Source organism: Rousettus aegyptiacus, unplaced genomic scaffold (genome assembly GCF_014176215.1).
Source record: "Rousettus aegyptiacus isolate mRouAeg1 unplaced genomic scaffold, mRouAeg1.p scaffold_m13_p_6, whole genome shotgun sequence".
Classification (NCBI taxonomy): Eukaryota; Metazoa; Chordata; class Mammalia; order Chiroptera; family Pteropodidae; genus Rousettus; species Rousettus aegyptiacus.
The window spans coordinates 92,270,434-92,342,522 of NW_023416309.1; the positions used below are offsets into that span (position 1 = coordinate 92,270,434).

Below are 72,089 nucleotides of genomic sequence, written 5' to 3' on the forward strand. Positions count from 1 at the left end.
AAGGAGATTACATTCCAGCAAGGTTATCTTGGATTTCTTCTTTCTTCATTCCACATTTAAACTTTTATGTATACCATGTACACATTATCAAGAGGTTTAAGACAAATCGAGACTTCTTCAGCCTAGTTATGCTTGATAATCACCTCCGAGGCTTTAAGAAGTGCATATGCCAGGCCCTCTCTCCCGTGATTCTAACTAAGTAGGTGTGGCCCCCGGGTGGATTTAAACATCTTCGTGCTTTAAAAGTTCCCCCAGGAATTCTGAAGTGCAGCTAGGAATGTGATCGCTATAATAAACACTGGCTCACCAAAGAAATCAGAAAGGAAAGGACTGCTATATCCTGCTTCTCTTCCCCCCTAATATCAGGGTATGGTCTTTCAAACCCACTGGGCTGTTGTATATCAACCTATATTCAACAAACATTTATTAATTACATATAATATGTTGCTTACTCTATAGATACTTACATGCTGCTTTAAGTACTGTGTATAAACATATTTTTAAACTGACTCAGAGTTTGATTTAATGATTAGAAATTATTGAAAAATTTATATCTGCATTACCAATGTAGTACGCAATGCAGGCTTTTCTAATGAAGGATAAATATCATTTTTTTATTCTTTACCAAGGTTCCTAAATTTTTATTAAGAGTAGCATCATTATGTAAAAATAATACACTGTATGTTCCCTTCATATAGACAATTGTGCTTGATATCATCTTTTATCTCCTCCAAATCCATCATTTTCACTCTGTTCTGTGCCTTGGAGGCTGACTTCTGTGGACTACATCAATGAGCTACCTTGACCTCTGGCATTTGATTATATTTGGCCAGGTGAAAGGCAAGGAAATAAAGGAAGAGAGTATGAGATACCCCTGACTCTCTGTGGACTCATTCACATTGTCTATCCCTTAAATAAAGGGGCTTCTACTGAGCAATTCTATACACACAGCCATTTCTGATTCTGGGTTCCTATAACCACTCATTTCCTTTGCTGGTTTCGTCCTAGGGTTAATGACACTTCCTCCTGATTTTACTAACCCCTTGAACTTCATTAATCCTTTGTAAATAGTCATTCTATTAATCTTTGTTTTTTCAAATTACCCAATTTAAGTGTTTCATCTCTTTTCTGGCAGTGCTATGACTGATATGGCAATTCATGTGGCTCTAAACCACTCACTTCCATGGAGCACACAAACACAGATCAGAGAAAAGTGTCTGGAATAGACAGAACTGTCTTTGATCCCTGGGTCTGGCACTCACTAGATGTGACCTCTGCCAAATTATTTAATCTTTGGAAGCATTGATTGCTTTGTAAAAGTGAGATACTGATAGACTCTAACTCACGGGTGTGTGCTGTAGCTATTAAAAAAGATAATAGGGTGGAATTATAGATGAACAAGATCAGCTATATGTTGATAATTATTTATGCTGGGTGATAGGTACATAAGGGTTCATTATTAATATTCTCTCTACTTTGATATATTTTTGAAATTATTTATATATTAAAAAGGAGGAAATATAGTCTTTTTAACAGAGACTACTACTGGGGACCCTCTAAGAGCTAAGATTGATCAAGCATAGAAAAGTAGTCATTAAAAAGCTTTGTTCAGTCTTTGTGTAGCTAGAGATGTCTATTAAAGGAGAGATGGCTTTCCTGATAGAACATACGTATTAAAGAGCATGATATCCTAGTAGGCTTCTGGATGCTATTTGGCAGTAATAAGATGAGTAAACCCAGGGCAAGTCTTGATCGCTGTCTAATGCAACTCTTCATTTAAACAGCATGACTAGTGCTATTCACACTGCGTGCAGGCATTCTGTGAGGTTATGTTGTACTTCAGCAACTATTTCTCTTCCATAATATAAAATTGTTCCAAGTCTTTCAAGTTTAACCAGTATAAATCATACCTGATCAACTCCAGGACTTTGGAAAAAAATGAATTTAAGCCTGATCCACTGAGACCCTGACCTTGGGAAAGGTGAATTTATTTGTCCATGTCACCAGCTGATCTTCCTCAAGTAATTTCCTTAGGTCTTTCACTTTGCCATCCTTCTCTCATTCAGAACTTCCCATGTTACATACAGATGATTCAAATAGGCTTCGGGGAATTAAAGTGCCACTTCAAAAGCCCTTCATTTGCTAAATAGGGAAGCAAAAAAATGCTTCTTCTGTACTATAGATTTTAGTGGAAACTAAAATTAGTTTTAGTTTTATCCTTAGAAAGAAAACCTGTCATTTGACTTGATTGATCGAGTAGTAGTAGCAGGTCAGGTGCTTCACAGTTTAGACTCTCTTCAATTTTGGAGCCATTAAATTGGCCACCTTCGGGTGATTGACTTAATATTAATAATGATAATGATGATGATGATGATGAGATGATGATGATGATAGAATAGTTGGGGGACAATGATATCGAAAGACAGATTAATTCATTTAAAGTGGGTCCAAGTTTAGAATAATATTTTCACTGTATTATCAAAATGTTGAGATAATGGGAAATTCAGATGTCCTGGAATGGATAGTTTCAGTGACAGATAAGGAAACACAGCTTTCTTTTTGCCATGTTCAGTATGGGTCTCAATATTATAATTTTTACTGCAAATTCCAGTATGAAAAATTAAGCGGAGAATTGCTCATGAGCTGTGAATGATGACTACTTATTTACACTCAACTCGTTCGACCATAGAGTGATATTTTAGAATGAAGTCCTTTGTATTGTCATTAATGTTACTCTAATCATGTCATTATTGATAATATTACCATAACATAATTTTATCAGGAGTTTTTCCTTCAGATTCAGTGATGTTCTAGTGTAACAGAGAATAATAGCTCCATGTAATGACTTTGAAACGTAATTTTTGTTAATCTGCTTCATTAAAATGTCAATAATGTGCTGAATACAATGGCCTCATTTATTTCATGAGATTTAAATCCACACACCTGTGTGTCAGTTTAGATTTGTGGGCCTTCAGAATAAACTGATACTTTTAAAATGGAAAGTCAAAATTCTACCAAACTGAAGGATAGACAATAAAATCACTCTATTTGTCCCAATCTCCTATGACTCTCAGTTGACAACATTATACTAAGAAAGGGGAAATATGCTATGATAATTGAAAGAGTATTGAACAATAAGGATGGATGCTCGTTTGTTTGTTTGTTTGTTTTTTGTTTTTTACCTGTTTCTTGAATGTATAACTGCAGTCAGTTCCCTTTGCCTCCTTCAAGGTGACTGGCCATCAGGCATCACAGTCCGGTGGTCTGAAGTCTGGATTCAGGAGACATACTTGTATTACTCATTTTCTAATTTGATTCAGAGTACCTGTATATGACATGAGCTCTCTTCAGTAAATTCCATTTCCTACCACTGCCTTTTTTCTAACCCTTGAATGCATTTGAGATTTGTGAGCTCTGGATTGCTTCTAACCCTGAGTTTTTGCAGCATGGGAACTTAAGAATTTTGGTTCCTGCTGGAGCAACCTATATTTTCCACCATTTCTGTGTCTACACTTTAAGGGTGTGGACATTCTTTTTTTTTTTTTTTTTCTTTTATTGGCTTTATTGTGGATTTTTTTCTCAAGGAAGGCCTGCACTCTCTCTATCATAATATTTACTTTGTTCTAATATTTACTTTGTACCTCTGCTTTTATGTAATAAATATTGGCATAGCATATGCTTTTAGATCGTTAATACTCTATTGGGCTTATGATCTTCAAATAGACTCATGTCCATCACATCTTCCACTGCTGTCTTTGTTAAGTAGGCATTACTTCATCGCAGGCACATTTTTAGACCCTACTACATCAGGCAGATATTTTTACAAAAACATCTGCTTTTGTTGATTTTATCTCTTGCTTTAGCTTACCCATAATCATTTCCAGGAACTGTTGTTCACAATAGCTCATGTTCATGCATGTGCTACCTCCCCACTGAGCTCCTGAACAAACATATTATTTAGGGGTTTCATTTACACAATGATTCTGATTACTCATCCCATATTTTTTAACAACCACAACCTAAATTAGTACTAGCAGGTTGTATAGCATTTTTTCTATGATACCCTTCCTGGTTTTTTTAATAATTTCAAAGCCCTGTTTTTTGATGCTTACATAAATAACATTCTCATTGCAAAGTCTTTCTTAGTTCTCTCTTTAAAAAAAATTGCATGTGTTTAAAAAATCCCTTACATATAGAATGATATTTGTAACTTGCTGACAATTAAAAGATAATTGGAAATCATTCATATATTTGCCACCTATCTTAAGAGACAGAATAGCATTTGTTGCTTATAAACTTTCTGTGCATATCACTTACCTCAGTAATAAAGGCCATCATGGCCTAAGAATTTAGAGCATTCTCATACTTTTATTTATAGTTTTACGTTCTTTAAAAAAGTTTCATTTTGCCTCTTCTCAAATTTTGTATAACTAGAATCATTCTGTGTATATTATTTTGTGATTTACTTCTTTCTTTTATATTATGTTGTAAGATGTACCAGTGTTAAAGCAATATTTACAGTGCATTCATTTTAATTACTATATTGTATCTGATTGCACAGATACATCATGCTTTTTGTATTTATCAGGTCTATTATCAATGACCGTTGATGTTGTCTAATTATGACTTATCACAAATAACGCTTTTATGAATACACTTGTATGGTTTTACTGGTACAGTTTTGTGAGAATATCTCTCAGGGATATATTAGGAGAGGAATTGTTGTACCCTAGGGTATGTTTATCTTTAATTTTTCTAGACTGAAAAAAAAATGATTCTAAAACATTCTTCGTTCTACATCTTCTTAAACACAGTAGAAGTAAGTGGGCTTTTAAAGTTTTGCTAATCTGTTCAGAGTGTAAAGGTATTTAATTGTATTCTTAGTTTGCATTTCTCTACATATTAATGAGGCTGCCCATCTAAGAGCCCTTTCAGTCATCCAGCTGGGAAGTCTCCTCTTCCTTGGTACTTGGACAACGCGTATTTTACTTTTTGTTGTTGTTCTAGTGTTTTTCTTTTTCCTCTCTATTGCATTACATTTATTTGTATTCTAAACTATGTGATTCCTGAGAGCAGAATGAAGGTTTTACTCCTCTTTGTATCCTCTGCAGTTTCCAACACAGGGTCTCACCAATCGTAGGCTCTCTGTCATCTGATGAATGAACAAGTGAATGTCGGAAGGTATGGATTGCACAGCAGACATAGGGTAGGGCTAACAAAACTCATTCTAAAGCCAGAGAGATTGGGGGTGAATAATAGCTGTTCCACTTACTAGCTGCCTGCTCTGCAAAAATAAAATATATTCAATCTGAACACAGTTTCACCTCTGTAAATTGAAGATAACATTAATGACAGCCTTGTAAGGTTGTAAAAATTAAATGAGATAGTTTATGTAAGTCATAACATTGCCAGTTCAATCTCTGGTAGCTGTTGTTGTTATTATTATGATTAATATTATTCAGATCTTGTTCTAAAGATATAGCCTAGAAGAGTGAAATGTTTGTGTGTTGCATTCTTTAAGCATTGGTAATCAGTCAAAATGTCTTTCATCTCTGATGAGAAAGGGTGGGAACAAATAGCAGACTGTGTGTAGAAATGGAATGGCAAAACGAATTTGAACCACTCTTCTTTTTTACTATTCAAGAGTATATAGCAAAGGGGCTGGCTGAGATTTTTTAAAAAATAACAGGAAAATGGGCTAAGGAAGGAAGAACTAAGCTAGACTTTTATCATCCTCTTCTTACTGATACACTTGAGAGAATATTGAGAATGCCACTAATGCAACCTACAAATTGCATTGATCAAAAACTCCCAAACCACCTTGTGAAAGGTAGCTAACTGCCGCATTTTCTAATCCAGTGGGGGAGAAATAACACAAATGTGTGATGTGACCTTAAAACACTCTAAAGTCAGAGAACACGTGAAGAAAATGCATCAAGTCACTCAAATGAATACGTGAAAAATAATTAGGTAGGGAAACGGCAGCATCAGGAACAGATCTGCATAATTCTAACAGCATTTTAGGGAGAAATGTAAACTAAAGCCTCTAGTAGTGCCTTGTTAAGCCTGTGTCAGTAAAATGTAAGCCACAGTAAATGAGCTACGTGTTTGCCAGTGATGAAATTATTGCAAACACTCAGAAAGAGGTTAATGTTTAGGAATCTGGATTTCAATGTAAATGTATTTGCTTTAAAATATTCCACTGCAGTATTTACAAAATGTTTTCAGAGTACTCGCATTTATAGCAATGGCCTCATATAATTTATATGCACTTTTCCATAAAAAAAATCTCTTGATGTGCAAATGTAAATAGCAAATTAGAAGCAGGAGTTTACCCAAACAAACCATTTTAAGACATAAGTACGAAATAAGCAGAATATGTGGAGGTAGATCATTTCCTGGCTTACAACCCTTCAAGGGTTCTCTAGTAACTTGCAGAATAAATAAAGTCCAAATGCTTTAATGTTAGCATAAACTCCTTTCAAGACACATCCTCATTCTATAACTAACTTTCCAGTCATTCTGCATAGACTTCTCATATTATGCTTTAGTGATAACAAACTGACGGTAGTTTTGCCTGCATTATAGATGATTCTATGCCCTTATTTAGGAAAATCTGTTCCAGCTCTCTTTATTTGACTCTTACTTAGTTTTCCTGAATAAACATGTGTGTTTTCATGAAGCCTGCCTAACGCATACATATTTTACTAAGGATGCCCCACACTCCATAACATCCCACATAAATCTTTATCTTTCCACTTACAGCATTGCATTTATAGCATCTGGCTCTTCCTTGAGCTTTAATGTTCATCAAGACAAATCACTCTGTGTGTTTATTTGTGTAACTTGTGAATCTGACGCATAGTAGGCACATTATAAACTAAACACTCGTCAATGTGAGTCTACTTCACAGGTCACTCTAATTCGCATGTGAGAAATGGTTTCTTTACCTTTATCAGTACAGAATGGCTAGATTCAAAATTGAGCATTTTTATACCGAGAACCTTCAGGGGTGAGGCATTCTGGGTATGTGAATAGGCCTCGTGAGAAGGGCCAGTTGGGTAGGACCATGAAAAAAATCTCAAACTGCTCACTCAGCTGCACTGTTCAGGTTACTGCCACAGACTCAATTTTGCGCAGAGGTTAAGATGGTTAATGTGGGAATGAAGCAATCTTCCCTGAACATCCACATTCCCAGTGTAGGCATGTGGTTATTTTCTAAGCCCTGCCAGATGGAAAAGGGGAAGAAGCAGGGTTACTAGGAATATATGTTCTACCTCTGCAGAAATTGGCTGAGGCCGGCGTTTGCTAGGAAGCAAAGAGTCTGGTGAAAGAGTGTGATCAGGGCGAGTGTTTCTTTTATGAGCAGTATAAGGGTGCAAGTGCAAGAGAAATCAAGCCAAGATTGACAATAAAAAAGGATGGAGGTTAGTCCACTTTGCAAGCTGAGAAAATTTAAGCCCGTACTGTAATAGTTCCAAGGCCACTCAGTTTGATAGCTTTTCATTTTACAAAACACACTAACTACCATTATCTAATTTGAGCCCAACAATTCTGTGAATTAGATTTAAAGAATTTTGAGCTGGATGTGACCTTAGAGTTCATTGGGTTTGGTGCTTTAAACTATATTAGGCTGTAAAAAAATCTCACACAAAAATTCAATATGTAAACATAAGATGCTGTGGGTGAGCAGGGAAAGGTCCTTCTTGCATATTACTTACATTCTGCAACTCCTGCCCTCGCCACCCCACCCCACCAAACACACACGGAGCCTGGTTTGCCTCCAAAAACTCTGGTTCAGAACAGAGACTGAGAACCACTTATCTAGTGACACAAGCTCAATTTTTAAGATGAAGATATTGAGGACCTAGAGGTAAAGTGATTCATCCACAGTTTCACAGATAGTATATGGCCAAGCCAGGGATTGTTTTGAGCTGAAGTGACTATGAGAAATAGAGGCAGCATATTCCTAATCCCATTCTGTCAATGAAAAACCTAAACTTTGGGGCAACTATCTGGCTGCTCAAGGTCATGAGGCTAATAAGTTCTAGGATCTGAGCTACAATCCAAGTCTTCTGAAATTACATGTAATAGACATACACTGCCATCAATATTTATAAATGTACAATGACAATTATATTACACCACAATTTATAACCAATTCATCAGAATCAGCGGGGGGTGGGGGAGGGATTGTTTTCAACATGTGCATGTTAAAATCTGATCATATTTATAAAATCAAACTTTCCAGTGTTGAAACTTGGGTATATGTATGTTGGAAAACTTCCTGAGCAATTCAGATACACCCTTATGGTAAGAAGACCCCGCACAAAGGTTGGGTGTCTGCTTCATTAAGAAATTCTGGCTGCCAGAGAAGACTGTATAGAGCAGTCTGGGCCCACACTTATAGGTTAATAGCAGCCTTTTGGAGCAGTGTTTCAAGAAAGATTTTGAAAGCATGTGCAATCCCAGTGGTGTCTACCTTGAACAAAGAAATGGAGAGCTGAGGATCATATACCATATTTTTACCCTCTTTTCTTCCCTGCTTCCCTTGGTTGATTAACAAAATTATAAAATCTCTAATTCAATGTCTATTCATTTGGGTAAGTAGGCGACAGAATAAATATATCTCCTGCTGGAATAATAAATTTGAATATATTCCCATTTCCAAAGAGAGGACATCTCCTTTGCAATGGTAAGATCTCCAGCAGGGGAGTCTTTATTTTACAGAATATTTCATAGGAATTTTTATTCAATTAAATAAAGGTATACACAAAATTCGTATGAACCAAGTGATATAAAATTAAATTATTACACATTTAACATTATAAATTAATGATACAGAGTTAAAATATTATAGAAGGGTAAAAGTTACTTTGATCACCAACCTCAATCCTACTCTCTTTCCCAGAAATAACCCTTGATATCAATTCAGTACATTGTTCTTCCAGATTTTTCTATATATTTACACATATATGAAAATCGAATGCTGATGACAAAACTGAAACATGGAAGACTATCTGTGAGGAACTGTTGCCAGTCGAAACTCATTTTCAAGAGTTTCTCTCTCATTGATTTGTGCTAAAGCTCTATCTCAGATTTCGGGGGACACTCAAAAACATATAAGAACAATGTGGCAAGGCTGGGGCTCAGTTATAAACTTTGAAGGCTTTGCCTGAAGGCTGGAGGCTTCAGCGCCCACCCCTGAGAGGCCCCAAGCCTCTTCCACTTTCCTCCAGAGACAGACAGCGGGTCTGCCTGAGGCTAACAGTGAAGAACAAAGGCAGGGAGAGGCAGCTGGCTGGTTGTTCCCATCTAAGAATTAGAGGAAAATCTTGGTCTTTAGCTTGCTGGGTTTCAGCCTGGAGGAAAAGAATTTGAAGAATGACAAAAGTAGGAATTCAAAAGGATTTCTCTTTCAAATGTTGAGATTCCTACTATCCTCACTTTTCTGAATTTTTCTAAAATGAAGGATAACAATATTTATTACTGGTTAGTTGGGTGTCTATGATGAACAACAAGAAATAAAACCTTTTTTTTTTTTTTTCATGTGAAGTAGAGAAAAAATAAATTGAAAACATTTGTCCCTGTTCTCTGAACCATCAGCATAGGAAATGAGAATTAGAAAAAAAATCATTGCATTCTATACCCTTTTAGATTATTTTTTTGGTCATGCATAATTCACGTAGTTCAGCTCATATTTAATCCTTCTTCCTACTCAAACCTATTTTTCAGGGATTGCCTGAATGTCAATGGTGATTTTGCACATTTTACAGTCACTTTCATAAAGTGGTAAGTGGAAAAAAATATATATTTTCCATTTCCTGGCAGATTTTACTTTTTACCCTTCACTTGCAAAAATATCCAAAATCAACACACACTTTAGAGGTGCAATTTTTGGTTCTAGCTTATTTTTAAAAATTTACAGATGGAGTTAGCTGCTCATGCTATCCCTTTATTTTCCCTAAGGCAATATAATTTCTGGAGTGTGAATAAAAAAGATTGGAGAGGCCTGTGCAAGAAATAAATGCAGTTAAAATTGTTCCTCTTGAGTGTAAATTATATATTGTGATTCCGATATTCTACTAATATTAATACAATCAATGGGCAATTCTAAAGGTGTGTGCTCCTCTGCCCTTTCATTTTAAAACCTTCTGAAAGAAGAATATGCTATTTGATGGTCTACAGACCTGCCAGTCTCTACTCTGGTTGCTCATCAAATTGACCAAGGAAGCTTTTAAAACATATTTATGCCAGGTCCAATCACATGTTTCTGGTTTAGGCATCTCATCATGTTTAAAATTTTGTCCAGTGATTATAACACATAAATAATTATAGGTTTGTATAACAAGGGCAAGTAAAATATTAAGTACACTGAGCCATTTGTAGAAGCAACATTATGTGATGAAAGGGTTCAATGATGAACCACAAAATCCCTAAACCGAAATACTTGGCATTACTTTTTAATGATTGTAGGCTAGAATATATTGTATATATATAACTCAAGAACCCCTCCAAATATAACATTTGTAATTTTCTTCTGTTAAATGTCTGTTATTTGTGCCAATCAGTTTCACTATTAAGAGAAGTCCAGGAGCCTAGATTTGTGGATTAAGTATCCTCTTTAATTGAAATGCCTTCAAGGTGTTGGGATATATGCAAGACATTCAATGAATCACTAAGAATATTCAGAATGGAAAATAAATCTATCTTTCCTCTATCCCCCTAGAATAATGCCTCTGGATATATATTAATGCACCAAGTTGCACAAACATGACAAAGTTATTATAATTATTTTCTTACTTATCTCCTGACTCTTCCTTTATGAATATATTACACCAAGGTAATTCTATTTAATAGTAACCTAGCAACAACACGTCTGAAGGAGATTGTTATTTCACTGAATATGGAGAGCTTTGCAATAGATACACTGCGTAAGACACATTCTCCAAAGGCTAGGAGATCTTGTGGAAAAATCTCATAATAACCTCCACCCTAAAAAAGAACATTTAAGCAAATGACAGAAAAAGTTATCAGTTCTACTCCCTTTACTTTTTTGTTAATAATTTTGAGACATTTGTGATCAGATTTCCTATTTTAAAAAGTTAAGAAAACAATGAGCAATTGTTTTAGTTTGTATTTTTACTCATTAAAAGCCAGATGTATATTTCAAGATGCAAAAACCTAATATGTGGAATTTGATTACTTTCTTGGGTCAGTCTCCCCAGGACTGAAACTCTGATTAACATGACACCTGAAAAGTCTGTAATTCTTGAGTTTTTGACTTTCTATCCTAAATCAATCATTAAACTTTGTGATTGGGTTGGTATAAATACAGTTATTGTCTTACATTCTTGAGACAATTTAAGATAGGAGGTTGGATAATTCCTGTATTTATTATGAGTTGGAACATTTTATTGATCTTTATTATGAAATATGCAATAAGAATGTAAAGTGTTATTGAAGTAATGCATCATTTTTTGTGTGTGATTTTTCTTTATTTTTGAGCTTACATGTTATTCTTCTTGATACACCAGTGCTGCTTTGTTTTCTCACAAATAAACACAACTTGATGTCGCCTTTAAAATACAATGCCCCAGGCAGAAAATCATCTCCAGAGAAACTGTGTTATTAGCATACATATGGGGTATGCAAATATAAACAACTGTTTACAGAAAACTTTCTCTAAGGGTTTAAAGAGCCTTTATACCAATTATCTACTGAGTACTAAACAATTCTGGGATATAGGTGGAGAGGCAGTATGATTATATGATTTATTTGTTCATTGAAAAGGTCCTTGTTATTCTTGAGCTCTAATTGAGAGACCTAATGGTATTAAGCAATGTTAATTGCTTTTAGATTTTAAGAGTTTATGCAATTATGTGTGTTAATAAATTAAATATGCACATCATGCATTTAATATGAATACAAGTATATAAAATAGCACATTGTCTATAAACATACATCTCATGTATTCTATGTATGTGTGTGGACATTTGTTACAGAACTATTTTTTTGTGGCTTATTTAGACATTACATTATCATTTACATTATCTCTAGGCCATCTGAATGGTTCAAAAGAATTTAGTTATATTTAACACAGGGCATTTGAAAAGAGAAGAAACTGTTAATTTTAATTTAGTTTAGTTTAGGGGAAAGAATATGAACCCAAATTATAGGTTAAAACATATGTTGACCCCAGGGTAGAAGGCTCTTTTGAATGTGGATATACTTGCTCTCCACATAGCTGTGGTTTGTAGTAGTCAATATCCATTTTGAGGATTTTAGTCAATTGAGAGGACTCCTCTTTCCTGCCCCAGAGAGGCCTGGAGAGATGAGATCAAGTCTCAGAGTGGTGTCTGAAGGGGATGGAAATTATATCAACTACAACAGCCCTAGTTTGTAGACAGAGTTAAAGATCTCTTAACCTGAGAAAAAAGAGACAGCTTGTTACTGGTCCCTCTGATACAGCCTAGTACATCAAAAGTGGCAGACTTACCAATGTGTCTGAATGCTTTTGCTTTAAGGTTGAAAAGAAGGTGAGGGTATTTGTGTTCACCACTTCTCTTTAAGTGCAATGAGGTAAAGAAAACAAATAAAAGACATATAATTTAGAAAGGAAAAAATAAAACTATTTACATTTATAGGCAAAATGATTATGTATGTGTGAATGAAATCTTGGGAAATATACATATTAAAAAAAGGAAAACTTTCTAGAATTAGTGAATTTAGCAAGGTCACAGGATATCAAATCAACATGCAAAAAACAACTGTATTTTTATGCACTAGAATGTACAATTAAACACCAAAATAAAAAGAAAAAAATAGTTACAGTAACTCCAAAATATGAGATGTTTACATATATATCTCACAAAATGTGTGCAAAATCTGTATGCTAAAAACTATAAAATCCTGATGAAAGAAATCAGAGAAGACATATGATGTTCATGGACTTGAAAATTCAATATAATAAACGTAAATTCCTTCAAATTGACCCATAAATTTAATATACTAATCAAAATCCCAGCAGATGTTTTTGTATATTTGCCAGGTGACTGTAAAATGTACAGGAAAAGACAAAAGAACTGTAACAGCTACAATAATTTAAAGAGAAAAGAATAAAGTAGAAGGAATCATACTACTCAGTTTTAAGACTTATTGGAAAGTTCTGCAATAATCAAAACATTGTGGTCTGGCCAATGGAATGGAGACATAGATTAATGGAAGAGAATAGATAGCCCAGAACCAGACCTACACAAAAAATGGAAAACTCTTTTTGACAAAGGTACAAAAGCAAATCAATGAAAAAAGGTTAGTCTTTTAAATGAATGATTTTGGGACCACTGGTCATACTTAATGTAAAAAAAAATAATCTAAACCTCAAACCTGTATAAAAATGAACTCAAAATGAATTATAAGTATAAAGCTCCTAGATAAAAACTTAGGAGAAAATCTTTGTGACCTAAGATAAGCAAAACGTTCTTAGCTAATCAAAAGTATAATCCATAAAAATAATTGATAAATTGGATCAAAATCAATTTGTTTTACTGTGCAGAAAAAAACTTTTAAAGAATGAAAAGACAAGCTACCAAATAGAGAAAATATTTGCAAATTGCATATCCACCAGAAGACTTATATGAAAATATATAAAGAGGAAAAAGGTTAAAAATAAGAAAGCAACCAAGCAAATGGAAAAATAGGAAATGGATTTAAACCAAAACTTCATCACAGAGAATATAAAAATAAAAAATAAGCACACGAAAAGATGTTCAGCATTATTTACCTTTAGGAAAATGCAAATTAAAACCAGGATGAGAAACCATTGTACTACCTATTCTGATGGTTAAAATTTAAAAAATAATCATAATACTGACAATAAATACTAATGAGAGATAGAACAACTGGATTTCTCAGATGTTGCTCATGAGAATACAGCATTTCACAGCCACTCTGGAAAATAATGTGTTTTCTTACAAATTTAAACATATAACCCAGCAGTCCTACTTCTAGGCATTTACCTTAGAGAAATTAAAATTTACATTCACACAGAAAAACTGTATACTAATGATTGTAACAGTTCTATCTAAAACCAGAAACAACCCAATATCCTTCAATGGGAGAATGAGTAAGCATGCTGTGATAAACCCATAAAATGGAATAGTATTCAGCAATAAAAAGGAATAAACTATTGATACATCCAACAAGTTGGATGAATTTTAAAGGTGTTATGCTAAGTGAAAAAAGCCAGTCTCACAAAGCTAAAGAGAATGTGCTTCCATTAATATGACATCCCCAAATAGACAAACCTATAGTGAGGGAAATCATCATTGTGTTCTAGGGTTAGGTTTGAGAGAAGAGTGTGACAATAAAGAGATAACACAAGAGAGTTTTGGATGATAGAACTGTTGTTTGTCCTATTATGGGCAGAGTTACACATATCTATACATGAGTTAAAATTCCTAGAACTGTACATCAAAAGAAAATGTAAACTATAGTATTGACGTTTAAAAAAATAACATTATAAGCCACCAAAATTCCTGGTAGTTGTATTTCTAAAATGTCTCTTTTCTGGTGTTTCACAAATGTGTACAAACATCTTACCAGTAGAAATATCAAACAAAATCAAACAAAATAAAATAATAAAAAACAAAACAGCAACTACAAAGAATTTACAGGTAAGCTGCATTGACTCAAATAATGTATTGTTGGAATTTTTCAATTATGGCATACAATATCAATCTTGTATTAAAATATCCTTCTTTTGAGATTATTGTCAAGAAATTTGACTCTATGTAACCATTTGATTTCCTTTTCTTTTATGTTAATGTCTTGATTAATAAGTTTTCACTCGAGGATGGTATTCACTGGTTACTTTTGAAAACTTTGAGTTTTACAGACTACCCATATGCATAGTAACACTTGAATTTTAATGATTATCCAAAAGCACTTAATGAATACTCTGGTTCATGTAATAAGATATTGCTATTCGCACCTCGAGATTCCAGAGTACATACATATTGAATAGGAATTCATATTTATGGTTACTCCTATAATCAATCTAAAGCATGAAAAGTCTACAAAGGTATTATCTGATTCTAGGCCTAACATGATCCAATGCCAAGTGTATTTACTACACAGGTTTAAGAGCAATGACTTAAGTTAAAAGGAAGATTGCAATTTACAAACTCTTCTCATGTCTGATGCAAATAAGACTAAACACTAAAAACATTTGAGTTTTTGAAATCATGAATAAATATTAGCCTCAAGATTGATATCTCTTGCTCCTCTGACTGAAAAGTTTATTGGATAATCTCCTCTTGAGATATTCATGTAAAAGAAACCTACCTCAATCTTTCAGAGAAAACTTGGCTGCTTAATATTTAAAAGCTAAAATCACTATATTTTTATAGAAGAACAATTTTGAAATGCTGTTTTAGAGAATTTCATCAAAAATAATTTGTTTCTTATTTCTTTTAATTGACCAAAGAAATATTGTACTAAGTTGTTTGCTTATTTTACAAGAATCTTTTTTGTTTTTGTTTCTGTAAAAAACACCTGTTATGTACCAGATTCTGAGAAAGGCACTGAGAATATAATGGTGTTATAGGCTAAATTATACCCTTCTCCCAAGAAGTCCTAATCCTCAGTATCCCTGAATGTGATAGGGTCTTTAAAAAGATAATTAAATGAAAGTGAAATCTTTAAGGTGGTTACTAATTCAATATGATCAAAGTTCTTGTAAAAAAGAGGAAATTAGGACACAAACACATACAGAGGAAAGATCATGTGAAGAGGGAAAAGGTGGCCATCTCCAAGCCAGGCAGAGAGGCCTTAGAAGACACTTATCCTGTAAATGCCTTGACCTAGGACTTCTAGCCTCTATAATTGTGCAAAAATAAAGTTCTGTTGTTACAGCCACCCAATCTATGATACTTTGTTATGACAGCCCCAGGAAACTAACACGAATGGTGAAGAAAGTAGACGTAAGCATGGGTCATACTGTTGTCACCGCCAGCCCCCGAATGACACACGGACCACCAGAACTCAGTGAGTGAGTTATAGGAAACACTCTTTATTCAGCCAGCTGGGTCTGCCAGGGATACGCCGACCCCAAATTAAGCAGCCCTGAAATGTATGGATACAGGGTTTTTAAGCCCAAAATCCCATTCTTCATTCTGTCTAAACACAAAGGGCTTTCTTTCTTCTATTCATTACCTGTCAACTCACAGGTCAGGTGCATAAGTGGGGTTACAGAAGCAGAAAGCTTGTTTAGAATGTTATATTCCTGTGGGTAACAGCCTATGTTTCTATGGACATAGCTATGTTCTCATGGACATAGCCAAGCAGTAATTTCCCTGCAAGTAACAAATTTCTAGCAGTCATTTTTCAGCCATTACAATACAATAAATCAGATAAGGGAGAAGGAAAAAGACTTTCCATAGGCAAAAGTTATCATAGATTCTAAGAAACTTATAGGTGCTACAACAGAATAAAACAGGACACTTGATTTATTTTTCAGGAAAAAGAAGGTGATAGTTTCAGGTAAGGCTTATAGGGTAAGATAGTTGTCTGGCTAAATAAAAAGAAAATTATTTTAGGTAGCAAAAACTATATGAGCAAACTCCTTGAAGCAGAAATATTGCCACCCTGAAATGATGGAGAAAATGCTGGTAGAGATGGAACTCACCGAGTGGGAGAACAGTGATTGTGACCAGAGAGGTGGGCAAGTTCACACAGAACATTTTAAGATTCATTTTCATATTTCAATTTTTTTTTTTTTTACTTTTAACCTCACCTTTAGCCTTTGACAGCTTCTAGAAGACAACTTCTGGTCTTTCTCCTCTGAATTTGATTTTTAGAACTGTTGTTGCTTAGAGGTGCCCTGTTCTTGTGCTCTGAAGATTGTCTGGATCTACCTTCTTTTCTACTGAGCTCTAAAAAAAAAGAGTAAAATATTAAAGTGAGTTAAATTCCTTTTGACCTTAGTATTCTGTGACTCTATGAACTTTTTTGTCTCTATTAATTATCATATATTGCTTTGAACTTTGGATACACACTCAGCAGTAAGAAAGATTTTTAAAAAATATATTTGCTATAGGATTTAAGCTTTGACTCATTACAGAAGTGCCCTTGAAGTGTGTTCTCTTCAATATAGGTTGTAGTTATGGATGTATGTATTTATATTTGGTCATTCATTTACCAAATGTTATTGGGTATGAACTATATGCTAACTCTTTGCTACAAGCTTAGTGGTATTTTAACACCATCCTTCCTTTCTTGGTTCTTGGCAAGGGAGATGGGCTTTAAGAAGCCCAATAAATAAATACAGCTAACCCTTGAACATCACGGGTTTAAACCAAGTGGGTCCACTTATATGTGGTTTTTTTTTTCAATACTGTACATGTATTTTCTCTTACTTGTGATTTTCTTAATTAAGTTTTCTTTAGCTTAGTTTATTGTAAGAATACAGTACATAATACACATAACATATGAAATAGCAGTTGATCCACTGTTTATGTTATCAGAAAGGCTTCTGGTCAACAGTATACTATTAGTAGTTAAATTTTGGAAGAGTCGAAAGTTATATGTGAATTTTTGACTGTGCGGTGTGAACAAATCTGGCTTTGTTCAAGGGTCAACTTTATGTAATTACAAATTGTGATACATGCTTGGGAAGAAACAAACTGAGCACAGAGATTTAAAAGTAATGAAAGAAAAGTCTCTTAAAGCGAAACATTTTTATCTTTGAAAGATAAGAAGGAATCAGCTATACAAAGTAGAGACAAATACATTCTAGGTATAGGGAATTGAAAATTCAAAGACCTTGAAGTGGGAATGACTTGTGTATTCTAGGAACTAGCAAACATCCAGAATGGCGAGAGAGGGGGAACAGGTATAATGTGGCACGAGATAAAGTTGGAAAAGTAAGCCTGAATCAAATCATGTCTTTGCAGAGTATGACCAGGAGTTTGGATTTTATTTAAGGTGTATTGGAAAGCCAATGAAAGCTAGCAGTGAGGTTAGTGAATTAAATAAAAAGTTATAGTGGAAAAGTTATAAAACTATTCAGTAGACTAGAACTCAGCTTTTCTTGTCCTCGATAAGACCAAGTCTTTTAAAATTATATTTTCTTCTGTTTTCAAAATGTTAACTGTAGATACATGATTAATTAAATTCTCTTCTAGGCTGATTTTTATTTAAATTACTATATATTGCATGGGAAGAGGGAACATCCACTTTCATAGAAATACCTTCACTAATAAAGTAAAAGTTGGAAAATAATTGCTTGTGTGTGTTATGATCTGAAAAAAAAAAAAAAAAAAAGTAGTGACTGAGCTCCATCATACCAGATCTGATTCAAAAGGTCTGACTGTAGGACAAGGTTCAACAAAACTCAGCTCTATTCTGGTTTTTTACTTAGTAGGTAAAGGAAACTTCTTTTAACAAGTAATATTAAAGCAAAAGTGAATAAATCCATTGTGCTGAGGCTTCCTTTTGAAGTTTCAATAGTGGTATAATTAAAGTAGGATTTCTGTAGGCAGCATGCAGGAGAAAGAGGAGCAAACCAGCTGGTATGAAAGGGAGTACCTTAAAAATGCAGCAAAAAGTATTAAGATTAAAGTTATTTAAGAAGCATAAACCTTTACTTCATATAGAGAAGTTGACTTCTTTGAGCTTTTGAAATTACTTTTCATAGGTCAGAGGAAGACATTAATCAAGGAAAAATGTAGGATGAAGAATAAAAATAGTTTCTCAATACTATTGTGAAAAAAAAAACTGGAAAGTGTGGCAGATAAAACACTGAAAGTTCTGTCACTTGAGACATTGAAAACAGATTGAAGCAGAACCAGATGACATCAGATAGCCGATCTATTGAGAACAATTATTTCCCCTAAAGAAATATCCAACTGCAGTTATATAAATTCTTTCCATTATCAATGCAATACACAACCATTTTGGTATCTCGAATTTGCTAAGAGGTGGACCTCCTCTCCTTCCTAGCCTTGACTTGTTTGCTAAGGGCTGTATTCCATCCTCAGTTTGGTGTTCTGCCTTCGCCTTCAGTCCCAATAGCCTCCCCAATAACCAGAAGCTCTTGGCAAGGACGATTTCAAAGTTCCCACCAATAGCAGCTGGGATGGACTGTTTTCACTAGAATTGCATTAAGAGTATTATCTTTGTAAACACTATTCTTTCTCATTTAAAAGGTGAAAATGGCATCTTGGCAATGTTTTAATGTATAATTTATTGATTGTTATTCAAGTTGGAGTCTTTTTTTTTTCTTTTTGATGCTTGTCTGCACTTCTTTGTAGGTGATCCTATGCCCTCTGCCTTTTTTAGTACTTTTTCATCTGTTTTGTAAGATCTGTGTATATATGAAGGTTGTTAATTCTATGCCTGTGGCAATGGTTTTTAAAGTGTTTTGTTGATGAGTTTTAATTTGCTTTCAGTGATTTATTATATGAAGAAATGTTTAATTTTTACATATTCAGATTTATCAAAGTTTTTATGACATTTTCCTTTTTTCCAACTCCTTTTGGACAGCTGACCAGTCTAAAATCTACTAACTGTTCACAAATTGGTCTGCTGAAATTTGTGGTTTTAATTTTTCTTAGAGTTAATGCTTCTTTTCATGAATATATTTATCACACAATATTAAATGAATATACTCTTTAAGGTTCAAGAAATATCTAAATCTTGATAAAATATGATAGTTTTCACTTTCTTCTCCTTCTCCATTTTCCTTCCCCTCTCAGTCATAAACAAACAATAAATCTTTTTTCTAAGTTTCTGTACATACATATGTCCACACATATCTGTACTAATACACATTTACCTGATTATTATAGTAAATGCCTCGTTTCTCATCTTGTTTTTTTATTTAATAGCAGTCTTAGATATAGTTCTTTTTTTACAGAATATAAATATAATTTTAATTATTTTTAACAGCTGCATAGCATTCCATAGTCTGGATGTACTATTAATTATTTAACAATTCCTGTATTGAAGCATATTTATATTGTTGTCATTTGCTTTTTGAAGTTTTTTGTAATGAACATTGTTATATACACATCTGTGTACACGTATGTCTTTAAGTCATATTATTAGAAAATCAGGATTGCTGTGTCAGTGAAATATATGCTTTAAATTTCGATGTATACTGACTGCATACCTGCCCTCCAGGAAGGATATAACAAGCTACAGTTATACTGCTATAGTCAGTTCTTCTGACTACTTTGCATATTGTCAAACAAAATAATTCTTAGTTTAATGAGTGAGAAATGATATCTCCTTGACTGAATTTGATCTTCCTGATTGCTAATGAATTTAGATACCTTTTGCATTATTTGTGTAAATTCCTTTGATGTAATCATTTGCACACCTACATCAGTTATCTGTTGCAACAATTGTGCTACACAACAAACAACTATGAAATCCAGTGGCTTCAAAGAATAATCATTTATTTATCTCACATTTCTAGGTTGGCTGGTGATCTTTCTAGCCTAGGATTACTCTTGCAGCAGTCAGCTGCATTTGTGAGGAAGCCTTGCTAATCTTGCCTGGGCTATCTCACATGTTAGAGGATTGGTTGGTTGTTGCGTGCTCAGATATGTTATTGGCTGTGTTGACAAATTTGACTCAGCTCTGCTCGTTATGTCTCATCCTCCAGAAGGCTTTTCCAGGTATGTTTGCATGGAGAAAGCAGAAAAACAAGAGAGAGCATGGAAACTTATAAGCATTTTTTCAAGCCTTTTGTTATGTCATGTTTGCTAACATCCCATTAACCAAAGCAAATTATATGGCTGGGTCCAGAAAGAGGGATAGGGGACAGAGTGGGACAGCATTGCGAAAATTACATAACACAGGACTTGTGTATAGGGAAAAAGAGAAACTGAGGCCATTTTTTTGACCCATTTTTACAGACATACCATGTTTCTAATGGCATGTCTGATGTTTTCTTATTTGATTTAAAGGATTTCTCTCTACTTTTATATCCAGAATGAAACAATATCCGAAGTCAATAAGAAAAAGAAAAACTCCAACCCTCCACAAAAATAAAAAAGATAGTCAAAAATCTTGAACTGACACTTTTCCAAAGAAAATATCCAAATGGCAAATAAGTATATGAAAAAACAAAAAAAAACACTCAGCATCACTATTTATTTGAGATAGGCAAATTAAAGCCACAACACAATATTATGAAACCACAAGAATGTTGCCCAGAATGAGAAGCAAAAGAAAATTTCACACACTGTTGCTGTAAAATAGTAAACCACTTAGGAAAACTCTTTATTAGTTTCTTATTAAGTTAGACACCTCTCCTACAATCCAACAATTCCACCCCTAGGCATATACCCATAACACAGTAATGTACCCGTCCACAAAAGAAATTGTGCAGAATGTTCATCACAGTGCTATTCCTATTAACTAAAAAAAAAAAAAAAAAATCCAGATGTGCATTAGCAGGAGAAATGGATGAAGAAGTTATGGTATATTTGCACAATAAAATACTACCTGGCAATAAACAGAGTGCAATGCCATGGATGCACCTCCTGTTCAGGGGAAAATAAAGACACAAAAGAAATACATACTGTATGGTTCTATTTGCTCAAAGTTCAAAAAAAAAGCAAAACAATATTTTGTAGTAGAAAGAAAAATAGTGGTTACCTGGTATGGGCTAGAACATGAGAGAAACTTCTGGGGTGATGATCAAACTCAATATCATGATTTAGGAAGCGGCTACATAAGCATATATGACCACTTCTCAAACTTTTTGGTCTCAGGCCCTGTTTACACTCTTGAAATTTATTGTGGACACCAAAGATCCTTTTTGCTAGCATTAGTTACATTCATCAATATTTATGATATCAATTAAAGTACAAATTTTTTAAATATAAAAATTTTAAAATAATAATCAACTCCTTGCATGTAAATGTGTATAACACCCTTTTTAGACAAAATAATTATATCTTCTAAAAAAAAAAAAAGATTGACTTTGTTTCTCTCTTTTCACCCTTAAATTTTAGCTATTGTCTTAAGATAGATATATTTTCTTAGATATGAAAGTGTCTTTATTTTCCTCATTCTGAGAGCTAATGTCAGAAGAAGTTACATTAGTTTTACATAATACTCTTATGGCCTTTGTAAGATGATGATTTCTTACTGTCAACCTATCGACGTAATATATTAGTTTCAGATTTTAAACTATGTCTACAATCTAGGAATTAACCTTACTTAGTTATGCTGTTTTATTTTATTTCTCTGCCTATTTTTTAGGTTTTGTTTTTTTGAGATTTGGATGCAAACATTTTTTTGTATCTATATTTGTAAGATAGATGGTTTCACAATTTTCTTTATTTTGTACTTCTTTCATAATGTTCTCTTTAACATTCAGGCTATATGATCCCAGTAAAATGAATTAGAAAGATTTTCATTTTTAAATGTTCTCAAATGGTTCAGGTACCATGGGGATTTTCTGTCTCTTAAAAACGGAAGAAAATATGTATACAGTTAGCTTCTAGCTGGTGCCTTCATTAATTTTTTTTCTCTTATTTTTTTCATTTGCTTTAATGATAATTGTTATTTTTCATTTCCTAGGTTTTTAGATATTTTGCTCTTCAGAATAAATTTTTATGTGATTAAAATATCTGTCTCTTCCTGTATGCTTTGTTTATTTGCAAATGTGTTTTATATCTGTGACATACACAAATAAATTAATTTTCTTCTCTTAAATGTGTATTAAGTTTAACTTGTTGCAAGTACCACATTTCGACAGGATTAACTAATTTTTCTTATCCCGTGTTCTTAAGGTAGATCTTAAGGTAGTTCTTAATATCACAAACTCCTGATAAAAAAATTTTATTTTTCTGAAAATATTACCAGGTTTGGATTTAATAATTTTTTTTTTTACTGTATACATTTTTACTTTTCTCTCCTCTCTCTCTCTTTATATTTAAAAAGCATATATCTTTGGTTTAGTTACAAAATGGATCAAATATCAATATCACAGTATAATATTTAGACTGTTTTTCCATATTAAAAAAAAAACAGCCAATAGCTTGGAAACTTGTACTTATACAGTCTTAATATTAGGAACTTTGTTTTTTTAGTTTATTGCTGAAGTGAACATGCAACATATCAAATATCGAATTGGGCAGATTTCTAACTAAATTACCCTGTTAGAACGTGCCTAGAGACTCTGTCTTCATTGACTCAGTTCACTGCTACATAAAGTAATACAGTTATACACCAATAAAATAACAGCGTAACAGATGGAAAATCTATTAGTGAGAACATCAGAGACCAAAATACTAGTGCCAGTGGTGCGGTGGGGTGCCAATCTGCAGTCAGACCAATCCTGGGGAAAACAGAATTTCAAATTCTTATGTCAGCCCAAGTGCTGGGTTAAGACAAGCAGGATATTAATATTCAAAAGAAGGAGGAAAATCAAAGCATATTCCAGCAACTTAACAAGAGCTGCAGCTTTGCTAATGTCATTATTGAAATGAAATAAACTCTAAGTGTAGTGTGCTGCCCACCCATGAGGAAATAAGGCAGAATAGGCAGGACTGCTAGAAAAGTAGAGCAGAGATGTTTAGAGAGAGACTTTTGAGTCACACAATGCTAGAAAGCAATCCAATCCCCATCTTTTGCTAGTTGGGTAAGCTCTGGGCATTACCCAACCTATTTAAATAAGGAAGCTAAGAGGTTAGAATTTTGAGTCGCATCCCTGAATTCTCTTTAAAAGGCACCTTGTAACCCTGGTTTGATATATAGCTTTATAAAATGGTTCTTAGCATTTTTAGGAGTTGATGTATACCATTAAAACTACTCTTATAAGTAAGATTCATTGATCGTTTTCCTTAAAATTGCATTGTTTTTATTTGTTTGGTTTAATGAAATGTCAGTGACAATGTTAAAAATAATTTATAGTGATCTGATGACTCTGCTTTTCACTGCAAATGAGAAAAATTCAATCAAGATGTTTTTAAAGAATTTTACTGATGAAGCTAAAGACATTCTAAAAAGAATTTTGGATTCTTATCATGTTGATATAATGCTTAGAGAATAGACATTTTTTCCCCAGTATAAAGAACATAATTTTTACTATTATGCTATCAGAATAGGAAGAAGCACTGAATACATTTTTTGTTTGTTTGAATGAATTAAAAAATAAATGACTTGTTAAGGTGAACAGTTTGTGTGCCCCAGACAAGCTGCAAGAGCTGTACCTGGGATGGTTCTGGTTTGAATAGTGTCCATTACTTGTATTCGATGACTTGTAAAGAGAAGCTAAACCTCAGATGAGCTGATGCTACTGCATTTAGGGATTGTTCAAGACAGATGTATTGCAATTTTACCAATACACATCTTTTCTGGAGAATCTACTCTTGGTATAATGTGTGGGCATTGACGAAACTAATTTTAAATCTAGAGTTCTCATAACAATTTTAAAAACCTTGCAAATCAGGATTTGGAATTTGATAGAGGAAATGCAAAAATACCCCTCTCTGGGTCTGTGCCTTCTTTCAAACCTAACTACCATTTTATTTGGCATGTGAACATTTTTCCATAGCCCCAGAGACTTCTATAGACAAATTTATTAAACTTGTCTTATCCAGAATGTTAACGTTTCTGTAAATCTTCACCATCTGTTGTGCCATCTAATTGCAAATATGGAGCAAACATAATTCATGATTTTATCATAATAAATTTAGATAAATGATTTAAATGAACTTGAATATTCTTTCTTCAAAGCAACATGGATTTTTTCAGCCTTTCATTTCTTCCTAGGAACTGTTGTGAAGTGTTCCTTTCGTAGTACTGTGTCACAAAGGAGTTTTCTTGAAAAAGACACTCTCTTTTCTAGTCCTGCTAGACCACCTCCAGGTGTAACACAGTAAATGAGAAGCCACTAGGTTAAACCAGAGCTGCCCTCTAAGAAACATGAATAATTGAAATTCTTCACATGCATATTTATCTCTTCCTCTTTTCCTGTCAGTCACTCATCAACAGCCACCACTCCAAACATATCTGCCTAGGACGAAAATGCTTTATTTGACCTCCACCTCAGCTGCTTCATTTTAATCCGTAAGTGGATTTTGCACTGCCTATTATATACATATAGTTTCCCACTATATATAATTATACAGATATAAATTCTCATTATCCCAATAAAAAAAGTGACCTTTTAGTTGTCAAAATATTTCCATGACTCTATTATTAAATCAGTAGCTTGTATTAGGTACATTCCTGAAGTTTCTTCTGTCCTTGATTTGATAGTCATATCATTTAATGAGTAGAGCATATGTTTTTTTAAAAAAGTGCTTCCATGGAGTGAACTCTTTATTTAAAAATAAATGGACAATTGGTTTAAACCTCTAAATGAAATTCTAGCCATAGCAGTATAGAGCCACTAAGCCCTTGTGCAATTCAACACAAAATTCCTGAGCCACATTCTCTTGTTCTCCTAATCTTTAAGCTGAATTAGCTTCCATGGTCATCTAATGTCACAGCTGAATCTACATCGTGGGCCATCTTATCTGGGTGATGTTACAGTAGGCTCCTTTTATCCATGGGTTCATTTTCCGTGGTTTTTATAGTCCAAAAATACTGAATGGAAAATTCTAGAAGTAAATAACTGATAAGTTTTAAATAGTGAGCCATTCTGAGTAGCATGATAAAAGCTTGTGCTGTCCTGCTGTATCCCACCCCGGACATGACTTTTTCCTTGGTCCAGCTTATCCACACTGCCTAGGCTCCCCACCCATTAGTCACTTAGCAGCCATCTCAGTTATCAGATTGTTTGTTGCCTTATCACAGTGCTTGTACTCAGCAATCCTTATTTTACTTAATAATGGCCCCAAAGTCCATGAGTAGCAATATTGGCAATTCAGATCTGCCGAAGAGAAGCCATGAAATGCTTCTTTTAAGTAAAAGAGTGAAAGTTCTCAACTTAATAAGGAAAGAAAAAAAATTATATGCCTAAGTTGCTGAGATCTATAGTAAGGATGAGACTTCTAGTCATGAAATTATGCAAAAGGAAAAAGAAATTTGTGTTAGTTCTGCTGTTGCACCGCGAATGGCAAAAGTTATGGCCACAGTGATGACGAGTTCTTAGTTAAGATGGAAAAGGCATTAAATTTGTGGAGAGAAGGCATGAACAGAAAACATTTTCCAATTAATGGCCATTTGTTGTACCAGAAAGCCTTGAGCCCATACAAAGACTCTAGTAAGGGATTCCCCGAAACAGTGACCCCAAAGAAGAGATAGTTACACAGACTCAGGAATAGGTTTGGTATTTTATTGTTTCATATCATCACAAGAAGAAGACAGAAGGATGGGATGTGTGTGATACAATAAGATATTTTGAGTGAGAGACCACATTCACATAGTTTTTTTTTACAGTGTATTGTTATAATTGTTCTAGTTTATTATTAGTTATTGTTAATCTCTTACTATAACTAATTGATAAATTAAACTTTATTGTAGGTATGTATGTAAGGAAAAAATCTAATTTATAAATTAAACTTTATTGTAGGTATGTATGTAAGTTTGGTACTATTTGTGGTTTCAGGCATCCACTGGGAGTCTTGGGACATAATCCCTGCGGATAAGGGAGGACTGCTGTGCTGTCAGTCCTAAGGCCTCTCATTCTCTGTGTTCTCAAAACCTTTAGGCCAGCATTTCAGAAGTAATGACACCCTGCTCAGAATCCCATTCTGTTTTATTCCTTAGAATACGTACAACTAGAGGTGAGATCGTGCCTTTCTGTATTGACATACAGAAAGATGAACAACAAATGCTTGTTGACTTAGTAAATTACATTAATGAAGCAAAGTAAATGTATATTGAGTGAACAAATAAATAGAAAATGTCTCTGTTGAGAAAAGAAAGGCTAAGTTTTCTAAGTGATTTTCTTTTTCTTTTTAAACTGATAAAAGCTAAGACAATGTCAGTTCATCCCATCAGAGTATAAAAAACTTACTTGTAGAAAAAAACTGCTGAAGAAATGTTGGGAAGGGCCACTTTAAAAGCTGGTGGAATTCTTGCCAATATCTTCACCTGGGAGGACGTGCCAATGGCATCCTGTGGGTATGATGATATCATGCTTTGGAAGGCACTACGCAAAGGGCAGGTAAAGACCATTTGGAAGTGCTTGTGATTCTGCTGCACATTGTTTAGACTCAAGCAAATAAATCTACCAGATTTAAATGAATTTTCTTTCAACTTTGAAAACATTCCATTTGAAAATATTCCAAGTCAGTTGATTCATCTAGATATTTTCAGATAAATGTATGTGCAGAACCTGCAGCATCTTATAATGGATCAGATTTTTTTAAAAATCTGTAAGTGTAGTAGAGAGAGAAGGAGAGTAAACGCTTTAAACAAATAGCTCGACATTCAAAGGCATGTGTAGCTTATTGAAGTTTTGACGTATGAGTATAGAATCTATACTTCAGTAATTATTTTTCTAATTCTTCTAATGAGTTATTTTGTTTTATGTAAATAGTTACACTAATAACATTTAATATTCATATTTTTATGAAGTTCTTAGAAAAAGAAGAATAAAGTAAAAAAGCTTGCTCACTCTCCTGTCAGAGTGAGTTCCAAAAAAATCAGCATCCATATTTCCTCTAATCCTGAGCCTTTAATTTTAGCTAACCTTAATCATGCACCAAGTGGCCAGTTTTCACTAAAACTGAGTGTCTTCAACCAGCTCTGTTCAGAGATAAAAACTTGGTCCTTCTTTGTACATTCCTACATGGCTCTGCCTTGCATCCAGTTACCCTCTGCGTTAGAAGTGGAGCACGAAAGGGATGGAGGTTGTTTCTTCTCTTGTTTTTAACCTTGGATATGACAACTGCAATCAGAGTGATCTTTCTTAAACACAATTCTGCTAATGTCCTTCTAGCACTCCTCCAATGGCCCATAAAGAGCTTTATTCAAAAACCTGGGCATCCTCTCTGAACTCTCAAAAGCTGCTGGGGAATTATGTTCTGGCTTTAGCATTTGACCTATCCCCTTATCTTCAAACTATGTGAGTTTAATTTTCTTCTTTGTGGATGTATCATAAACAGAAGTAATAATTACAACACTATGTTTTAGAAAAAGACATTTTATGACATTGAAGGCAAAAGTTATTTATTGCAAGAATATGATGTGATGCATAGATTTGGTCACAGCTAGGTAGACTCCTCTTCCCAAACAGGAAGTCCTCTTTAGTTCTTGTTTCACATTGATGACCCCTGATATTTTCTGATAATAGGTGAAACCATAAGCCAAAAAATAGTACTATTCTGCTTTAGCTATAACCATGTGAGGGAAAGTTGAGTGAGGAGAGGGAATGTAAAGAAATATAAAAAAGGCAGAAGTAAAACAAGAGTTTATAGCTTTGTCTGAATTTATCACAAACACCATTAAAACCTCTACCTAAGTTAAGAATTCAGACATTTCCATTATTATTTAGGTATAAACAGAGTAAGTCCATGAAAATGAAAATCTCAGGCCTTACCTCAGCGGATGTCATCTTCTTCCGGTATCCATAAAGCTGAGTTTAAAAATAACCAATACAGAGTGCAGATTAATAGAAACTATTTATTGAGAAATTTCTATGTGAAAAGACTGTTTTTAATCACAACTGACTACGGGTTTTTACTAGTTTATCTCTAAGGAAGAAGCAAAAGAATATCTTTCAAATAGGTTGCTGTATATCTTCATATATATCAATTTTGGAGCAAACTATATTTTATTTTTATTTTAACTTTGAGCCCATCTGATTATTTCTTTTTGTATAAAATTCTGATCGAAATCAAAACAAACAAAAAATTGTTATGAATGGCTTTCTAAATTGGATATACTTTATCTCATTACTATAGCTAAAGTTTTAGAGACAAGAAGAATAAGGCAATTAGATAAATAAATACCATATATAGTATATTTACTATATAAATATATAATCTACATAAATAGAGAAATAGATAATTTGCTTTAATAAGATAAATTTATATGACTAATCAATGTTTTACTAACTACAGTCTATAATCTTATGGTAAATTATGAAATTAATGAGATAGCACCAGTACCTTTTTGACTGAAAAACTAGAGAAAAAATATGAACGCAGCACACATAGAAAGTTAAGTGTGGCTTCTTGAACCTTTTATTTCATATAGAAGCATGTTTCATATAGAAGTACAAACATATACACACATATATACATATACGTACATATATATGTAGTATATGAATATAATATAAAATGCATTTCTTACTATGAGAGGTGATTAAAGTTTTTGGAAAACTGGGCTGTATAATACAAACGTAAATAAGCTAATTGAAGATTCCAAATATCTGTTCTATTAGAGTAACAAGAAGAAAAGGAAAGAGATTATAAGTGACACTGAATCTTTTTTTACAGATTATGGTTTAACAACCTTTTAGATCTTGATTCTTTCCCTCGAATTATAGTTTTGTATAAAATATATCTAAAATCATCATGGCTATTAACTAAGAATGAAATCTAGAGTTTAATATTAAAGATTCGTTTCACTAGTGAAAATACAATGCTGATACATCAAATTTGCATCCAGACCCAACATGGACAAATTTGTTCTTTTTTACCCACAAACGAAGATTAGTTTTGGACTCAGACAATCATTTCTTAAACCGGTCCCACCAAGAAGAATAAGGTAATAATAGTCTTAAAACAATCAGAATAATTCTACCTCTAATATCAAGGAAAAGGCAGCCAATGAGAATAACAGGGGGAGGCAAGAATGGAAAGGTCATGCAAAGATAAATAAAGAGCAAGAGCAGAACCATTTTTTCAGGTGTTGAATCCATCCTTCCCCGACCTTTCCAGGTTAGAGAAGCAGCCTTAGAACCTAATTTACCTTATCAGGGAAAAGAGTAATAAGGGAGAACTTGAAGAACTAGGATTAAACATAGAACCCATTGGCACTATACACTTCCAATTGCTGAGTTGGGATTGCTAATAGGAAGGTGTGCCCTGCTCAGGTGACCTCCCAACTCCAGCCTCATTGAAGAACAAATGTCCTGAGGAACACTGATCTACTGAGGAACCCAGGCCTTTTACTCCTCTCCTCATAGAGTTAAAATTTTAACCACAATCACAATGGCTAAAAAACATCATTGTCTTATGACCCTTGTTTCAATTCACACTTTCAAAAAATTAACTAGGAGGAGAATCAACCTTCTTTCCTGTCTTCCTTCTTTGACTTTTAAATAGATTTATGCTTAAAAAGATTAATTAGTAGAAGTGCCAACTATGATCTTACCCTAATTGGAGGTGTTCCGGTGCTATAGTTTCATAGTTTGAGTTTCGTGAATTGATTTCTTCCTTGTGGTTAGTTTACTTTACCTGAGCTTTCTCTTGCCTTCTACTCTTCTCGGCTGAATAATTTCAAAGAGCAATTATCTTTCATGTGCAAAAGCTAAATACTTCTTTGATTTGGGGAACTCTAAAATATTTACTGAGCTACTCTCAAGTACTTGCAGAGCTAGAATATGTATTTTGGGGAGAAAAAAAATTTTTTTTAAGTCTTTTCTTTTGTACCTCTTATGATACTTTCCTGGTATGTTACAAACACTTTATTGGCACATAAGTGTCAGTTGTTATTATAAAAGGCTGTTCTGAAAAACTCTGAAAATCATTTAAAGACCAATATCTGTTAGAGTAAAAAGAGGATAGGAAATTATGAGGAGGTGATTCACAAAGAGTTTGAGTTGTCTTCCTTTTGAAATAAAAAAAAGAGAGAGAGAGAGATTTCAAACTTAAAAAAAATATTAAAAGTAAAATAATAGACAACTATGAGTTGCAAAGAAATAAAACAGATTTTAACACGTTAATATATTAACCTCGGATCTCCTATCCTCTTTGTCTTTATTTCTGTGTGTGTTTACCTTTAATATGCATGTCTCTTTCCCCATCCCCACCATAGTCATCCTCACGTAACTTCTTCTCAAGGAGTAACTTCTATCACAAGATTAAAGTACTTCCTTCTAGGCATGCTTTTTTTTTTTTTCTTTTCTTAAATAGTTACATAATTTTCTTGGCTTCAGTGTTCTTTCTAAAAGTGCATGTATTAAACTTACAGAGTTATCGTGAGAATTAAATAAATTAATACATATAAAATGCTTGCAACAGTGCTCGAAACATATTATATAGCCGAGAAATTTAGTTATCTAGTAAGTCGTTAGTTAGCTACCAACAACAGTGTCCACAAACAGAATATATGATTCTTTAAACATGTTTTAAATTAAATCATGTTAAGTACTATGGAACTGATGATAGTTATTTGATCCTTAAAAAAAGCAATTTCATGTAATTCAACCTACTATATAATGTTTTCATTTGTATATCTGTTGCATTGCATATAACTTTTCAAATACAGTTATTTTAAAAATTGTTAATAATTATATCTGCATGATTAATATTTACCACTTGACATAATCATATTTTGTCATCATGTAGCAATTTATTTAGACTTTTTCAACTGAGATTTGCTATATTACTTCCACATTTTTACCCTTATAAATGGTGTAGGGATACACATGGTTGTATATGCTTCCTTATCCATGAATTAGTCCATGTAAAATAAAACTTAAAAGTGGAATTTTTAGGTTGAATGGTATGCATGTCTATCACTTCCCTAGGAATGAGAAATTATTTGCCAATGTGGTTGAATCAATATACATTCTCATTAGTAATGTATTCGTAGCTTCACATCCTCAAAAGCAAAGAGGCTTATTTATTCAGCAAACTGAATAGCTCTGAATTAGATCTCACGTTTGTGTTAATTTACATTTTCATGATTACTAGCGAGGTTGAACATATTTTCATAAATTTATTTTCCATTTAGATTTTCTCCTCTGTGAATATTTTGCTGTATTACACCCACTTATTTTATGCGTTTATTTACCTTTTATTTAAAATTTGTGGGAGGATTTTTCTATTTCCTACATTACTTCTTTTCCAGTCATATGTACTGCAATTAACTTTACTAGTCTAATATTTGTCTTTACACTATGTTTATGATATCTTTTTATTCAAACAGAAATCTTTAATATAAACAGACAATGTATTGGTCATTTCCATGGTGATCTGCACTTGCTGTGTCTTATTTAAGAAACACTGCCTTACTCAATGTCATAAATATATTCTCCTGTGTTTTATGCTAAGAGTTTTAAGTGTTTGCCTATTTATTCTGACTTATAAACAAGAAGACCATCATATAACTTTTTGAACAAGCAAAGCTAACTTTACTACCCCTATTATGATAAGGGAAAAGGCCATTTTGGCAGAGTCCTAAAGGTGTCCTGGAAAAAGGTCACCAGGGAAAGCTGTTTCCAGAACAGAGCTGTAACTAGGATCAAATGAAAATGCTAGAAATGAAAAACACAGTGCAGAACACCTGAGATCTAGACCTAGGATCTGAAAAGTAGTGGATTTGTTAAGGAATAGAATTGATTTATGTTAGGCAAGTTTTGAAGTCAACGTCATAGATTATGAATGCTCTTTATTACTTATGCACTCATAGATTTCTGTCTGATATTATATTATTTCTGTCTAAAGAAATATCTTTAATATCACTTGAAGAATAGTTGAGCTGGCAATCAATCCCTCATTATTTTTCTGAGAAAGACTTTATTTCTCTTTAATTAAGAAAAAGACAGTTTTACTGGGTATAGAGTTTGGGGCTGACATATTTTTCTTTTGGCACTTTAAAGATGATATTTCTTTTTCTTTTAGCTTGCATGTTTTCTAAAGAGAAGTCTGTTTTGATTCTTATCTCTCTTCATTTGTAATTCCCTTCACTCTTGAATGCTTTGTGCTTTTTTTTTTTCTTCCTGTACTCCTTTTTTATCTTTGTTCTTAAGTTTGGATAATTTCTATTTACCTGTCTTCAAGTTCCCTAATTCTTTACTTGGCTGTTTACTGGTAAGTCTTTCAAAAGAATTCCGTATGCTGTTATTTCATTCTCGTGTTTTTATTTTTTTTTTAATAATTTCAATTTTTCTTCTAAAACTATCCATCTCACCTAGCATGTTTCACAACTTTCTTATAAGAACTTTTAACATTTTAATCATAATTTAAATTTGTAGTTTCAATATCTGTCATATGTGCGGATATGGTTTTAAAAATTTCTTTGTCTCTTAGTTGTATGTTTTTTATGGATTTTTTTTGAAAACCAGACTACTCTGAAGGACAGTAGAGACTGAGGTAAATATGATTTATATCTGGAAATAGGCTCACCTTTCTTTTCGCTAGGCCTTTAGTACGAGATTTGAGTTCAGTTAATGAGGAGGTGGGTGGGATTTGAGGTTTGTAGTTTCTATAGATACTTTCAGTTTCCTACAGCTGCAAAATTCTTTATGGATACTTTGTGTTTACAGCGGGGGCTGGTTTGCCAGAAGAATTTTTTCCAGTTGCTGTTTCACCTTTAGATTTAGGTCTCCCCTTTGATTATGCCTCAAAGAGGTTGTATCTCTTGTATTTGAATTATTGTTTGATGTTTCTTCATCTTGTGGTTGGGATTGGGAAATGTTTTTATACCTGATTATCATCACCATATCCTAAATTTCAGAGGTGTAATGTCCTGGGTACTCCTGCTCTCCTGGTATATCTCTGACACCAGTACATATTCCAGCCCCTCTGCAAGGGTAGAGGGCACTTCCCAGCCCCCAGCCCCATCACCCCTGTTCCCTTCCTTTGGCTACAACAGGCCTTTACCAGTGCCCTAGTTATGACCATGCTTCTTGCTTTTTCCTCTCCTTTTACAAATTAAGACGTTGTTTCATAGGAGATTTAGAAAAGAAGAATCCCAGTAGAAGAATTTCATGCCTTCCTATAGTAGCTATTGTTCTCCTCCTCAATGCATAACATTAAATTTTTTTTTTTTTTTTAGGCAAGGCAACCCTTGGTTGACCTCACAAACTGCAAGGACCTTGTCAGCTTACAATCCCTTATTTTTTATTTTTCTATGCCTACATCACCTGGTCTTCTTAGGTGGTCTCCCATCCAAGTACCAACCAGGCCTGACCCTGCTTAACTTCTGAGATCAGACAGGATCAGGCTTATTCAGGGTGGCATGGCTGAAAAAAATTTTTTGTCTTGGAACTTTTCTAATCGTTTTAGTGAGTTGGTTTCATGGAGAAAAGCCTGCAAGGGTGCGTGGACTCCTACTATGTTTGCCACTTCTAGAGGTGTGACCTCTCATTGCTAGTGTGCACTCAGACTCCATTGATAGACCATTCACCCTACTAAACTGTTCTCACAGTTGTTCTTCTTGCATCTTCCCAGCTAAGCCAGAACAAGTAGGTCATTTTTCCTTCTGGTACTTCTCTCTTCTTCAGTTTTAGGCCAGTTCATTCATTGTCCTACTGCCTCAGCTCTCTGATGAATTTAAGAAAAAGCATGAACTTGTTGTGTGTCCAGTTTTGTGTTGTTATTTTCATATGATTGGAGACAATGTTTTTTTAAGCTTCCTACGTACCTGATTGGGAACCGAATACAGGTAATTTAAAATCACAAACTATGTGCTCACATTTAAGTTCCCAAAGAAGTTTGGTTACTGAAGACTTCTTTGAGACATAAAGAGGTATATCAATTTCAGAAAAGTTGGGAACTCGTTGCCCACAGGAGCTAGGGAGACTCAGGTATAGGTATTGTTTTAATTTTCTTCTAGTGAGTGGCTTCTGAAAGTTCTGCATGGCTTTTAGACTGTCAAGAGTAAGTAATTTTCTTCCTACAATACATCATAGTTAAAGCACATTTATTGATTAAATTGTAATTTACTTTAGGAAATATTAATGTTCTTTTTGAGATAAAATGGTATGTAAATAGAAGGAATTGATCTCACATCCTCTCCACTATGCAGCCAAAGTCATCCAGATGTTTAATAACAATAGAATCAAAACAATATGTAGGTTTGATAAAGGCCCTGATAAAGAACTTTTGAAAAATCAAAAGGAATCTCAGTAAATCCTAAAATAGAAATGCCCAAGTATATTGTTGACCTAGCCAGAGAAGGGCAGAGATATATGGATTATCCTGATCTAAAAGAACAATAAAGAAAGCAGACTATCAATCTATGACTATAAATTTTATAGCCTCACGTGATACCAAATATAAAATAGTATTTGTTTTTGATACTACAGGAAATTTGAGATTAAGTATTTTATTTATGGCCCTATGATCCTGGAAAAAGTTTATATTTCTGCCTGTTGGGTTTCTTGACTTTAAAGATAAAAGTATTACAATAACTGGTACAGGTATAATGTGTCTGTTCTTTATTAGGTTTTTATTTACAGATTTAGTCTTTTTTTAGTTCTAGTTTTAGATAGCATTGCGAAAACTTTAATAGAAGTTTGGGTGGGTTTATCTGAACTTCATGGGTTCAGCCTCAATAATTTTTCCAATAACAGCAGATATTTTAGGACACAGAGATTCCAGATCTTTATGAAGATCTTCAATTTGGGTTGGATTTAGATTTAAAAAAAATACAGGTAATTCAATGTCCAAATGATCTATGAACTTACTAAGAGGAGAGTCCTGAAGGATTTCAAGAAAGAGACTATCAGGAGAACACTGAGTCTGGCAATTTGCACAGTATATCCCTTTCTATGAAGTTAGCAACTGTGCCGTTGTAAAGGTGAAAAGCTATTATCAGTTAAACATAGGAGACTGAGTATCTGAGTATCATTAGGGACACCTACCATCTGGGCAGTTTGTTAACTTTGAAGCAGAGGTTGGATAACAATGCAAAACTTTAGTATTGTAGTATCTACAAATCAACATTCTACAAGGTTGTCCTTTAATATTTAGATATTTCTTCTCGTAAGATTAAAAATAAAACAGAAAATGAAGCATTGGATTCTCGCTTAGGCTATCTTTATTGATTACCTACTTTATTTTTTTTTCCTTTTGCTTTTTTTGGTTAACATTGGAAAATTGTATTTTTTTCCTCAATGTCATTTTGTTTTTTATGACATATGCATTGGTGTCCTACGACATAATTTCTTCTTATGACTCTTAATGACTGCGCTGAGAACATTTAGTTGTTTTATTTGTAAGAACAACAGTTTATTCTAGGTCTTATTCTGTTTTTGTTCTAAGGCCCCACGAAAATATTCACGAAGCAGAAGATTGGACAGAGGGACTACTTTCCATCTGGGCTTTGCTTGCATATGGAACCTGCTATTTCTGGTTAAGGCTTTCACCAAAAAAAAAAAAAAAAAAAAAAAAAAAGTGATGAGAGAACTGTGTTCACATTTGCTCCTGAGTACCGAATGTCTTCAATGGACTTATCCTTTCCTTGCTTGTAGGATTTGATTAGAGTCAATTTATTTTCATCAGAAAGATTTTGGAGGTAGTCATCAAAACCCTTGTTCAACATTGAAAGCTTTTCTAAACTCCTCTGGCTTTCTACACAATTTGGAGTTTTTTCCGAGTCTGCCTTTTCCATACTAATTTATGCATTTGAGATTCTTTCTATTATAAACTAATTGATATAACTCTGGGAGCCCTGTCATAAATGAATAAGTGAAACATGTTTATCTTAATCTCTAGAGCAAAATTTAAAAAATACAGTTTACCTATTAAGGGACAAAAAAGAAGGAATAAAAGAGCCAAAAATAGATGATAAAAAACAAATTGTAAGACAGGATACTTATATACATCAATGTTTACAATAAATGTGACTGGATTATGCATCCTAATTAAAAGGAAGATACTGGCAGTCTTGATGAAAATGTAAGACCCAGTTATATGATGTTTATAAAAGATATATACTTTGACATAAAGATGCAGAAATTTGAAAGTATATGATTGGAAAAAAAACATTTCACGCAAATACTAAGCATGAGAAAGCTGGTGTACAAAGTACATTTCACTCCAAGACATATTGCTAGAGTTAAAAATAATGTTTAATGAGGGAAAAAATGGTCAATTCATAAAGAAGACATAATTTCTAGAATTTATATTTGTTTTGCCCTTCAATTCAGCTCATTTTTATTTCTATTCTCTTATTGTTTCCTTAATCTTCTAATCATAATCCTATACACTTAAGTATAGTCTCTTTCAGAGTTTTATTTTTCAATTGGGACCCTAATTCTTTGTTCTAAGTTCCCATTTTTTTTTCATTTTGGTTTTGTATACGTCATGTCTGCTGATTTCTCACTTATAATGTATATAATTTTTTATTTCTCAGAGACCTTGTTTTCATTCCATCATAGACAGATTTGTACTTGTACTGGCTCAGTTAGGATTCTAACTTCAACTTCAATGTCTTGCCTCTCAGAAATCTAAATCTTTATTTTCTTCTTTCCCTGTAGTCACTGACAGCCAGCCCTTAAATTCCCCAGTTTGATAACCAGTTTCTTCCAGTTGCCTCTCTAGTCCTCCCCGCACCAAATTAACTATGACTAAGACCAACTAAAATAAAAATAAAATAGCTAGTCCCAAGGCCTTTTTATATTGTCACTTTATATATATAGAAGGGCTTGGGACTAAAATTTGTGGCATCCAAAATTTAAAGTGGGAAAGATGAGAATGAAAAAGCCAAGGAGAGAGAGAAAAAATTGAGAAATGTCATCTTCTCCTATCTGAGACTAATTCCTCCTATTTTGGCCTTTCTCATGGCTTTCTACCTTCTCAAGAAACTCACGGTATTAACTATGCTTTCTTACGTGGGCCACCTCTTCCTCTCTACTGAGTGTTCTTTCTTAATACATGAATAAGCTTAAATTCCCCAACCCCCCCCCCCCGCAACATTGAATTATTTACCATTCACAGAACTAGGGAAGTAACAATTAAACACAGATCCGAAACATAAATTAGAGTGAATGGGAGGAAGGGCAGAGTTGCAGGACAGAACATCTCAGACCTAGACTAAAAGCTTTGTAATGGAGGGAATATCTCTCATTTCAAATAATTGAAAGCAGAGCAGCGTGGCTGAAATGGCAAGATCAAGGGGACAGCTGTATTCTACGAAATTGAGAAATATACACAAGATAGATCATCGGGACTTTGTTGTCACATTATGGATTTTGTTCTTTGTTCTAACAGAAGAAAAACGAAAAAAATGAATAAATAAAAACACGGAAGTATTTTAAGAAGATTAGCATGATCCTACTAGAATTTCAAAATCATGTTTAAAAATGAGAGACTCCAAAGCAAGACATTTATTGTATATCCTCTGCGTAGTTCCTCAAATCTTTGCATTGGTTTCCCATTACTGCTATAACAACTTACCACAAATCTTGTGGCTTAAAACAACATATATTTGTTTTCTTACAATTCTGGAGGTCAGCAGACCAAAATTGGTTTCACTGAGCTCAAAACAAAATATCAGCAGGGTCACGCTCTCTGAAAGTACTTGGGGGCTTCTGTTTCCTTGCCCTTTCCAGCTTTTGAGGTCACCTGCCTTCCTTAGCTCATGGCCCCTTCCTCTGTCTTGTAGTCGAGCAGCCCAACATCTTCAAATGTCTCCTTAAGTCTGACCTTCTGCTTTCATTACTGTATCTCCTTCTCTGAATCTGACTCTCCTGCCTCCCTCTTTCGAGGACCTCTGTGATCACATGAGGAGAATATCATCTCCAGATCCTTAATTTAATTACACTCCTTTTTCCATGTAAGGTAATATATTTCTAGGTTCTAGGAATTAGTATGTGGACGTGTGTGTGTGTGTGTGTGTGTGTGTGTGTGTGTGTGTGTAGGGGGCAGTTTTCATCCTACCGTATCTTCCTTCATAGGTTTTATTACTGTTTATAATTATAGGTTTTAGCAATTACTGAACATTTGTCTCCTCTTAATGAAAAACTACAGAAGGCACAGTTTTTACCTCTTTATCTCCAGCACTTAAGTAGCACAGTGTCTGGCTCTTAATAGGTGTTCAGTAACCACAGTTTAACTAAATAAATAAATAGTGCTTTAAAGTTAAGATTAGTTTATCCTGGAAGCAATGGATACTTTTGTTCAAATATTTTTATAAATCCCTACAGAGTATTATCAAATCACTTCAGGATATTTGTAACTGACTTTACTTATTTTAGTCCTATATTCACCTACAGTCTAAATTCAACTGATTACATATAGCGGTATTGATTATCCATTTTGAGGCTTTTTGTTTCTAACTCTATGCTATTGGGAAATAGAAATAATTGCTCAGTTATAATTATTCATGTAACATTCTGTATTATAAAGTGGCATCAACTGAAATGATTATTCTGGCTCTGCAAATGTTCTGTGGTCTGTAAATTACATAGTTCAAGTATAGGCACAGCAGAAATTGCTAGCTTGCCAGTTTCTAACACAAAATAGATTTTTCTGATGCCAAATAGCTGTTTCAGAGTCACAACATTAAATCAAATGTTTGTTGATTTGGCTTAAACATCATGCCAACTTGAACACGTGTGGAATATAACCTATCTGTCTCACCTTTGTAAATGATTCTAAGTGTACCCCATCACCCAAATAAGAAACAATAAGACTCATCACTATCTTTCCTTTTCTTTTTATGTCTATATCTAATCAATCACCCAATCCTCTTAAATATCTCTCACATCATTTCATTCTCTATAACCCTGTTTGGTTTGTATTCTGATAACATCTTGCCAGAATCTTACAATAGTCTACAGACTGACTTCCTGAAGCCTTGAGATGTCTCATTATACAACTTTTTATTACATAATGTAGGTTGATTTTTTTTCCTCTTTATGAAAATGTCACTTATTCAAGGGAAGATTTATCACTTGTAATTAAAAAGATGCTTAAAAAAAAAAAAAAAGAAAGGAAAACCTTTCAGGTCAAAGAGAAGGGTATTCCAGTTTACAGTGGCCTCAGCTGAGGCTCTTGAAGAGCACCTCCCTGATTTTTCAGTTTATAGTAGGAAACACCAAGCTTTGATGTGTATGTAAGAGAATGTGTGTGTCTATACATGTGACCTAAGTATTTGAAACAGAATCTTAAGACTATCACCTTTCCTTGACCCTATTTTTTTCCTTCTGTTTCTCTACAGCAATCCTGAGTAGTATTTATAAAGTACAAAGCTGATTTTGTACAGCCCTTTAATAAAACTTTTTAATGGAATTAATAAATAATCCCACCTTTCCTCCTCACCTCTCATTTAGGGTTTTCTATGATCAGGCTCCTGTTTAACCTTTCAAAGTCCCAAATGGCCTTTCCCATGTACACGACATTCTGAGAAAATGTAAGTATTTAAAGCTTCCAATTTCTTTTTTGTCTCCTTTTTTATGTCCCACATAAAATTTTCTCAGCCCAGAATTCAATTTCTTTTCTTGTCTCATAATGAACATGTAGTTCTCCTTGAAGTTCTAGCTCAAGTTTTTGCTCCTTCTCCAAAAGTCTTCCCAGACTAATCCTTTATCAACATGCTCAAACGATATTGATCAAGATTTGCTTTCTGCCAATACTGTATCTTATAACATGGATCACACCGTATTGTATTTCCATGTTGATTTTCCTGGTAGACTCTAAAGCACTTGGTTAGAGGGCTTCAGAAACCATGTACATACACTCTTGTGTCTCAGTATCTAGCACAGTGTTTTGCACACAGACAATGCCTAGTAAAGCTCTCTTGAACAAATAAAGTCTCCACCTTGGTCTTGACTGAGTATGTTCCCACTTTGGGGTATACCTCCAGGCAGGATATTGAGATATTACAAGTCTATAAGGGAGATGACCTTTTGAAAACCAAAATATTTCCTAACAACTTTCAAAATCAAATGTATATGGGGGTATTTAGTTCAGTCAACAGTCTGTATTAAGATAATAATCTAAGATTTTTTAAAAAGGATTTAAATTTTACAAGTTGAATAAAGTCAGCATATAGAAATGTTCCCTTGAGATGGAAACATTTTTCTTGCCAAAAATGGAAGAAAGTTCTGATAAGCGGACTACACCATGGTTGAATATGAAAAAGGCCTATTTTTCAAAAGCCAAGATATTCTAAATGCGAGCCTTTTAATTCAAGGAAGTGTGGGTCCACAGCAGCTCCACATTTGGTTGTAAAGTGAATGCTTGATGATTAGGACAGGCCCTTCTCATCAGAGTGGTGAACGTCTCTACCCTGGGCTGCTTTTTCACTGAGTCTAATAGTGCACAAAATTCTTGAAAACATGCTAGTTTTCCCATGGAGGAATCGATTTATCTCCTCATTTTGGTGTGAGTGAATTCACTAGATCTTTTCGCCTTCTGTATGGGGAGAAATGTATTTCCTTAAAATCAAAATCAGTGTTTGGACCCTCAATGGCAGAGATAACAGCATGAGTGTTTTTGTTATTGTTCACACAGATGCTCGCTTTTTATACAAAGTCTAGCTTGTTCAAAAACTAAGCTGTATAATTAATAGTCAAATTTGAAAATATTTTCACAGAAGCATTTTAAATATTGAAAAGAATTAGAGAAACTTAGCAGTTTTTCAGCTAGTGAAATTCATTTTTTCTTGGTAGTCAGTCCTCACAAGAAGAAAAATATATATTTATACATTGCCTTAATCATACATGGCAAATGTGTTACAAGAGTAATAAGCCTCAACTTAGAATCAGAAGTCTCAATTTGAATGCAGAGCCCTCTTTTGATTGGTTTGGTGAAACTAGGTATAGTTACTGTTTCTCAGTTCTGCTGTCTATAAAATGGTTGTTAATAAGGGAATATGTTCAAATTAAATGTATATGAAAACATTTTTTAAAAGTGGATGTCTTACAAAAGTGCTAGTTACTATTGTATCATTAATAGAATATTAATAAAATGTCAAAAAAAAATCCCAACTATTATAGATCAGGGCTGATGTACACCATGCATTATCATTTGCTGGAATCTATTTCAAGTATTAAGTATGCAAGCTATACAGATTATTAAATACTTTTATGAGCAACCTTTCTATAGAGCATTCTTCTTCTTGTTATACTTACAAATATTCCTTTAGAGGTAACTGAATGTTACTTCTCTTCAATATCAAGATATTGAAGTTTTTACAAGTTAATTACCATAAATTAAATGAGCTGCGTTTAGAGATTCTAAAAGACTGTATTGGTCATAGTCAGAACCCCACTAGATTTATGGTAAACTATAGGAATAAATGAGGTACATTGGATCTCTTTTAATATGCAAAGAGATCCAAATATATATAATTGTATATATTATAATTGTATATAATTGTATATATGTAGTACATAAAAAAATTGTGTGGATATATATAATTATATTATACAATTATATATATTTTGGCAAATGTGAATTTCTGTACAAAAATGTTAATATTAACATATAACATTAGTTATATTTTTATTTTATATTGATCCTCGACTAGCAGAGATTCTGTTTTCAGCCAATTATATTCAAAGAAGTATCTCTAAGTAGCTGTTCCAGTGGGTTAATTCTATCAATACAAAACCTGCCATGAGCTAAAACTTCTCCACATTGTTTGCTTATGGGACATGTGATTGAAATACAAAATGAATAGCATGTTAGAAAAGAATGACCTCCATGGCTTCAGGAAAGAAAGATTTCAAAAGCCTCTGGTTTTAAAATGCCAATACAAAGCTCGAGCATGTGGAGCATGCAAAAACTTCATTTTATAAAGCTTTGTTCATTTGCCATTGCCCAAGTAATATATTTCAATAATTTAAAATTATTTTTTAAATATTTTGAATTTCATAAGTAATTAGGCATATGCTGGAATAAAATAGACTTTTTTTTTTTTTCGGTGTAATTTGTACATTTTTCTTGGTCCTTAATAACTACTTGTATTTTTCATCATGTTATGGACTTGGCTAAAATTTTATTTTATTCTGGCATGTAAAACTTAATAAAAAATAATTTTATTTCTGGACCATAAGCCTAGAAAAGTTCGAGACACAACAAAGTAGTCATTGGGAGCAAGGACTGAAAAAAACTTCTCACTGAAATCACTTCTCAGAAAAGAAATTAGAAAAACATTATCTTAAATTCTGTTTGATGATGGAATTTAGTAACTTCTCATTTGCTGAATATGTAATACATGATCTACATATATAATTTGATCTAGTTATCATTATAGTCTTGTAAGGTAGTATAATCTACTCTTTTTTATAGATGAGAAAAAGTTGAAAATTTAAGTAAATTATCTAAAATATCAAAGCTATTAAATGGCAATATCACTTCATTACCCCTCACTTCCCTGTATTTTTATCCTTGGTTTAGATAATAAGGTCCATTATCATAACTAATATCTTATAAATACTTACACATCTTTGATTTTTTTCTCCATTCCACTCCAAATGGATGAATCCAGTACCTTAATTTATTCAATCCTGAACTCAAGAAATAAAATTTCTGAACAAAATGGGGAAGTTTAAATCACTTCAAACAATTTCTTGAATACAATAGAATACAAACATCCTATTGTTTTTTGTACTACCAAGAAAGAAAAGGAAGAAAGGAAGGAAGGAAAGAAGGAAGGAAGGGAGGAGGGAGAGGGAAGAAGGAAAGGAAGGAGGGAGAGAGAGAGAGAAGGGGTAAATTAAACACTGGCATATTGTTTTAATTTTCTATTGCTGTGTTACAAATTATTGCACGTGTAGGTACTTAAAACAGAACAAAATCATTATCTCACAGGATCCAGGAGTCTAGACACAGATTAACAATGGCATCTGCTCAGAATCTCACCAGGCTGAATTGAAGGCATCCAAGTGCTGCCTCTAGTATCTGCTACTGCTGCTTTTACAAACTGGATATTGTGTCTGCCGCCATTCTATCTAAAATGAAGATGTTCCACTTCTTTTTTATATCTTTGTGTCATTAGATCCTAATTTAATGCACAAAGCAGATGGCTCTGATGGCTCACTCTAATTCGTGTGTCTGTGCCTTTGCTGCAAGGGAGGCTGGAAAATCTAGCATGTGGATTGTGGTCTTCGTTATATACAATAGAGTCCCTTCTGCTTGTTTGAACAAAAAGGAATTTATTAAATAATACTAAGTGACTATATATACATATGTGTGTGTGTGTGTGTGTGTGTGTGTGTGTGTGTGCGCCTCTGCCACCAGGCACATGAAAATGTTTGATCATTATACACATAGCCTTTAATTCATATGCATCCAAGTCTTATAAGAGCTATAAGATTGGTAGAACCTAGGTTATATGCCTGCTCATTAGTTGCAAGAAAGTGTGGGGAATATTTCATTTTCCCAACTTCTAAAATAGAAGACAATAAACCCGTTAGAATGGATATTGAGTGAACCAATCAATATTTTATAGCCACCATAGATGTAGTTGGCAATTTTGTTTGTAATGAGAGGAATGTTCAGCTTCCCATCACGACATGTGAAGTAGTATAGTGTTTCCTGAACATAGAAATAGGTTTCGAATGCTAGACAGATCCAAAATGATCAGTATTCTCTAGGTGAGGTGACTAAGACACTCATCTCATGTATAAGATTTTAGTATCGAACAACTCAGAAATCAAGATTAATAATATTTTAGTCACATTAAAAAAGAAAAATTAATGCAAAGAAATCCATAATGCACTAAAGGTCAAAGTTTTAAATAAAGAATCTGTTTTCCTAGGATGTGAGCCCTATTGGAGGTTGAGGCAAAGGAAAAGTCAGTAATACTGACCCTGGGTAAATCTTGTGCCTTAGGCAAGTGCTTCTGTCACCTCCCTGCCTAGCCCTGAACTAAGGTAGTCCCACTCTAATTCATATATATTTTTATAAATGGGTGCCAGCTCCACTATGCTTTTGTAATCACCAGCTTAGCCACTACAGTGAAAAAAAAAAAAAATCTTTTCTGGCATATATATGTGAATCCCATAGAACATACTCATTGATTCTGCTTGAGTCATTGCCCTTTTGTGAACCACACACTTTGACTAAAAGAAAGAGGATACTCTGAATAACCACCTTTGAGCACCAAGACTAATAGTCTCATCTAGGATATTTGGAAGGGGAGGATAAATTCCCCAAAGGAACTAGAACAGAAATAAATGTAAAAGCAGAGTGGGCAGACGAAAACTGTAACATGACTGCTTAATGTGTTCAGATTACTCTGAGAACCTCTGTCCTGACCTTTAAATGTCTATTCTTGCCTTTTATTCTCTATTCTCTATGTAGTATCCAGTCAACCTTTAAAATGCAAGCCTGATCATGTATTTATGCTCACAACCCCTCAATAGCCTCTCAATGTACTTAGAGTATAATACCAAATCTTTGCGTGATCTACTAAACTCTGCATGACCTTACTTCAGCCTTACTTCTCCAGTTTTATTGTATTCCCTACTCCAACTTATTCTCTAGGCTCCAATAGTCCTTTCTTTACAATGTTGTGGTACACTGACTTCACATTTCAGGGGATTCACACGTGCTTCTCACCTGGATAACCACACATTCTTTACATCTGAGTTTAAATGTCACCTCCTCGGCTAAGTTTTTCCTGACATGCTAACTTAAATTCTGTTATTTCTCTTTCAGAGCACCCTTCATGGCACTTATATTTCAGAAGCACATAGTGTTTTGAAGATTATCTCATATATACTTTCTCCACCCTCAACCCCACTAGACTCTAAGAACAGTAAAGGCAGACACATAGGTATTTTATTCTCTTTCTCCAGTCCCCAGCCTTGTACAATGTCTGGCACAGTGATTGATTAATAATACTTTTGTTGAATTAAAATAGAACCCTGAATGAACATAGAACTGTTCTTTCCTACTTACTTCTGAGGTTAATTTCATATCCTTCCTATTTTTATTCTATAGGCCACCAACATCTTTCCAATGAATTATATTTTGTTTACATTATTCAAAGTTGGTTTCTATTGCTTGTAACCAAAGTAGTAACTTTGAGTGTTAAAATCCTTAGCAGGAAACAGAAATTTTGGGGAGCAGCTTAAAGGCAATGGGGAGTATTTCCTTTGCAGTATTCTCTTTGGTCCCTTAGTCCCTGGTCTCACTTGTTTCCCCAATCCCTTCCTAGAATATCTCCACCTGTTACCTTAGAGAAGACCCCAAACTCATCCCAATGGAGACAAGAAGAGTGTCATACCCTTAGCCCTCTGGCTCCCTGCTCACCAACCCAACTGAGCTAAATGCAACCATCAGCATGTGCAGGATGATCTCAGCCATCTAGGCACGTGCTCCCTCTCTCTTCCATTGGTTCACTTTTCACTTAACTTTTGAGTCTGAGATTAGGCATCGCCTCCTCTGGAAAGAATTAATTTTTTTCCATCAGAGATTGTACTCGGTGTCCTTTTATGTGTTCTTACAGTTCCTTGTACTTATCCCAATTATAATACTTACAAGCTGTGTAATTGCTTGTGTACTTGTCTTCACCTATTCTCTTCTGTGGACACAACACTGTTGCAGCGTACATTTCCAATGCCTCAGACCCTAATATTTAATAATTATCTAATAAATATATGCAGAATACACAAAGTAGAAAGACTTTCAAAATTCTCAGTGTTTATTTATCTATCTGAATTCTAAGTTTTTGCAACACACACACATACACACACACACACACACACTCACACTCACACTGCACAACTTGAAATTGTCAATATTGACTGGCATAGGCTTTTCTTTTCTTGCCCCCTGCTTCTCCATGGTCAGCTGCCAATATCATATACTTTCTCAACCATATAGGTTGATATTCTCAGAGATTCCAACCCTTGCCTAGGATACACACCCTGCTCACTTTAGTGATTTGGTAAAGACCTGTGTAATATGATTGGCAGTGAGGATGAGGAGGAATGAACGTTAGCAAGTTCAGGAGAGAAAATTTTGGTTACAGTTTCAGACGGATCGAAGAGGAAAACAATTAAATGTAGGAAGATCTGTGGAAGCAGGAGCCGCAGAGTACAGTGATGTTATATGTGTTCCAACCTAATAAAAAAGGTAATAAATGCACGTTTCAACCTTTTGCCCAGAACATCTTTATATTCTCGCAAAATCTTCATTAAGAGATTTCCCTGTATTGCATATTGCAGAACTGCTTCCCAGTGTGTCCATTTCAGTGTAGGTTCTCACTGAAAGTAACTGAAGATTTGTTAAGATGCTACTTCAGTAACATACCCCTTGTCCAGTATTTCTTAGTCCCGTATTTATAATAACTTACTCATAAAACGTATTTGCAAAACTTTAGTATTAATTCAGGGTTGTTCCATTTATTTTTTATTGAAATAATGTAATTAAAGGACCTATTGAACATATAATTGTAGGTATTAAATATTAACTTAATGTAAGTATTAAATATTAATTTTTAGAAAAAAGTCTTTGCTAATTTATTGATGCCAAAGTGGGCCTAGGTTTAAGTTATATGACAATTCATATTTTTTTCAAGAAATAGGAAAGAAAAATATTGAACAAAAATATTCCGATGCTTTCTAGCATCAAACTATGATAATTAGTAGTATATTTTTTATAAGTGGAATTATTTGAAATTGTTTTATTTTTCTTTTAGTCATGAAAAACATTATTATTATTTTTGAATACTTTATCCTTAATGTACTTGTGCTATATAACAGTGTGTTCTAAGTTAAACAAAATAATTAGGGTACCCATGGTCTACATATCATACAAAAAGGGGCCTTTCCATCTTCTCTCTTGATCTAAAGAGCCTGTGGTTAAGTACTTTAAATTCCCTTCCCTTCAAAACCTTTTACTGTGTATTTTATCCTTGGGACAACTCACATGTTTTGCTATATTGAAATCTTTGTAAAATAATAAAATGTGTCAGAACCATGCTAATGTTATAGAATACCTTGAAAAATATATTTTTAGTAAAATTCACAGTAAAATGTTTATATTTTCAAAACCATTTTCTATTCTATTTCATACTGGTAAATAGAGTAAGGATCTAAAATATCCTGCCTTGTACCATTAATCTTACAAATAGACTCTGAGTGAGTAGTAAGCTATTAGTGTTACTTGGTGACAGGCATCAGAGCTGGCCAGCTACTTAAATTGCTTCCGTGTCTGTGGCCTAATTCTTAGCCCAGTGTTTTTCAACTCAGTCAACCACTTTACAACAACACATCTACAACGTCCAGTGAGTTTAGGGTGGAACAGCAATGATACAGCTCTCTATGATGTTTCTTCATGGCGAGTTCTATGAGATGTAAGAAATACATTCCTGAAAAAGTGAATCTGTAATTATGACAGTAGAAACTTCTTTGAGATATTTCTTAGAAAGACTATAACTTACATTCAAATTCACCACAGCACAAATTGGGCAGAATAATATTCAATGTGCCTGTTTTGGAAACTAGTGGTGTGCTATCTTGCCTACTGAATATGGAACTTGGTAATTTTGACTGTCTTTTTTTTTTCTTAATGAGAACCGACTTAGGTATTTTATTCGTTACATGGTTTTAAGCAGAATGGTGAATGATTTTGTGAAGAGATTATTTGAGATAACTGTGTGCGTGTGCACATGCGTGTGTGTGTGTGTGTGTGTGTGTGTGTGTGTGTGTGATGACAAGAAACTAAACTAAAAATTTGGAGATAGTTTTGAGACAATAAATATTGTAATAAAATATTGAGACTATACACTATCTCAGGCTATGTTCTACGTGCTTTACATGCGTATAACTCTGTGGGGTAGATGGCATAATTATACTTATTTCATAGAGGAAGAAGTGGATGACTAAAAGGACTAAACACCATGCTCAATGTCATCTGTCAGTTGCAAAGCCGGGGCTGAACTGATGCTGTCTGCCTTTAGTGCTGATGTTCTTAAGCTCTTTGCAAATTAAGCTGTACATTGTACTCATTTCTGAGATGCTGTGTTTTACAGTGGAAAGATTGCAGATTTGAAACTTGGTTAAAAGAGCTAGAATGCAGAAACAACAAAATTTTTAAAAGAACCTTCAGATTAGGACACTACCACTCAAATGAAAGGGCGCTACCCATCTCTTCCTGTCCTACTTCATCTGCTCATGATTCAGTGCGCTAGCAGAGAGCAGCAGCCAGCCAATCTTAGATCAGATGCCTGCCCCTGGTATGTACCAGGCAGTGAGAAGAAGGATCTTCCACTGAGAGAGCTGAATGCCTTAGTTATCACCCACTAAGATCATACATAGTATTTGGTGAGATAATTTTCTAAAAGGAAGCCAGGGTATTATTTAGAAAGGGGTCATGGATGCAAAGTGGTTAAAAACCAACAAATATTTATGACACTGCTCATCTTTCTACTGCCTATAAGCTCTGGTATCAGCTGGCAAAATGTCTAAAATAAACCTTTCCTATCTATTTAGATAGGTTACTCTCTTAAATCCGAATTAAAGTTCATTACTCTTTTAAAACATTCACTGACTAAGCAAAACGTAGTTCACTGAGTAACTAACATTCTATAAGGTTAATAGACAAAGAAGAAAGGCAATCTATAAATAGTCTACATCAGTCAGTATTTGATCTCAAAGCTCCCACATTTTTCAACAGTGTTCTGCCTTTTCCTATGATCTTTTAGTTCTTCTGGCTAAAGTACAATTAGGTGCTAATATGCCATTACCACTTCGGTTTAACACTGTTTAGTGACTACTGATCTCCTAACAAGGAGTGCCAACATGCAGGGTGCTTACAGGCAGTAGCAGTAGAAACAGCTCTGAGAGATAGAAAGGAACAGGGTGAGGCAGCACTAAGGAAAAGTTCAAGTGAAACACATTCGAAATGCACAGTGTGCTACTGAAATAACAATACTAAATTGTTTAATTAATGGAATATACAGAAATACCAATTTATACACAAGACGTGTGCCACATGTATTTATTTCATGTCTAGGCATAAATAATTATTAACTAATTGATTATAAATTTACCTTCGAGCATGTCCGTCCCTTCAGATTGTAAATTGCTATGAAGCCTGTATAAATTACTATCATTAGAGAGAAATGTGCATTTATTTCAATGTAATTTGCAATGTCAAACTGGAAAGAGCCTGGGTGAGAAGAAGAAGGTGAAAATCAGGAGATACAACTGGCACTATTTCTCATAGCACTTTAAGTTGTTAAAAAGAATGTGGCAGTCCTAAATCTAGCTTCAACTAAACAATAGAAGTATAAAAAGAACAATAAAAATACGTGTCATATTGGAAAGCTAAAGTAATAGTTGAAGGGTGACTAGGTAAAAAAAAATTGATGAAGACATGGACATGTAGTTAGATATACAGAAAAGTATAGTGGAAAAGAAAATGACTGCTTGGTAGAATAAATTCAAACATGACAGCCTTATAAAATAAGCCACAAAAACATGAGAATCTGATAGAGTTGCAAGGAATAACACTGTATCTAGCAGCTCTGCTTGAATTCCCATTATATCGTTTAAACACCCTGGGTCTGAAAATTTCAGGCATCTTGCTTTTGCAATGATTCTTTTTTGAGGACTCCCTCTAAATGCATGAGAAAGAATATACTCACTTTCTAGGTAATTGTTTTGTTATAGGTTTTCTTTCGGGTGGTTTGCTTTCTATTTGGGAACTTCAATAGGAAGTAGAACACATTCATTGAATGACAGTAATGCTTTCTTCTTCATGCACTGAGACAATATATCCTCCTTTTTGTGAGTCAGTGTCTCACCGATTCAGAAGCAGATGCCAGGCAGAAAGGAGAGTTAGGGGAAACATTACTCTTGCAGAAAGTGAAGTCCAAGTTGGTCACAAGTCAAGTTTAAATTTCATAAATTTTTTTGTTTATGGATGGGAAAGAGCTATAGTTGATAGAGACCAAACCCAGAGTGTCACTGTGAATTAGGAAAAGACTACAATACAAATTCAAGAAGGCAAACAGAATTAAAAGCCAAGGGTATCCAAATAGTTAGGGACACTGAAAGTTAGTGCTTTGCATGTTAAGTTGAGTCCACACTTTGGGTTTTGTAAAATCAGCACAGCAGAGGAAGCAATAAACAGGGCTTTGTAATCTGATCTAAAGGTAGAGGTTGTTCTACTTCTTTCTCTCTACTCTTCTGTCATGCAAAGACAGGAACAGGATTGCAAATGTATATTTACAGACAAGGATGACAGAAAGACTAATTGCTACTAAGAGATTCCAATTATGCAGTAGTAGTGTCTAAACCAAATATATAAAAGAAGGTTAAAGACAAAAAATGACTACACAGGTCATGTAGGTTTTGGTGCATGAAGCCAGACTGAGAGCACAGACCCCATTTTAAAGTGGGTAGCTCTGCTTATTATGACCAAAAGGGATGGTGAGCCTAATTTATTAAGCCTTCTGAATTTTCAAGCAAAGCCAAATATGTATCCTTGTTATAAATTGTCCACATTTATGTTCAATTTATCTATCTATGAGGGTGGTTCAAATATTGGTGTGGCCAGGGTGTAAGTATTGATTAACCTAGATAATGTATAGTCCAGATGAATAATAGAAAATCAACAACACGCCCAGTGGTTAACCTGAGCAACACAGGTTAGTTTGGGCATCACATTTTTTGCCAAAGTCATCACTGAATCCCAAAAGGCTATAACCAAGGGCTAAGGGGTACTGGCATCAATAAAATACAGTCTAGAGAAACTAAAAATAAAATAATGCTTAGGATAATTAAGAGACAGATGCAAAAGGTTAGTACAATTGATAAGTTTCGGATAAAGTCAGCTGCATTTCAAATACAGTATAATTAGTTCTCTCATGCTACAGCATCAAACCTATGTATCGAGATCTTGTCAAAATTTTGACAGAAACACAATTTTTATAGGAGTGTTTAACATACCACTGTTGTTTCATGACAAGTAAAGCAAGTAAAAAATTTTAAAAGACTATACAGGATTTGAGCAATATAATTAATAAAGATGAAATAAAAGGCAGATATTAAAGATTATCTCCTACAAGTAGAAAAATATGCCTTTCTATTAACTTTTATATACAAACTATAAAATTCATTTGTACCACTCTAAAAAGAAAAAAAATAACTTAGTTTCAGAAAAGAAAAACAGTATCTAGTCTACATTTTCTGATCAAAAAATCATAAAAAAAGTAATTGAAAATATCATATCAAAAAACGGATTGAAACTGAACTAGTAGTTAAAGAAAGAAAAAATACTCTTGTAAGTAACTACTAAAGCCAAATAAAAAATATAATTTCAGCATATACAAGATATATTAAGAATAAGAGTTATGTTTAACAAACTATGAATTCTCTATTGCTCTCCTCAGACTTAATATATTCTTAATCTTTCATTATAACATAAATAAACATTCAATTCAGATCCTAAGATACAGAAGAGAAACTCCAGTAACACTAAAAGGGCAGTATTAATAAAGATATTATTCAATGAAAAAATATAAAAAATGGAATAAAAAATTAAAGTCTAATTTTTTTTAATTGAAAGAGAACATTAGTAAATCTAATTAAAAATGAGGGAAGCGAAAATGAATGAGAGATTAAGGAAACTATTTAAAAAAAGTAAAGATTCATATGCACATATATACACACAAACATCAAATATTATATAATTAGCATGTATTGTGTGATTTTATGGTCAGAAAAGTAAATAAGTATTATTTTTCAAAAGGCAAATGTATCCATTCAGTAAATATAAAATTTAAAAAGTGTCTTTGTATTTGTGTGTATGTGTATATGAACACTTAACATAAGATGCCCTCTTCACATATTTTAAAGTGCACTGTAACATATCGCTAACTACAGATACTACATTGAACAGCAGATCTCTAGAATTTTAGAATTTATTCATCTTGTGTAAATGGAACTTTATACCCATATAGCGATAATTCCCTGGATATGTTCAGTACCTTGATTGTGATGGTGATATCATAGGCACATGCATATACCCAAACTCACACAAAAAAAAATGTGTACATCAAATGTGTACAGTATTTTGTATATCACTTACAACTCAATAAACCTTTAAAATATGAAATCCTTAAGGATCCTAAGAAGAGTGGTTTCATAGGAATAGGATGGGGAGCTCAGAGGTTAGAAGACACACTTAGGTTGAAGTATGAATGTATGATAAGAAAATAAAGACTGTAGATTAAAACTTTATGCCTTGGCTGTAGATTGTGTGTGTTTGTGTGTGTGTGTGTGTTTGTGTGTGTGCGTGTGTGTGTGTGAGTGATTGAGAAGGCAATACATCGATTTAATATGGAAGAGGACTATATTTTCTTTGATTAAATATATAGAGGGAGAAAATGGTTAAAGAAAAGGGTGTAATTGATAGAACTGTTCTTAGAAAAGGCTGGGTAGGATAATATTCATAGTACAAATGAGAAATAGTTTTAACAAGATGACTACCTATTTTGTGCAGCTAGGAAGAAAGGAGAGATGGAAATACCATTGAGTTAAGGTGGGGAGGTGGTGTGGTAAAGTAAATTGAGGAAGTTTTGAATAAAAAATCTACTCTTAGTAAGACAGGCTGTGAAGAGTAAGGCATGGGCATGGTGTGATAGTAGGGACAGTGGTGATAGATGGCAAGCAAATGGAAGAAAGTTGTGATGATTTAAAACCTTGAAAGGTCATATGTCCTGTCATCTAGACTGGATAGGAAATTACCTGTGGGATTAGGAGAACGCAAATGCTGAAAGGTTTTGAATTGTCTGAAAATAACACACACACACACACACACACACACACGAAAGTAAATATTCTCCCCTATATAAAGGGTCATAGCTCTTCAAATTGACATAAACCAGCATAGACCTCAGCTTTGGCATAAATAATCACTATCTCTTTTATGACCTTGCAGCATGGCTCAAACGAACGCAGCAGGATGCCAATAAACAAAATGTAACTTTCAATTTCAGCCACTCATGTTCCAAAGTGTGTCTTCCTAGCTCCAGGAAAAGTGAGCATCCAGATTTCAAGAACCCTGGCTATAAGAACATTTAAACTTACAAAACCTATAAATTAAGAGACTATTACCCATATCCACATTACAAAAACAAAGCAAAACAACAATACAATATTTCCTTAGCAAAATCAATCTTTCTAATAGAATGACATACTATTGGATATCTTTCAGAAATTTTTTTCAGAGATACATCTGTAATAGATGAGATTTAACATATGACAAAATATACAAATGTTTGGCCTTTAAACTTCCAAACCATTTCTGGAATTATAAAATTTCTAGGTGATTTAGTATCAAATATTCACTTACTTTATTTTTCTCTATTTTCTCAGGGTCTCCATTTCCAGCTACTAGAGAATGATTTATATTGATTTTTATTAATTAGCAACTGTAAAATGATGTGAGCCACACTAAGTTACAAAGAGTAAGCTATGTAGTAACATGCAGTAATAAAAAAAAATCCATAACCTAAAAAGCTAAGAGTCCATCTCTACCAGTTATGTAGTAAACTTAGGCATTCAACTAAATTCAATCCCAGTTTCCTTATCTGTAAAATGGAAGCAATAATATTACTTACCTGAAGTTCTGTGAGTTATTATGAGAAACAAGGTACATAAAATTACTTTCGTAAATTTCAAAACCTTAGACAAATAGTGTTACTGTATTTTGTAGCTGCAACCCACAGAGACTAGAAAAATCACAAATCAACAATTCTAAAATCAGAAAGGACTTGTTGGCAGTCAAGGTTATCTAATACATTCACCTGAAAAAAGGATAATGAACTCTTTTTTTTTTTTTAATTGTTCAGCCTTGGCACCCACTAGACAGAAAGGGTCACCTTCATCCTTAGTTAATTGAATATTTTGGCACAGGCTAGCACCAGCTTTAGCTTCTTCCTATGGGGGGCTAAAATGACAAAGAATTCTATCACAGGCAGAGTTTAATAACAAAAAACTGAGTCGCTTAGATTTTTATTTACATTAAGCCTTCAGGCCAAACCAAAATTCTTACTTTCTATCAGTAGTGTCAGTTACACAGAGGAAAATAGTTGAACTGCAATTGCTATTGTTCACGCTGTTTTGTTATTTTAAAGAGTCATTCTGGCAGGGATTCAGCCGAAAGATAGGAGAAATAATGTCTAAAACAATAACCATAAATAAAACATGAAACCTACAAAATAGAGTGTTTGATGCATATCTGACCTGAATACTGCATCAACCTTGAACGGAACAACTGGATCACAAAGCAAGCAAAAGCTTCTCTGAAGGTCTACCCATCAAATGAAGTAGAGAAAGGTAAATTAAGGAAAGATTACTATTGTTCCCATTTGCAAGTTTTTCATTTATACAATTTCTACAATGCAGAATTTTTCACAATCTAATTTTGCATGGCCCAACCAAGTGAATTTTAGAACTTATCCTCAGGAGTGCTGATGGCATGTGGGCTGTTAGAGTTACACATTTAAAGGAAGAATTTCTATTTTTTATTTAGTGCATTGCACTTCAGATTTTATGTTAAAAATGTTAAATTATCAAAATGTAAAATACAAAAAAATACTGTTACATATAAAGAGAAACCACTGCCAAGAGCATGTAGATGATTATTTTTAACATTTATGTATGTGTGTGTCTATTTCTGGCTCTGTTTTTTTATTCCTCCCAATATATATGTAATTATATACATATACACATACATATACACATACACATACACATACATATATGTATAAAGTGAGAGAGAGAGAGAGATGGAGATTAACATATAGACATTCTATATTGACTTATATATGTAACTTATATTAATAATGTTTGAAAAGATGATTTTTTATGGCTGCTTACTATTTCATTGTATAGATCCACCAAGTTTCAATCAATCATTTCTTTCTTTAAGGCATTATGTTCTGTGTTAATCATTTTTAAATTATTACAGGAAACATCCTTTTCCAGGGAAACAGTTATATTTCCCTAGGATAAACTTCCTAGATATGTATATCCTGGGATGAACTCGTTCAAGGCTCTTGAATACAAGAGCCATCTGCTTTTATACAAAAGCACTATATAATATAAAGAAAGGGTATTTAGAGAAAATGAGGCCATGCCAAACAGGGTACAATTTGGTTTGGTTAAGACGAGTAAGATCAGCTAGATCAATAAGGCAGAAAGGACATTAACAGTATCGGGAACAATCTCTAAAGGAAGAAACAATATTTTTAACCACCCCCTTCTACTTGAATTTACTGGAATCCTAGACATGTTACTTACTGTCCAGAAAGTCTGCTTTCTAAAGCATTTTATGTACCTTTTTATGTTTATGTGTACAAGTTTATTTTTATGATACTTTAAGGCAGTAGAAAATTCATATTTATCATTCGCTCAACTAAATGGATAGAAAAGTTCACAAATTTTTTAGAGCAAAGTTTAAAGGCTCCAAAGTTATCAATTCTGAATGTGTAGTGTATTCATCATGATTGTGATAGAAAACGTACGACACACTCAGGAGAAAATGTCGAAAAAGATTTCAACGAAGTTAACTATTTCCAGAGGTTGGCAGAAGTAAAGGGACTAACAAGGGTTGAGAAACCCTCGGGCACTAGTAAGAATGGGACCCATTACAACTCAGGGCACAAAGGTTCTGGAGGAGGAAGCCATGCTACCTGAGCCCAATTCAGAACTGTGGCTGCTGGAGAGAGTCTCTTGTCCGAGGACACAGCTGCTGTCAATACCACAGCTCAAAGAGTAGGTTTAGGAAGAAGATACCAGTACACACCTTGATCTCTCTTTCTTGCCCGTTCATTTCTTGTTGGTGGTTTTCACTGGTGTAATCAAACCAGAAGCCAGAGTACACTTAATACTATCTGTAGAGCTGAACTGTCTTGAGCATGGATCAGGGGAGAAGCAGTGGAGTTCCTTGGAACTAGATCCATAACTCTGACAAGACCAAAGTGATAAAATAGAAAGTAGAAAATAAGGTCTATGGTCATGCCACCCTGAACAAGCCCAATCCTGTCTGATCTCAGAAGCTAAGCAGGGTTGGGCCTGGTTAGTACTTGGATGGGAGACCACCTAGGAAAACCAGGTGCTATAGGTTTAAAAAAAAAAAAAAAGTAGAAAATAAGAATGGAATTAACTTTCTAGTCAAAACAGTTTTGTTTCATCTTATGTACTTAAGACCCTACGTCTGAATGTCTTGCTCTTAATTAATGCAGTCGAGGTCCTTTAAAAACCCATAACTTCAGCCCCATGGCTAAAGCAGAACTCAAGTAGACAATTTATAAAGCCGAGTTTTGTACCAGTTTAATCAGTAGACTAATATAGTGACCTTACATGGTTTCAATAACTGGGCATTTGCTTTGTTCCCTGTAACCAAGAATTTGTCTCGTATGAAGTTCCAGTAATTGCCTCTGATTTGCAGCCCCTACTCTGTGCCTACTTTAATTTCCTACTTGGTACATTAGGTACATACCAGAAACACCAACTAACATTTAAAAAATAATGAGAAAAAATTTACTGTAGATATAAGTGTATGTGTGTGGGCGGTACATAAATATACATATCTATTCATGCAATTTTATACCTATCCATCCATTCATTAGTTTATTTGAATAAACTATTATTATTCATTAGCATATGTATTGATTAACATACAATGTATTATAATTGTAAAAATGTGAGGATTAAACGAGATAAAGACATTGCCCATACACAACAGAAACAACTAAAGAATGGCAAGAAACATAAAGAGGCAGTTATTATATACCATAATGAATATTTTGGGGAAAATAGAAACTGCTATGAAAACACATTGCTCAGATTTCAGACTTGAGTGATCAGAAAATGTTTTCCAAATGAAGGCCATTGGACTATTCAGTCACTTAACCAGAGACCTAAGATTGAAGAGGGGAGTAATTAATGGAAGCCATGGGTGAGATTTCCAAGAAGAGAAAGAGGAAAAGAGGGAGAGAAAGGGAAGGGGAGAGGAGAAGGAGAAAGGGGGAGAAAGACACCACAAATCAATTCCTAGGCAGCACTGAGAAATTTATTAAGAGCCTTAAATTTATCGTGTGATTTACTACTGAGAAATATGAAGCTTCAATATATACCTTAGGAAGAACTTCGCTCTTTTTATATGCATGATGGAGATATTTTCCTGTATTCTCTGGCTGACCTCCTTGTTATCTCCCAAGTATTTTGTCCTACAGGAAGCTCTCCCTGATGCTACATGCTGATCCTTGCCTTTCTTGCGGCTCCAGTGGAATCTGTGTTGTACTGCACTTATCAGTATATGTGTCTGTCTCCCTACGAAGCTGTGAACTTTTTGAAGGTGGGGATATACCACCTCCAGAGCACAGTTCTTAAAATGTCACCATTGATCTGAATGGCAGCTCCTTAGGCCATCAGGATACCCAAATCATGAAGATGTCTAATATCATCATCCTGGCTTTTTCCAGGTGGGTGATGGGAGCTTGAAATACGCTCCTTCCTCTCCGGAGATCTACCCAAGCCATCTGCCCAAGGAGCTCTGCATCCCAAGGCAGCATTTTCTGGGTTGAGACTAATGGTTAGTCAATCTTTCTTACCAGACTAGCTTAGACTGAGCTACTTGTTTCTTTTGGACCAGTGACTTACTTACACCACTGTGAGGAGAGAGTTCATTTCTGAACTCAGGCAACCCTTTTAACGATACCAACAGGTATGGTAAAGGAAAAATGAAAACTACTCTTGAAGAAAGAGCTACTATAAAAATATAGTTCTTATACTTTTGAGGAGTGATTTATACTCATGTCTGAAGTTGGTGGAACTGAAATTCAAAGATATCAAATAAGTTACAGCTAATTTAGTATTTGGGCTGGTAACAAATGAAGAACTGTCTGATTCCAAAGCTTGATCTTCTACTCTGACTAGACCACACTGCCTCCCAAATCAATTAGCTTAGACCACACTGCCTCCCAAATCAATTAGCTTAGCCACCTGCTAGCTGATGGACAGCTTCATCATCACAGCCTGATGAGCTGAGCTCAAATTCTTGGCAGGCAACAGTAAGGGAGTCTCTTGATTGTAGGGAATCTTCAGAAGTCCTGATCTGTGGAAACTTTATGTGTGTGCACATGTGTTTGTCTATGCACCTGTGTATGAGTTCAAGGGCTCTTGTGGGAGCACTGGGGTGCTTCATTTTTATTGTTTCTTCTGCATAGTTTATAAATAATTTTTTTATATTTTCTTCTCCTATGAAGCTCTCAAGTGTACAAGGGTCACTGCCTGCCTCAAATATTTTTAATCTATATTTGCTAAATAGTTAACTAATCTTATGCCCCTTCCTTACTAAATCTCTTTTTTTCTGATTCTCTTTAGGTAAAGGGTACAGAGACTAGGAAGAAATCTAATAAAACTATTATTTATAACGTTCTATTCAAGACAATTGGAGGAAACTCTAAGAACAAATTTCAGTAATTTGAGTAAAACTAATATTGGCATTAATGAATAGGTAAAGAAGGTTGAACTGCATTAATTGCTGCCCCCAAAAACTGATTGGCATTATGTTAACTCATATTGAGTGTTTCTCGTTTATATGTTACTTATAAGTTACCAAGGAAAAGCAAATGCCAGTATTTAAGGATTAAAGTTAGGAATTGTCATCTGTAAGGTACCAGTGCCAATCGTTGAATAATTCAACCTTGGACAATTCTTTATATATCTTTTTCATCATTATTCTAGGCTGTCAGAAGACATCATAACTCATTATTTAAATGTGAGCACATTTATGGTAAATTCATAAGTAGATCAAACTTTTAGAATAGTGAATACCTGTTTTGTAAGATTTTAACCATTAAGTGTACAAATCTATACTGACAGTTAATACAATTACTAAAGAAATAACCGTGTCATATATATATATATATATATATATATATATATATATATATATGTTTATGTGTATGTGTGAGTATGTGTATTATAATTCTTGGATATAGTGAAGGAGATTAAAGTAGGTTTTCTATCTTTCATTTAAGAAAACATAGAAGAGCTTCAAAAATATGAGAACAGTTTCAAACAAAATGATTAAATTTTAAAATGACCCTCAAAGGGAAATTAATCACTATATGAAAAACTCATGTAGTTTACCTGAGGTTACTTCCACTGTACTATGATATACACTATCTGCAGGGCCAATTGAATGATTAAGTATTATTTGTGTCCTTTGACCAAGTTATCTGAGGGTACTATGCTTTTATGGCATTTCTTCAACCATCAAATTCTTTGCAGGTGTTGGTTTATCCTACTGTATATATTCTGTTATCTAATTTTCTAATTTGCTTTAATGAAAACCTGAGTGTGTTTGCATAGGAGTTCTACATAGCAAAGTTCATGGATTTGATGACAACTTGCTTCTCTGAAATCTTTCCTGTTTACCTCCTTTTAAGTTTACAGCTATCCTATTAAATGTTTGTGTTGGTTGAGTTCAGACTAATACATAAATTATCAGTATGAATATAAATGTCTTTAATCCTTATCTTTAAATCCTTATGAAAAATTTGGATCACTCTGCACTGAAAACATTCTTCCATGGTAAGAGAATATTAATCAAGCACAAGGTTTTCCAACCTTGGTCCTATTAATATTTGGAGGCTTTTTTCTCTGTTGTAGGAGGCTGTCTTAAGCACTGAAGTATGTTTAGCAGTATCTCTAGCTCCTACTCACTAGATTCCAGCAGCAACCCTGCCCAGTTGTGGCAAACAAAAATGTCTCCATATATGGCCAAATTTGCCTTGGGAAGGTGCAGCAGAAAAACTCCCACTGAGAACCACTGAAAATCCTTGAATAAACAAATGTTTTATCATTAGTTATGTGTCTGAACCTTGTGCCTTTAAAAGCAGTTTACCTTCACCATGAACCAAACATCAGTGCATTCGAGCCATGGTTATGTACTATTCTTAATTATCCAGAATTCTTTTTATGTTTAAACCTACTATTTTTATTACATATTCTGCCCAACTCTTGATATTTGTCTGTTTCCAATTTTCAATCCTTCCAACCGAATGTTTGTCAGGCTTCTATAACAGTATAGATTTATTGCACTGAAGGAGTGAATTGATGGCCTCCTTAAATCCACACTCTTGCAATGTGACTTTATAGCTCTGTCCCCAATGAAAGTAGAGTTTAGTTTCTCTTCTTTAAAACCTGTCTTGGACTTGTGACTTGTTTGGCCTGCAGAATATGGCAGAATTGGTGGTGTGCCAACTCTGAGTCCAGGCCTCAGGATGTCTTGCATGCTTTCTCTCTTACCTGCTCTGCTGTTACCTGCTCTGCTGTTACCTGCTCTGCTGTTACCCCGGAGCCTGGCATGTGATCATATCTGGACTTATGTGCTGAAGGTACGTGAGAGACCACATGCAGGGGAGACAAGTCATCCAAGCAGAGGCCATATGAAACCATTCAGCCCTGAGCTGACCTGCCAGCTGACTACAAAATCATAGGCATATTCAGCTAAGATCATCCAAGTCCAGATCAGTGGAATCACGCAGTCAACCCACAGATGTATAAGCTCAATAAATGCTAATCATTTTAAGGCACTAAGTTTGGGGACTGATTGTTAATGCAGAATTATTGGCTCAATTGATTTATTGACTTATCTTGATTTCTCAGATCACCTGCAAAACTTCGAACCAAAATTACCCCTTTTGTTCTTTCTGCTCCAGTCACTCTAAATAGAATTAGCTACTGACTTTAATTTTGTCCCTGTGTCCCAAACTCTACCTAGCACCAGCCCCAATTGGTGAGGACCCCATAAGTCCTTTCCCAAGCCCTGAAAATAACAAGGTTGTTCAGTAATAAACTATTTTTCATATTCTTCAAAATGACCTATCTTTGTTTATAATAACCATAGTGTTGATTAATGTCACAGTCTGTAAAGATCTTTATAACATCTAGTAATAACACTTATATAGATATGTTAGACTTCAAATAAGTAGGCTCTATAGCAGTTAAATTCATAATTGAGACTTGGTCAAACTTTCCATGAGGACTTAAAAACCATCTGGTATTCATGTATTCTAACCCACTTTGGCATTGTTCTGGCCTTGTACTATAAATACGATATTTAAATATGCTGGGCTTACTGGAATTTTCAAAAATTTATTCTATCTGATTATATTTTCTGAGTACCTTGGTATTCCTTCCCTACTCTAGAATGAGTTAGTGTCATTTGGCTGATAAATAGTCCACAGGGGCACAGGATACAAGTAAGATTGTTACATGAGATTTGCATGGAGTGTCCTATGGTACAAGTTTCACAAACTAGTTGCAAATGATCTCTTTGGAGATTTATGAGTATGATAAATATCTATTTTATTCATTATTTATATCTATTTATACTATTTAAAGACTATTTAGTATCTGATTACTTATCATTGGAAAAGAAGACAGGAGATAGTTTTTCTAGTTCTGTTTCTCACATTTCCCGATTGTGTCAACTAGGGCTGTTCACTTAAGGTCTCTAGGTCCCATAAGCTCTAAAATTCTATGACCTGTGTCTTCAATAGTCTGTACTGTATAATGATAGAAGAATTAACACAGCCCTAAAATGCAACTCTAAGATTGTTCTAGGAAATAAGGATATCAGAGTATATCTGATGAGAGTAATAATCATAAACCAGAAAACTGTGGCCAACAAACTGAATATTCTGCTGTTAATAACAAACTACCAGGTGGGATGATATAATTATTCTATTTAGTGGCAATATTAAGCCAAGAAATATAAAAGTTTCAAAATAAAATCAATTTCTGGTGAATGATATGGTGCCATGATACTTTCATGTTTATTAAGAAACCATATTTATTTAATGTTCTATTAAACTATGGAAGGGAATATTGTATCATGCTTAATTCCTCATTAGAAAAATTGTGCACCAGCAATAGACTGCAGTGTCTTTGGACATAATCTCTTTTATTCGACCTCTTTGTCTACCTGTCACATCTATTTTGTAATTCTCCCTGCCCTCCATGGAACAACATCTATTCTTATGTAACATTCTCTCAACTATTTCAATTTCTCTTGGGAGGGGATAAGTACCTTTAATTGTAATATACTACAACAGAAATAAAACATTTTATTTCTAACTAATGGTTTAATCATACCACTCATAAGTTGATGACACAGAAATCCATGACTCTAGGTCAAGTTTTCTGCCAAGGTTCCAGACTTTTACGTTTGCCTTTCTATTGAACGTGTAACCTGAAATCTGATGGTCACTTCAGATTCACCACATCTACATCTGAATTTGTCGAAACCTCTCTTCTCAATTATTCTTGATATATATATATATATATATATATATATATACACACACACATACACACACATATATACATATACACATATGTGTGTATATATATACATATGTATACATATATACATATAAATACATATGTATACATATGTGTATATATATTCATATATATATGTATACATATGTATTTGTCATCTTACTACGAGATACCAAAGCCAAACCCTAGAAATAATGAATGCATTTAACTTTACTCCCCCTTATCCCTCTTATCTGTCCCTTTCCAAAATCTTGTCAATCCTATTTTTTCATTTATTTTTGAAATCTAGCCCATCCATTTCTACCTGTTACCACTGCCTCCCGAAAGGCTTTAGGTATCATTACTTTGAAAGCATCACCATCTAGCCTTCTGACTCATTCTAGACCATGTATTCTATTACTACCAGTGATTTTTATAAACCATGCATTTAACCATGAACTTCCCTTGCTTAAACATTTTTCATTTGGTAGAGCAGGTGGCAAATGCATACATAGGTCAACCAAGTATATAATTTAGTGAAAAAAGCAGCACGTTGACTTTGGCCATCTGCAAAGCATGGGTTCCACCTAAAGGAGGCAGTAATTACTTAGCTCCAGCCATTGTCACAGAAATGTGGGCCCAGTGTAGCCAGACGGTCTCATGTATCAAGAGAAGCCAGAAATTTGTGTGACGTCTCCCAATTTTTAAATTATTGCGGTGAATTAATTTTTTGATGTGTCTGGCCTAAAGGAGAAAGTTAAAACTCTCCAGCATGTTAACAAGAATCTGCATGAAATGGTATACCTCTTTGAATTTCTTTTTTCAGTGCCATTCTCATGATTTACTCTTTAGTTAATGGATATTATTCGTTGATACTGGATAATTCCAAGCCATTTTGTGTTCCCTTGAGTACCTCTACCCTTCCAGCTGTCTGTTAACCATCTATGTATTCTTCATAGTTAGATGGGACAACTTCTCCTTAGCCCCTTGAATATTACCATCCCTGATGTGTGTTATTTCTTTTTTTTTTTCATAATACTTGCAATTCTGTAATTGCAATTATACATTGGCATTTCTATCTCCCCATGACACTGTGAGCTCTTTGAAAAGAGAAAATTGGGTCTTACTCTTCTTTGTATCTCCAGCTTTAATACAGTTGCTGCCACTTTATAGGTACTCAATGGATAGTGAATAAATGAAGTGTCAAAATGAATAGCATAAATATTCTCTAGGCTCTGTTTAGAAAATAAGATTTTCAGGGACAAATCTAAAGAGAAAATTGGATATCAAATATTTTTGTGTTAATCAGAGTTCTGTTGGCAGACAGAAACCACACTGATTATTTGAGCAGGTATAAAGTTGTTAACTAGATATCAGGAAAGACAAAAATAGAACTGTAAGGTATCACAGTGGCAGCATTATCTGGATGCAGCCCCAATTCGTAAGTCTACAGAAATAAAGGGAAGAAGTTTAAAATTGCTAAAACTTAGCAGCTTAGAAGAGGAAGGGGTCCCACAGAGTAAAACTCAGATCTTTTTTTCTCTTTTTGGCCATATTTTATTTTTTTAAATTTTGTTTTATTATTAGTTTCAAGTATACAGCACGTTGGTTAGACATTTATATAGTTTATAAAATGATCTCCCTAAAGAAGTACAAATTAGAACTTGATAGATGGTCACGGGGATGGGGAGCACGGTATAGGGAATGCAGTCAGCAGGAAGGTAATGGCTAGGTGGAGAAACTCAGATTTTTGAGGAGAGGGTTTGGCAGAGCTGGCGCTGAAGCCTCTGAGCTGGAGGAGGGTTCCTTGGACCTGGGACCCTGATCTCTGAGGAGGAGGGTCCCAGTCTGGAGCTGGTGCATGTGAGAGTATCATGATGAGGTCTGATTCTGTGAGATTTCGAACAACCATAATTTAAATTCAACTGCTGCTTCTGCAAAGAACTTACTGTGGAGTGAAGAGGAGAGGATGAGGTGAAGCTGCCAGGAATGGGGAGAGGGGTGGGGATGGGGTGAAATAAAGGGAGGAGTCGTGCCTTTTGCTTCCTCTGGCTTCAGAGTCTCTCCCTCTAGTGCCTCTTTTTGGCAGAGACCAACATGGGATCAGCTGGCAAAGAAGATAAGTGGTTTGCAGAGTCCCAGCCTCAGCATCAAATTGGTGAGTACGTAGGGGTGAGTTTGAAGCTGAGGTAAGGTAAGTGGTATAAAATCTTGAATAGATAATAGAAAAGACTGAAATAAAGAAATAAGCGGTTTGCATTGAGTAGTAGCTCAGCAATGGCACAGCTAAGGTAAAGGTTGATTGGCTTTCTGCTTTACTCGTGCAGTTTTTTCCTATCTCTATATCTCCTTCTATGAGATTGAAACTCATCATTTCGAAATCTGCCTCTTCCACAAAACGTTTTTTAGAACAGCAAGAAAAAAAATAATATTACCCTGCTCCAAATTCCATCGAATTTCTCTTTTTCGTTATACTATTAAAAATTAATTACCAGAGCGTAGGAGGGAGGAAGGAGGGGGTAGGTAGAGGGAGTGAAGGGGGTCAAAGATGTGGTGACAGAGGGAAATCTGGCTATGGAAGGTAAACACACAGTGTAAATATATACTGTTATAGTGCACAGCTGAAACATTGGATTTCCTTAAGCAATGCCACCATAAAAAATAACAAACAAACAAATAAACAAATAAATGTATTTTTAAAAAAGAAAATTAATTGATACTACTACTTCTTTTTGGATCTTGGATCTCCAGAAGAAAGGATAATATGTACATTTGGATTCAATTATGTATAAGATACAGTCAGGCCGAAAATCAGTCAACATAATTCATTATAATCACAGGCAAAAGAAGAAGAAGAGAGAAAAAACACATCATGATATCTGGATAAATCTCCAGAGAATTAAGCTGAGTGAAAAAGTTAATCCCAAAAGGTTCACACTGTATGATTTAAAAGGTTCATATTGTATGATTTAATGTATATAATATTTTTGAAATGACAAAACTAGAAAAATGGAGAAGAGATGAATGATTGCTAGGAATTAAGGACTGAGTAGGGAAAAAGGAAAATGAGTGTGGCTACAAAAAGGCAGTATGAGGAATTCTTGTGGTGATGAAAATGTCCTATGTCCTAACTAACTGTATCCATGTCAATATTCTGGTTGTGCTATTATACTGTAGTTCTGCAAGATGTTACCATTTGGAAAATGGGTAAAGCACACTTAGGAACTCTCTGTAATATTCCTTAAAAGTGCATGTATCACAAAATAAAGAGTATAATTTTTTTTTAAAAAAAACTTCCTCAGTGATTCTGAAGTGAAGACAAGGTTAATAACCACTGAAAATTTAATATATTCCCTACCAATTCCAACTGTCTCCTCAACACCCTAGTTGGAGCTATCATTTACCTTAGATTAAAATTACCAGCAACTAAAATGATTACCTGTTCCCTTTCTATCAATTGCAATTGCCATCTTATCTTTGAAAGCATTTAACTTTTAAACTCTGGTCTAGCCATGTGGGGTGAGTGTGTGTGTGCGCGCACGTGTGTGTGTGTGTGTGTGTGTGTGTGTGTGTGTGTGTGTGTGTGAAAGTTGGGTAATATAAGAGTTAAAATGCTTCCATGTTCCTTTGAAGAAGATGGAGAAAACATGTAGTTCCTAAGGATACTTAAGATAACAGCATAGAGGAGACTAAAAAAGGGAATAAAACAGTAATATTAAAATATGGAAGGAACGAAAACATGCCATTTGAAAATGTTCTAGGCTTAGTCATCAGTGCCAATGTTTGTATGTTGTAGTGGCATATTTATAGTATTTAGAAAGAGTGATCTTTTAATCAGAATAAAGGAATAGAGAGAGATAGATAGATACATAGATACACAGATACATAGGTACATGGATGAGCATGTACAAATATAGTTATGTGGATAGATAACTAACTGTTGCAAGTTAGTTGTGTAAAGGCATGTTATGATGAAATGGTAGACGAGCTCACACATTACTTGGGCTTTGACTTTTAATATTAGCTGCCTGAAGAAATCTACCACTTGCTAGGGTCGAGTTACTTAACCTGTTCAAACTTCTAATTCTTTATCTTTAAAACTGAAATAACATTAGTATTAATAGTAACTAATATATCATTTAATACAGTGCCTGAAATCCAATCAGCACTTGGGAAGCAAATTACATTTTTAGATCTCAATAATTCACTTTATTTTTCTTAGATATAGAACAAGGATCAGAAAACAGACTAGAGACATGGGTGAAAATAGAATTTGTTCGAGGCCTGGCTCTTTAGTTGGCAGCAGGCAGCAGCATGCAGGAACAGTGTCTGGGATGAGATCAAAACTCAGGTATAGCTTGTAAAATGCAAGAGGTAATAGTGAGGAGAACTAGGAGATCCTAAATGCTTACAAAATAGCAGGCACCTCATAATTATTTCGTTTAATTATCACAAATTCCTCTATCATAGATATCTTTATTATTATTTCTTTATGGGTGAAGAAACTGAGGATGAGAGATATTTCCACAGCATCATTATATCTATAGGTGATGGGAGTCTAAATGGGAATTCATATTTCTCTTATTCCAAAATCCACACTCTTAATGCTAAACTTAGGTCTTCGGGAGCAATATATGCTTCCAAGCAAAGGATTAGTTCTCAATGTGTTTTATCCCACAGGTGTTGGAGAAGATAGGGTGAGTAGGGACAGGCTATTTCTAATAGCTACCAGTCTGAAAGAATGACACTAGCAGCAGAAATACAACTGAGATTATAAATCAGCACTTGGCACCTTGGGTGAAGTGGAATTTGAAGTTCAATGTATTTTTTTTCTGGACAGTTCTCATAAAGTCTGTGATCTTTTTATTGAAGACCTGAGTAGCACATAGCACAGAAGGAGGACACAATAATTAGTACCTTCTCTGTGTTCTTTTGGCATTCTGTGCACATTACTGACATAGTATTTATCTCGGTGTATGGTAACTACCTGTTTACAGACTTGCCTCTTCAGTTTTGGCTATGCATTATTCTACTAAGGCAAGATGGTGCCTTATTCTTCTCCTATTTCCAGTAAGTAACTCGATTCCTTACACATAGAAAATCAATTAATGTTTGTTGAACACGTGGGCAAAACCACTATAACGTTGTCATACAAATCTAATAGAATAATGTTATAGAAATGCTTTATGAATTTGGAGAGCTAATAAATCAGAGGTCAGCAAACTATAGCCAGACCAGACCCATTGTCTGTCTTTGTGAATAGTTTTATTAGGACACAGGCTAAGTTGCTCATTCATTTACATACTGGCTATAGCTCTTTTTGTATTACAGTAGCAGATTTGAGTAGTAGCTGAAGAGACAATACAGACCTCAAAACTGAAATTATTTACTATGTGACTCTTTACAGAAAAAAAGTGTCCACCACTCTATTAGATGCTAGTTGTTTAGATGTTACATGTTTGGTAGTTCAATTCTTGGATGCTGGATAAGGGAGAAACTGGCATTAAAGAGGTTCTACAATAGTCTAAGCAAAAAGTAATTATTTATTTCCACCAGAGCTGAATAAAAAGAAATGCATTCTTATTCATTTAACAAATGTTTATTTGGTACCTACAGTGTTCTATTTCAGGCATTCAACAAGTTTGTTTGATAAATATTTATTGAGTACCTACTATGTTCAAGCACCATTTTAACTCTTGGAGCTTATGGTCATTCTAGTGAAAGTGAACTAATACTTAAAGGAAGAATTACCTAAATTAAGTAACACATTGGATATAAGCATTGAAGAATTGGAAGACTCTTATATTTCTATCACATGTATTAAGCTGTGTTGTATCAGCTGTATTTACATATCTGTTTTCTTCTATTTGGTTGTAAGATCTCTGAGGACAGTTCACCCACATATTTGTCTTTATAATTCCAAACTTGGGACAATGCCTGGCGAAAAAAAAAAAGAAAAGAAAAAGGAAGGAAGAAAAAGAAAAAGATTTATTGAATGAAATAAAAGGTTGGGAAACGAGAGAAAGTTGATGGTAGAAGGGAAGGCTATGACGTTCCATTGCTTGAGGCAGTTAGGTAATTTGACAAATTAAAATGTCCCTTGTACAAGTGTAGATAGAGAAGAAAAAGACTCAAATCAAGAGGCAGAGCCCATATTTTCTGATTTCCAGATTAGCACTCAGTTTTTATATGCATTCACCCAGTGAGCAGCAGTCAGTACGTATGCTTACTTCTAAATGGATGGGAAGCCATGCTGAATTCTCACTAGCATAAAAAGTTATAATCATTATCATTACATTATTTAGAGACTATGGAAGTTATGAGGTATTGGCTTCAACTTCCCTATTCTTGCTTCTGTTCTTACCACCCAGTCCATTGGCCTTAATGGTTCATTGCCAACATCTTGAGTGGCTTTCCATTCCCTTTGATAATGAGAGAAAGCACAACTGTCAGTGAAAAATATTATTATTCACTAATTGTACACACTTCAACACTAAAATCAACATTATCACAACACACAACTTGTTAAAACTAAGACACACTTTTTTTCAGTCCAGTCAAGTGTTGCTGAATATCAATAGGGTAATAGCTATAGCAGTTTTTTGCCAATTAATATACATTTCTTCTGATGGAATTCAAACCATTTTTCTTAATTAATCCTGACCTTTCATCCTGCATTTTATAAGCTTCTTAAGAAGTTAGAAATAAATAATTCAGTCCACATATTTTCTGAAAAGAGACAAGCTGTTTTATTTTATCCTCAGAGAATAAATTAGATAGCTATTCAGATTAAGCTCATGGAAAATTGGATAAACAAATGCAAAAATCCTGATTCTTCTGCATGAAGCACAAAGATGGAGGCTTTCTGCTGCTGAAGGAGGCCAAGAAGATTTCTAGAGAGTTTGGAGCAAGACAGGGCCATTGGGAGATATTTCCACGTCTTGTATTAGTTGAGGAGGACACTTGGCTTTTAGGATCTATAAACTTTAAAGCTCATAATATTTGAAATTTAAATCATACCCTTGTGTTCTTTTATATTTTCATACCTTCCATAAAGGGAATATAAAAGGTATGTGTCACTAAGTCCTTCACATATTTTTGTCATATTACAGACATGCCTATCTTCTTCCCCATCATGACAACATGGCCTCATGACAATACTATCTCATTTTTGTGAGTAGTGCCAAAAACATAAAGCTCTCCTCATAGTGCTCTCATACACTTAAATATTCAGAGTTTCCTATTGCCACTGAATGATTTTATCATGCCTCACCTTTGCAATCTTATCTCATATTATCGTCTTCTATATATTCTGTCTTCAAGGAAATATGCAAATTCCTATCTATCAAAATATTAACCTTTCTTAAGGCTATTCTCTCTGTCAGAAATATTTTTCTACCATGTAACAATTTCTTTCCATTTCCTTAACTCCACAAATATCTCTCTGGTGAAATATTGCCCATTCTACAAGGTCTGGGTCTTTACGAGAAAATTCTATAATCCCTTCAGTCAGAAGTGTTCCCTTCTACCCCTGCACCCAAATTATCATGGCATTGAAACTACACTATCCTGACTTATAGATTTTTATGCATATAAAATCTATATTTACCTAACAACTTAAAAGCTCTATCTAGAATTTGACTATGTTTCCCGAGTGGTTAGAAAAATACCTGCTACATCGGAAGATTTCAGTAAAAAATTTGTTCATTGATTAACAGAACCTCTATGTATATTAAGGGAAAGCTTGCTAGAAAAGAAATAAGAATCATATATAGCAAAGAGTTCTTTCTTCAACATTTTATATAAACCTTGGTCAAGAAGACACCTTTAAATATTTTTTAAATGAAAATAACACTCTTCTGATGAATTAAAGAGAATAAAGTTACAGATGTTTTCCTGATATAATTTTCAGTGAAATAATATAAAATGTTATGAGCTAAAAATGGTAAAAAAAAAAAAAATTAAATCTATTTTGGTGACTAGATTTATTGAATGGCTTGCCCAAGACTACATGAGTCAAGGGTTAAATAAAGATTAGAACCTTGACCTTTCAGGTTCTTATTTAATTTCTAAGAACTATTGCTCAACTATCTTGTCAAAGAAATGTATTTTGATTGCTAAATCGGAGCAGGGTTGAGAAATAAAATGGAAAAACCTATATCCTGCATATATAGGAAAACTAATACATTTGCTCATGTACCAAAATGTATGTTCTAAACTCTTCACCCACTATATTTCCTCAGTAAACTGATCATCTGAAGATTCCAGCCCCATTTTAAATGCCCACACAATTTATTTTGTCAAATTCATGTTTTTTGATGTTCTATGACTATTGAGTTTTATTAGCCCCCAAATTAGGTGAGATATGTTTTACTTCCCTTAGCTATTAATACTTTTCTTGTGATTTTGTTCAACTCAACAATGTTTGTCTGTTTTTGCTAACAATATGATTTGAGAATTTATTATGTTTCTCCTATAACATTTAGTAAGACATAAAAATTAATTTTTTTAACATTTTCTTGTACTTTTATTGACTTTTAACAAAAATAATTCTATAAAGATTTTAAAAACCTAGTCCTGCTTTAAGTTTTTCAGACCCTATCATTATACTATTACATTTTAGAAAGATACTTTTTTACTATTTTCTCAAAATTCTTTGGTAGAGGAATGACTTAAAATAGACATTTATTTAACACTTACCTTAAAAGACAATGTGTTGGAGCCTGTGATCTAGAAATTCTTTTTAAAATCCGAGCTTCATTTTGACTTCTAGTCTTGTGTTCACATATAAATTGATGGTGTTATTATCATTGGCTAATCTCTTCAAGACTAAAATCAAAGACTCTTTTCTCTAAAATTTACCTATACCATTAAATCACCACAGTCTCAGCTAATGAAGGTATTTGGTGATCTCTGGATCGAAGATATTGGCACATGCCAGAGATATGAAAATGTT

The 72,089-nt window shown here is 34.1% G+C and overlaps 2 pseudogenes; one reads left to right on the top strand and one right to left on the bottom strand.

The window, feature by feature from the left end:
- Positions 1–34,006: 34,006 nt before the first annotated feature.
- LOC118604720 lies at positions 34,007–34,125 on the bottom strand (annotated as a pseudogene).
- A 22,677-nt stretch (positions 34,126–56,802) lies between these two features.
- Positions 56,803–56,921, top strand: LOC118604496 (annotated as a pseudogene).
- The last annotated feature ends 15,168 nt before the right edge of the window (positions 56,922–72,089 follow it).